This window comes from Musca domestica, unplaced genomic scaffold, assembly GCF_030504385.1.
Source record: "Musca domestica strain aabys unplaced genomic scaffold, Musca_domestica.polishedcontigs.V.1.1 69, whole genome shotgun sequence".
NCBI classification, from domain to species: Eukaryota; Metazoa; Arthropoda; class Insecta; order Diptera; family Muscidae; genus Musca; species Musca domestica.
The window spans coordinates 22,453-78,300 of record NW_026712380.1 but is presented as its reverse complement, the minus strand read 5'-3'; the positions used below and the strand labels follow the sequence as shown (position 1 = coordinate 78,300).

At 36.1% G+C, this 55,848-nt stretch overlaps 6 protein-coding genes across 7 annotated transcripts; 4 read left to right on the top strand and 2 right to left on the bottom strand.

Moving 5' to 3' along the window:
* Positions 1 to 4,316: 4,316 nt before the first annotated feature.
* On the top strand, positions 4,317 to 5,193 carry LOC131805990 (gametocyte-specific factor 1 homolog). The gene is made up of 2 exons (XM_059129830.1): positions 4,317 to 4,598; positions 4,652 to 5,193. Exons 1-2 carry the CDS (start codon positions 4,410 to 4,412, stop codon positions 4,991 to 4,993), a joined length of 531 nt encoding a protein of 176 aa, XP_058985813.1. The 5' UTR covers positions 4,317 to 4,409; the 3' UTR covers positions 4,994 to 5,193.
* Positions 5,194 to 8,116: 2,923 nt separating this feature from the next.
* LOC131805992 (gametocyte-specific factor 1 homolog) lies at positions 8,117 to 8,995 on the top strand. Its single transcript, XM_059129833.1, has 2 exons — positions 8,117 to 8,400; positions 8,454 to 8,995. The coding sequence occupies exons 1-2, from the start codon at positions 8,212 to 8,214 to the stop codon at positions 8,793 to 8,795; spliced, it is 531 nt and encodes a 176-aa protein (XP_058985816.1). The 5' UTR covers positions 8,117 to 8,211; the 3' UTR covers positions 8,796 to 8,995.
* Positions 8,996 to 10,834: 1,839 nt separating this feature from the next.
* Positions 10,835 to 12,136, top strand: LOC101890471 (protein snwA). Its single transcript, XM_005177484.4, has 2 exons — positions 10,835 to 11,117; positions 11,180 to 12,136. The coding sequence occupies exons 1-2, from the start codon at positions 10,944 to 10,946 to the stop codon at positions 12,002 to 12,004; spliced, it is 999 nt and encodes a 332-aa protein (XP_005177541.2). The 5' UTR covers positions 10,835 to 10,943; the 3' UTR covers positions 12,005 to 12,136.
* Positions 12,137 to 12,169: 33 nt separating this feature from the next.
* LOC131805996 (uncharacterized) lies at positions 12,170 to 13,727 on the bottom strand. The gene is made up of 4 exons (XM_059129839.1): positions 13,478 to 13,727; positions 13,314 to 13,416; positions 12,612 to 13,067; positions 12,170 to 12,544 (listed from the first exon to the last, which is right to left on the bottom strand). The coding sequence occupies exons 1-4, from the start codon at positions 13,615 to 13,617 to the stop codon at positions 12,182 to 12,184; spliced, it is 1,062 nt and encodes a 353-aa protein (XP_058985822.1). The 5' UTR covers positions 13,618 to 13,727; the 3' UTR covers positions 12,170 to 12,181.
* A 296-nt stretch (positions 13,728 to 14,023) lies between these two features.
* On the top strand, positions 14,024 to 43,827 carry LOC131805969 (N-glycosylase/DNA lyase-like). Its single transcript, XM_059129777.1, has 6 exons — positions 14,024 to 14,280; positions 14,340 to 14,669; positions 15,549 to 15,666; positions 15,730 to 16,095; positions 16,162 to 16,266; positions 43,705 to 43,827. The coding sequence occupies exons 1-5, from the start codon at positions 14,123 to 14,125 to the stop codon at positions 16,249 to 16,251; spliced, it is 1,062 nt and encodes a 353-aa protein (XP_058985760.1). The 5' UTR covers positions 14,024 to 14,122; the 3' UTR covers positions 16,252 to 16,266; positions 43,705 to 43,827.
* LOC101890180 (period circadian protein) lies at positions 16,287 to 34,949 on the bottom strand. 2 transcript variants are annotated; one of them, XM_005177483.4, is made up of 13 exons: positions 34,823 to 34,949; positions 25,350 to 25,595; positions 20,164 to 20,247; positions 19,931 to 20,091; positions 19,671 to 19,867; positions 19,188 to 19,608; positions 18,775 to 19,131; positions 17,345 to 18,711; positions 17,118 to 17,276; positions 16,948 to 17,046; positions 16,746 to 16,886; positions 16,526 to 16,679; positions 16,287 to 16,447 (listed from the first exon to the last, which is right to left on the bottom strand). In XM_005177483.4, the coding sequence occupies exons 2-12, from the start codon at positions 25,439 to 25,441 to the stop codon at positions 16,617 to 16,619; spliced, it is 3,141 nt and encodes a 1,046-aa protein (XP_005177540.2). In that variant the 5' UTR covers positions 25,442 to 25,595; positions 34,823 to 34,949; the 3' UTR covers positions 16,287 to 16,447; positions 16,526 to 16,616. The 2 variants fall into 2 exon arrangements, with proteins under 2 accessions (XP_005177540.2, XP_005177539.2); XM_005177482.4 differs by having other exon boundaries at positions 16,526 to 16,685; positions 34,823 to 34,947.
* Positions 43,828 to 55,848: the final 12,021 nt, after the last annotated feature.

Here is a 55,848-nt window from a genome sequence, read left to right as displayed (position 1 = left end):
ATCTTCGGCGTCCTCATCGTCGTCGCAATATGAGACTCCCCCGCAATCTCCTCAACAGCAATCTACGCAGCAGCTGACGCCACACATTGCTGTTCAAGTTCCGGACAATGCATCATTTCTCCAATTTAATTGTGATGGTCTCAGAGGTAAGATCAATGAAATTGTAAGCTTTATGAGTCGGAAGAACATCAAGGTCGCAGCGATCCAGGAGACGAAGCTGAGTACCACCTGCAGGCTTCAAAGTTGTGATGGATACAACGTACTAAGGAAGGATCGCTCCAGAGGTGGAGGTGGAGGATTAGCGTTCCTATTGCACCACTCTGTCCAGTACAGACCTATCTCGCCTGAGCTTGACTCTAGTGACCCGTACATGGAATGTATGGGGGTAGCGGTCAAGTGTGGAACCGCCGAGGTAGAGGTGCTCAACGTGTACATTCCGCCGTTAAATAGCTGTGACCCACGTTATATGCCTAATATCAGTTCACTACTGGTAGGCAATAACCGTCTGGTGCTAGGGGATTTCAATGCCCATCATGAATTATGGCATTCCGTCCTAGGTAATGACCAGAGAGGCATGGCGCTGGCTGAGCAAATCGATAGCTCCACGTTTTGCACAGTGAATGAGGACGCGCCCACCAGAATAAGGGGAGACTGCCACAGTTCTCCGGACATATCCATCGTGTCCCCAGGTCTGACGAATGACGTAACTTGGCAATCAGTCATTTCTCTAGGCTCAGACCACCTCCCCATTATTATCGCCATCAATAGACCACCCGACTTCATCGACTCTGAACGCCGCACTTTCCTTAACCACGGGAAAGCTAATTGGCAAGAATTCAGAGAGTATACCAATCGCCGCTTCAGAGAACTGCCCAACCCATCTGATGTTCAGGTAGCAGATAGGTGTTTCCGGGACATCATCAAAGCTGCAGCCGCTCGCTATATACCTGCTGGTCGAATACCTGAAATAAGACCAAATTTCCCAGCAGAGGCAGCGGGATTAGCAAACGAGCGAGATGAGCTTCGCCGTACTAACCCTAATAACCCCAGAGTCAGGGAACTTACTCTGGAGGTAAACAGGTTAGTAGGTGAGCATAAGCGGAAAAAGTGGCTAGAACATCTGAAGCATTGCAACATCGGTACCGGAACGAGTAAATTGTGGGCAACGGTTAAGTCGCTTTCGAACCCTGGAAAAAAGGACGATCGGACATCTGCCTCATTTAACGGCGTAGAAGTGACAGATCCGAAGAGGTGCGCGTGTTATTTTAACCGGCAATTTGTAGAGCACCCCGAGAGTGACAGGGCGAAGAGAAGGATACTACGCCGTGTACGATCCCTTCCAGCCGAGGAGGTACCACCACAATTTACGTTGGCAGATGTTGCACAGGTCATCAGAAGCGCAAAGTCATCCAAAGCGCTTGGTCCTGACGGAATCTCAATGGTGATGTTGAAGCAACTGGATGAACCAGGAGTTGAGTATCTGACAAAGCTTCTCAATCTGTCGTTAGCCACCCTAGTAGTTCCCGATGCCTGGAAAATGGGCAGGGTGGTCCCGCTACTGAAGCCAGGCAAGGATGCCAGCAAAAGTGATTCATACAGGCCAATATCACTTTTGTCACCAGTAGCAAAGACGCTTGAGGCTTTACCCAGCATAAGAGAGTGTTTCCCAGTAGCCGATCATCAACACGGATTCCGAAAATTGCATAGCACAACAACAGCTTTACACGCCATTTCCACACATGTCAGTAGAGGTCTCAACCAGAACAGGCCGTGCGATAGAACAGTTATGGTGGCACTTGATTTATCAAAAGCCTTTGATACAGTCAATCATGCCACACTGTTCGAGGACATTGAACGCACCACCCTCCGGCCAAGTTTGAAACGTTGGATAGTAAACTACATGTGTGGACGCCAGTCGTACGTGGAATTCAGAAACAAGAAGTCGAGCATCCGTAGAGTTAAACAGGGAGTTCCCCAAGGTGGGGTGATATCTCCGGAACTGTTTAACCTCTACCTTTCTGAAATTCCACGCCCTCCAGACGGCATAGAGATTATTACGTACGCAGATGATTGTACGCTCGTGGCGTCCGGACCCATTATTGATGACATTTGCGATCGGTTGAACGCTTACCTTGTTGATCTTACCGCCTTTTTCACTGCGAGGAATATGAAGATATCCGCCACTAAGTCGACGGCCACACTTTTCACCACATGGACTGCGGAGATGGGGCTATCCTTGAATGTGCAGGTCGATGGTGCTATTATTCCGACCACCAACTACCCCAAGGTATTAGGGGTCACATTCGATAGCCTCTTTAAGTCGTCCGCGCATACCACAGCTATCTGCGACAAGACTAGAAGTAGGAACAAGGTCCTCAAGTCTCTGGCCGGCAGTACTTGGGGAGCTGATAAGGAGACCTTGTTGACCTCTTACAACGCGATAGGCCGGTCTGTGGTAAACTATGCGGCTCCAGTGTGGTCCGCTAACGTCAGTGCTACGCAGTGGAAAAATGTTCAGTCCTGCCAGAATGCCGCCCTTAGAACCGCAACAGGGTGCCTTCTCATGACACCCGTCGATCACCTACATGAGGAGGCGAAGGTCTTACCGGTGCGACAGCATAACAAAATGCTGTCAATGCAATACCTGCTTGGGTGTTATAGACAAAGCCATCCAAATCACCATCTTGTGGATAGGCAACCTCCGCCCAGGCACATTAGGAAAGACCTTCATGATCTAGAGAGAGAGGTACAGAGGTATAAGAGAGAGCCTCTAGATCAACAGGCCTATCAAGCGGGACTGAATAGTATTCACTCTAATGCGGTCTCAGAAGCCATTGAAGGATATAGAGTGAATACTGTGCTAGGAGACCATCCCCCTCCCGTCGCAGCTGAAGAACGAGAGCTGCCCCGACAAACCCGAGTAGTCTTGGCTCAATTACGATCCGGATGGTGCAGCCGCCTAAATTCCTACAACAACAACAACAACTGTATTTAGGGGTTATCTTTGTTCTACCTTCTGTAATTGTGCCATGGTCGTATCATTTCTATTGTTTTATTGGGAGTTTTAGGTGGAAATAAAAAAATTTCATAGAATTACAAACTTTTTCGTGATTTCCCTTAAAATAAAATGTCGTTACCTTATCAATTCTACCATGGATCATAAACAAGTTGGGAACTAAAGGAACTAGATGTGAAGCAGCTGCATCTTGTTCCGGTAGTTCCTTTCAATGAATGTTTTCATTGAACAGGCTTCTTCCACAACGACGCTACTCGGGCATAGAGTATATAAACACAAGAAACAATTTCAAAACTGACCTCGAATAAAAACAGATAAATTTCAAGATGATGTTCTTGAACGACGAGGACATGGTGGAATGTCCTTATAACAATTCACATAGAATGCTAAGGAAGCGTTTGCAGTCACATCTCCTGAAGTGTCGCATACTAATTTTGACATTACAAGCCAAACAAATAGACCTCTATGCTTGCAATTTTTCAAAATTTAGTTTACCTTGTCTTCATTGTACCACGCGATAACCGATGTTCCCTTAATGAAATCGAAAAAATTGCAAAAATAGACAATTTTTAGACATATTTAATATTCTCCATTCCCGTACTTTCTGAGCAAAGCAGCTCTCTCAGAGCGAAAATGTTACTAGTTTCACATTTAAATGACCTGTTGCAGAACCTGCAAGAATATACTAATTGTGTATTTTTTTCGTTATCATAGAGGAAAAATCGGTTATCGTAGTAAACACTTTTACACTCTTGCAATTTTGGAACATAGCAAAAATGTACGGGAATACAACAATAGGCCCTATATCTAGGAAATTGTGACATAAAAACTTTTGTAAAAAATGTCACCTGTAAAATTGTATAAGCGAAAAATTGTTCATAGATCTATTATCTATCACATGCTGTGTTTTAGAGCTACAAGAATGTAAAAGTTTTTACTATGATGCCCGATTTTTCCTTTATGATATCGAAAAAAATGCAAAACTAGAAGATTCTTGCAGGTTCTGGAAAAGACCAACCGTGGTGCAACTCTGTGAAGGAGTCTTATAGTCTCAAATAGACATTTAAATACGCAACATAATAATTTCAAATTATTGTTTTGTTTTAATTCAAAACAATACACAAAATGTGTATATATGAAAGAATAAGGGCACCATAAGAACAAAATTGTATTTATGGGGTAGCTTTGTTATACCTTTTGTTATTGTGCCATGAGAGCAACAATTCTGTGTTTCTTTAAACTTGCTGTGTGTCCAAGCCCCAAAAAAAGTTCATAGAGCTAAATTATTCGTAATTGGCAACACTACTTCTAATTTCTCTTGCTGCTTGCTGTATTTCTGCTCGGAGCTCGATTTCTGGAATTTGAGGATTTCAAAAAAGGACTCCCACTTACAATGAGTGTTCCTGAAAGTGCTGTTGGTTCCGAAACAGAGCTACTCCAGTGTCCGTATGAAATTTCCCATATGATTATGCGCAAACGTTTTCAAGTTCATTTGGTGCGCTGTCGCAAAAATCATCCCAAGGCCGAGGTAGTTACATGCCCCTTTAATGTTACTCATCGCGTGAACAAAGTAGAATTGGAGGTAAATTAAAACACATATATATTACACAGGGAATAAGATAATTTTCTTTTCAGTGGCATTTATCAAATTGTTTTGATCGTAAATCGTTTGAAAACTTCCGCAACCGTCCTGCACCTGTGGTCGGCCTGAGCTCTTCAATTGATCGCACTTTCTGTGAAAGTGATTCAACTCATCGTAGTTTGTGCACAAGCATTGCTAGTGATGTTACCATAGTAGGTGGCGAGTTCGTAGAATCATCCGAATCGTGGGACGATGATCCGCACGTTCCCAGCTATAATCCAACGGATTATATTAATAAAGCTGATGTTTTACGCTTGCCAGTTGGTATGACACCATCTGAAAGAAATGCATTTCGTTTGGCTGAACGAAAACGTCTACAGTCTTTAGCCAAGTAAGCTATAGTATATAATAGTTACTTATCCATACATTCAATCATTTTGTTTTTAATGAAGATGATGAATTTGTTTCGTTTTTTTATAATTTTAACTGTATATAATAAATGAATTGCATAATTTTAATTTAATCGCTTTTGTTTCGAGGATGTAATAAAACAATGAAACCTGGGTAAATCTCGTAGCCTAGAGTTTACTTTCAATATTCCTGTGTTTAAATTAGGAAAAAATGGGGCATGTTATAGCAATTCGTTGTGTAAAACCGAACTTTAGAAATCTTGAATGCTGACATCTAAGAAAAATTGCATCGGAACGCTAACAAAGTCTTATGGATGGTATAAATCTGCAATGATAGACTTAAAGGATGAGTTGAAGAAAAATGCGAAATACTGGAGAAGTTTTAGTAAAAACTGGGTTTTTTGGCAGATAAAAATTGAATTTTTTATAAACTTATAGCCCATAAACTTAGTAATAATATTTTGTCGGCCTATACATGTTTTTAAATTAAAAACAAATAGAACACAAAGCATATATTTTAGTGTATCCCTTGTGCAGTCCCATCTCTGATCGTGAAGGTTGGCAACACATTTTTCATGGAGTGGGAATTCTTAACCAAAAATCGATGTTTGCCGATATGTCAGTTAATATTGTCAAGTGAGGTACACACCATCGACCAAATTTGGAGTTGCTTTTGCAGATAAATTATTAGTTGTATCCATGATACAATAAGGAGGTAGAACAGCTTCGTAAAACTGCAGAAATACAGCCCTGAGGCTATGCCCGTTTCCTGTCAAAATTATTCAAAATTATAGGCAACAAGTTGTTTTCATTTATTTGATATTTTTTGTTCATTTCTAAAAAGAGTCAAATAACGCGAAAGATGAATGAAATGCCTGGATGTTCCCTCAAAAATATGATCCTAAGTGTTCAATCTTTCAATTCCTTGGTAAATCTCGTTAATATTATTAATACACACCCCGAAATTTAAGTTTCTTCCAATCATTGATTTTGAAAATATTTTGTTGTTATTTTTCAAAACAACAAATACATACACAAAATTGGCAGAAGTCGGGCACACTTAGAAAAAAATTGTAATCAGCTGGGAGCTCTACTCTACCTTTTTATTGTACCATGGTTGTATCCATGGTAGAAGAATATAGGTAGTCGCGACACAGCTGCTGGGACAATGAACTGTCAAACCAATTTTGGAATGGAAATTTTTGAATGAAAACTTATTAAAATTTGTTAAAAAACGCATATCATACTAACTCAAATTGACGTCGTATAAAAAAACATATAAAAATCTACTTATATTAAAAAAAAATACTAATGTAAGGATTAAGGTTATGATACATGTTAGGATTAAGGTTATGAGACATGCGCAGTTTGGCATGTAATATTTTGTAACATACCATAAAGAAAGAATATAATTCATTATAATCTGACGTACTTGATCGACGTTTTTCACCACCCAAGTAAAACAAATGTATTTATATGAGAGTTGCCCAAATGCGTCGGACGTACAAAATTTCAAAATTAAACATTTTCAACTTTGACAATTAAAACAATTCCTCTGTTCCAGAACCTGTAAGAATCTATAGGTTTGCCATTTTTCCGATATCATAAAGGGAAAACCCAAGTAAAAATAATGTATTTATATGAGAGTTGACCAAATGCGTCGGACGTGCAAAATTTCAAAATTAAACATTTTCAACTTTGACAATTGAAACAATTCCTCTGTTCCAGAACCTGCAAGAATCTATAGGTTTGCCATTTGCTTCACCAAAAGAAAACAACTGTATTTAGGGGTTATCTTTGTTCTACCTTCTGTAATTGTGCCATGGTCGTATCATTTCTATTGTTTTATTGGGAGTTTTAGGTGGAAATAAAAAAATTTCATAGAATTACAAACTTTTTCGTGATTTCCCTTAAAATAAAATGTCGTTACCTTATCAATTCTACCATGGATCATAAACAAGTTGGGAACTAAAGGAACTAGATGTGAAGCAGCAGCATCTTGTTCCGGTAGTTCCTTTCAATGAATGTTTTCATTGAACAGGCTTCTTCCACAACGACGCTACTCGGGCATAGAGTATATAAACACAAGAAACAATTTCAAAACTGACCTCGAATAAAAACAGATAAATTTCAAGATGATGTTCTTGAACGACGAGGACATGGTGGAATGTCCTTATAACAATTCACATAGAATGCTAAGGAAGCGTTTGCAGTCACATCTCCTGAAGTGTCGCATACTAATTTTGACATTACAAGCCAAACAAATAGACCTCTATGCTTGCAATTTTTCAAAATTTAGTTTACCTTGTCTTCATTGTACCACGCGATAACCGATGTTCCCTTAATGAAATCGAAAAAATTGCAAAAATAGACAATTTTTAGACATATTTAATATTCTCCATTCCCGTACTTTCTGAGCAAAGCAGCTCTCTCAGAGCGAAAATGTTACTAGTTTCACATTTAAATGACCTGTTGCAGAACCTGCAAGAATATACTAATTGTGTATTTTTTTCGTTATCATAGAGGAAAAATCGGTTATCGTAGTAAACACTTTTACACTCTTGCAATTTTGGAACATAGCAAAAATGTACGGGAATACAACAATAGGCCCTATATCTAGGAAATTGTGACATAAAAACTTTTGTAAAAAATGTCACCTGTAAAATTGTATAAGCGAAAAATTGTTCATAGATCTATTATCTATCACATGCTGTGTTTTAGAGCTACAAGAATGTAAAAGTTTTTACTATGATGCCCGATTTTTCCTTTATGATATCGAAAAAAATGCAAAACTAGAAGATTCTTGCAGGTTCTGGAAAAGACCAACCGTGGTGCAACTCTGTGAAGGAGTCTTATAGTCTCAAATAGACATTTAAATACGCAACATAATAATTTCAAATTATTGTTTTGTTTTAATTCAAAACAATACACAAAATGTGTATATATGAAAGAATAAGGGCACCATAAGAACAAAATTGTATTTATGGGGTAGCTTTGTTATACCTTTTGTTATTGTGCCATGAGAGCAACAATTCTGTGTTTCTTTAAACTTGCTGTGTGTCCAAGCCCCAAAAAAAAGTTCATAGAGCTAAATTATTCGTAATTGGCAACACTACTTCTAATTTCTCTTGCTGCTTGCTGTATTTCTGCTCGGAGCTCGATTTCTGGAATTTGAGGATTTCAAAAAAGGACTCCCACTTACAATGAGTGTTCCTGAAAGTGCTGTTGGTTCCGAAACAGAGCTACTCCAGTGTCCGTATGAAATTTCCCATATGATTATGCGCAAACGTTTTCAAGTTCATTTGGTGCGCTGTCGCAAAAATCATCCCAAGGCCGAGGTAGTTACATGCCCCTTTAATGTTACTCATCGCGTGAACAAAGTAGAATTGGAGGTAAATTAAAACACATATATATTACACAGGGAATAAGATAATTTTCTTTTCAGTGGCATTTATCAAATTGTTTTGATCGTAAATCGTTTGAAAACTTCCGCAACCGTCCTGCACCTGTGGTCGGCCTGAGCTCTTCAATTGATCGCACTTTCTGTGAAAGTGATTCAACTCATCGTAGTTTGTGCACAAGCATTGCTAGTGATGTTACCATAGTAGGTGGCGAGTTCGTAGAATCATCCGAATCGTGGGTCGATGATCCGCACGTTCCCAGCTATAATCCAACGGATTATATTAATAAAGCTGATGTTTTACGCTTGCCAGTTGGTATGACACCATCTGAAAGAAATGCATTTCGTTTGGCTGAACGAAAACGTCTACAGTCTTTAGCCAAGTAAGCTATAGTATATAATAGTTACTTATCCATACATTCAATCATTTTGTTTTTAATGAAGATGATGAATTTGTTTCGTTTTTTTATAATTTTAACTGTATATAATAAATGAATTGCATAATTTTAATTTAATCGCTTTTGTTTCGAGGATGTAATAAAACAATGAAACCTGGGTAAATCTCGTAGCCTAGAGTTTACTTTCAATATTCCTGTGTTTAAATTAGGAAAAAATGGGGCATGTTATAGCAATTCGTTGTGTAAAACCGAACTTTAGAAATCTTGAATGCTGACATCTAAGAAAAATTGCATCGGAACGCTAACAAAGTCTTATGGATGGTATAAATCTGCAATGATAGACTTAAAGGATGAGTTGAAGAAAAATGCGAAATACTGGAGAAGTTTTAGTAAAAACTGGGTTTTTTGGCAGATAAAAATTGAATTTTTTATAAACTTATAGCCCATAAACTTAGTAATAATATTTTGTCGGCCTATACATGTTTTTAAATTAAAAACAAATAGAACACAAAGCATATATTTTAGTGTATCCCTTGTGCAGTCCCATCTCTGATCGTGAAGGTTGGCAACACATTTTTCATGGAGTGGGAATTCTTAACCAAAAATCGATGTTTGCCGATATGTCAGTTAATATTGTCAAGTGAGGTACACACCATCGACCAAATTTGGACTTGCTTTAGCAGATAAATTATTAGTTGCATCCATGATACAATAAGGAGGTAGAACAGCTTCGTAAAACTGCAGAAATACAGCTCTGAGGCTATGCCCGTTTCCTGTCAAAATTATTCAAAATTATAGGCAACAAGTTGTTTTCATTTATTTGATATTTTTTGTTCATTTCTAAAAAGAGTCAAATAACGCGAAAGATGAATGAAATGCCTGGATGTTCTCTCAAAAATATGATCCTAAGTGTTCAATCTTTCAATTCCTTGGTAAATCTCGTTAATATTATTAATGCACACCCCGCAATTTAAGTTTCTTCCAATCATTGATTTTGAAAATATTTTGTTGTTATTTTTCAAAACAACAAATACATACACAAATTTGGCAGAAGTCGGGCACACTTAGAAAAAAATTGTAATCAGCTGGGAACTCTACCTTACCTTTTTATTGTACCATGGTTGTATCCATGGTAGAAGAATATAGATAGTCGCATCGACACAGCTGCTGGGACAATGAACTGTCAAACCAATTTTGGAATGGAAATTTTTGAATGAAAACTTATTAAAATTTGTTAAAAAACGCATATCATACTAACTCAAATTGACGTCGTATAAAAAAACATATAAAATCTACTTATATTAAAAAAAATACTAAGGTAAGGATTAAGGTTATGATACATGTTAGGATTGAGGTTATGATACATGCGCAGTTTGGCATGTAATATTTTGTAACATACCATAAAGAAAGAATATAATTCATTATAATCTGACGTACTTGATCGACGTTCACCACCCAAGTAAAACAAATGTATTTATATAAGAGTTGCCCAAATGCGTCGGACGTACAAAATTTCAAAATTAAACATTTTCAACTTTGACAATTAAAACAATTCCTCTGTTCCAGAACCTGCAAGAATCTATAGGTTTGCCATTTTTCCGATATCATAAAGGGAAAACCTAAGTAAAACGAATGTATTTATATGAGAGTTGCCCAAATGCGTCGGACGTACAAAATTTCAAAATTTTAACATTTTCAACTTTACAATTGAAACAATTCCTCTGTTCCAGAACCTGCAAGAATCTATAGGTTTGCCATTTGCTTCACCAAAAGAAAACAACTGTATTTAGGGGTTATCTTTGTTCTACCTTCTGTAATTGTGCCATGGTCGTATCATTTCTATTGTTTTATTGGGAGTTTTAGGTGGAAATAAAAAAATTTCATAGAATTACAAACTTTTTCGTGATTTCCCTTAAAATAAAATGTCGTTACCTTATCAATTCTACCATGGATCATAAACAAGTTGGGAACTAAAGGAACTAGATGCGAAGCAGCTGCATCTTGTTCCGGTAGTTCCTTTCAATGAATAGTTTCATTGAACAGGCTTCTCCTACAACGACGCTACTCGGGCATAGAGTACATAAACACAAGAAACAATTTCAAAACTGACCTCGAATAAAAACAGATAAATTTCAAGATGATGTTCTTGAACGACGAGGACATGGTGGAATGTCCTTATAATAATTCACATAGAATGCTAAGGAAGCGTTTGCAGTCTCATCTCCTGAAGTGTCGCATACATTATCCAAATGTTGAACTAAGGAAATGTCCGTTTAACTTATCCCATTTGATACCTGAACCAGAATTTACGGTAGTGTATTAACCACATGGATAATAATTGATTTTACTAAAAAAATACTTATTTTGTTAAAGCATCATGCCACAAACTGTCCAGATCGCAAATTAATAACTCAGTATAAATATGATGCCCCAGAGTCTGTAGAAGAGGAAGTGCCAAAACATACACCCATCGAAAGCGAAGAAAATTGGGATGAAACTGATGTACCCGATTACGATCCAAAGAAATATGTTGAAAATGCAACAGTCATACGATGTCCCCAAGGACCAACGCCATCCGAACGTAAGGAATTTATTAAAAAGGAACGTAAACGTTTGGGTGATGTTGATAGCGATGAGGATAACGACGACGAGAGCAGAAATTCTCAAAATGATGAGCGGTCTGAACGTTCTAGATCTCCGGATTTATTGTTTAGAAATAATTCGCCACAAACTCGGACCAATCGAGACAGTAGAATGTACAACTGTGATGATGATCCTTACTATAAGCGCAATGATGAAAGAAATCCACGACCTCAAAAATCTAGTAGAGACACACAAAGGAGCGATTACTATCATAATCAGCGACAAACTGATCGTTCACCACCATATACCTCTAGTAGAAATAATAGGTCAAATAACTATGACACAGATCGTTATTTTAGTAAAAATGGAAACTCTGCATCTTCTCGATCAAATCGAGACAGAGAAGATCGACATCGCAGAAGCAGATCTCGTTCACCAACACATTCAGCAAGGGAACGGTCGCCTGCAAGACCTTATAGAAGTGGCTCACATTTCCAATTTTCTAGAGATCGCTCTCCTTCGAGGAACTCAAAATATAATGGTTATAGCAACGAGTCTGATAGATATAAGAGTCGTTCGCCCTCGTATAATAGAAGACGGCATGACAATTTTTAAAATAATTCAGAAAGAGGATGTAGTTTTGAACTATTGGAACAATTATTTCACTTGTTGTTGTGTACAACTTTTGAAAAAAAAAATAGAAATTTTAGTTTTTTAAATTCTTATAGGCATGAAAATAAAATTGAATTAAATATGCTGAGAGCAAACAACGCAGTAAAGTTTATTTTCATTTTACTGTTCCTGATTTTGAAAATGTGTATTAATATCTGTCGTATATGTTTGCATTTCCACTGTTGACTGCGCACCGCTATCGGGTTGCTGTATGGTTATTTGATTTTGTCCATCCAAAAGGCTCATTAGAGTGTTTTGATTAACTATATTGACATTATTTGTCATACCAGATGTTCCCATAACGGTTGTGGCATTCGAAAAATCTTGCATACCTAAATTATTGCCATCTGATGTTGAAGGAATTTCAAAAATATTCATGAAATCACCCTCCTGGAATTCTTCCTTCTGCATACTCTGACTTTCTTTCATGAGTTTATCGTATTCTTGGAATACCCCATTGAATTCGGCAATTTCCATGCGATTCTAAAATAAAATTTAATAAATCATTAAATGTATATTGTTTTTATTGTGTTTTGTTGATCCAACATACCTTGGCGATTAAGTGATGCTTAAAATAGTTGTGGACCTGTGTCAACGAATTATTGGTCATTGAGTAGTATGCCTTTTCCAAATTTTTAACTTCAATGTCACGCTGTGTTTCCAATTTGGCATCGTTAGCATGAACTTCACGCACACTTTGTAATAAATTTCGCATAAATTCTTCGCAGGCATCTGCAAAAAGTACCAGTGCCGATTCTGCTGTGTCTGTAAAGCCAGCCACACGCATTTGACCACAAACGGCTTTACGCAATGATGCCCGACATATTTCTGATGTAACTTTGGGGTAATTTTGTGGAACTCCTTTGGCAAAATTTGTGTCTTGTGGAGGAACAAACCAAATTGGTTTTGTGAATTTATCATCTGAAACAAAATCTGCTACATTCTCTGGGGGGAAGTCTACTTCTGGTATCATTTGACAGGGGTTTAAAAGGTAATTTGATGAGCCCTGAAAAAAAGGCAAATTAGGAATTTCCTGTATTACAAGGACTGCTTTTTTCAATAAACTGCCAAATTAGTACAAATGTTTTACGCTTGTCCGAATTACCACCTATCTGCAGTTTTATATTTGACCTACATTTGTGCCAAAATTATAAGTAACAATTATACTGGACATGGTACACCAACCCCCATATGTACAATTGTCAGGATACGAAGACATATCCTGTATCTAACTTTAGTTTTTAATACATACCGATTTGTTGGAATATGTGTCAATCAATGACTGCAACATTTCGGTCTGTTTCATTACTTCAATGGTCTGGGTAACCAAGGGATTCTTTACTTTAACTGTTACACTGTAAATCATTAAAAAAATGATTATTCATTAATTTTTAAACAATATGTTCACTAACTTACTTTTTGTTTACTTCAACTGGTAATTGATTTTGTACTTCAGATAGCTTGACTCTTTTTGCACTGAGCGGCACAACTTTGTTCATATCATTCTGAGCAGGTTTTTCATCATCGCAAAACTCGCCCCATAAATTTCTAGGCATCTTCAAAATAAATTTACTTTATTATTTTTATTATCTAAATCGGTTTTTAATTTTGCACTGCTTTGCTGCAATTTTTTTGTTTACAAACAAAACATTCACCGTAGCTTGATATCATCCATATGAAAGAAGGGTTCTCGGCCAAACATCAATTTGCTTGCCACTTGTGTTTTTTATTATGTTGCTGTATAATATTTACAATATTTTGTTGTTGTGATTTTTTACACTATACTGCTGCAACGGTTAGTTTATAATTTATAAAAAAAAAAATACGGTAGTTAATTTGTCATATTGTTTTTTTTTATTGGGACAGCAATACAATCTTGCAATACACTTTGCAAAAAATCTTTAAAAGATAAAAACCTGACCACAGTAGACAATTCTTCAAAAACACATTTTCTGCATTCTGTTGAAAACATAAATAAGGCACCTCCAAATGACGACTTAACATGTGGCCATATGTCATACATTTAGACATGTTCATTCATTTATCTTATTGGCGCGACAAATGCTTTCAGTTTCATTCAAGTGCGTAGTTCGTCTTCAATTTGCCATCGTTCCAATTTACTATTACACAAAAAGGATGCATATCCATCAGGGACAAATTGCTGTAAATGAAAAGGAATTAAATTTGGATTTGACACTATTGGGAGGTCAGAGTTTTAGGTAAGTATTAAACAGCCTACATGATATAGCCAAGATATTTGAATATCTTTTTTCTTTAGATGGGAAAAGTTAGATGGTTCCGAATGTAAAACTACATATAAAGGAGTTGCATATAATGCATACTGGGAACTAACACAAGATCCCAAAAACTTGCATTACACAGTTCATGGCGATTCGAAAGGAAGCAGCGACGCTGATTTCTATGACAAATTATTGAAACGTTATTTGAGATTAGATTTTGACTTGAATGAAAATGTCAACGAGTGGCGTAAATTGCATCCGCACTTTGAAGAACTTTCAACAAAACTAAAGGCGGTACGTGTCCTGGATCAAGAGCCATTGGAGAATATACTGTCATTCATATGTAGCCAGAATAACAACATTAAGAGGTAGATATCATATAATATCATCGTCGTTTACATTAAAAAGGCTCCTGCAATCGTATCTTCCACTTGTTGAACTTGGCCAGAGACAGAAGTTCTCTTCGGTGATCTAAGTTAAAAAATATTGCCAATTCAGTTTTGGTCTTAGATAATTTAATGGGTTCCATTGGAATAAGAAGCATTTTATCGACAAAACCTTTTTTCTTATTAACTGTATGTATAAGGAATTCATCTTATAGCCCAATAGTTTTACAAAAGGAACTGTTTCTGTGTGAAAATACGATAATGAATGTAAAGGAAAAACAGCATTCCAAATGAGTTTTTTTCATATTTTCTTATTCGATATGTAATATTGAAACAGGCTCTTAGATTAAACATTTGGGCTAGAGATATCAGCAGTTTCCTCATGGAGCAAATTAATTGTTGATTTTGTAACAGCCCTACTGTTGCTACAGTATGGACAGGCCCCTGGGCGAACGGAAAATATTTTGTTGATGAAGGCCCCTACAAAACATTTTATGTTCTTTATCTTTTAGTCATTAAAGACAACATATATCTTAGATCAGTGCATGTATTTGATATGATTTGACAACCCACATGTTGCTTTTGTCTCTAAATAATAATGCCTCCTGTTTTCCGTAATTTTGGGTTCGAAGTGACTATTAACTCAATATGGTATTTGGCTATCAAAATTCTACTTTTCTTGTTGTATTTGCCAGTACTATAAGCTGAAATTTTAAATTCCGAGTTCTTTAGAGATACAAAGTTTCGTTGTACAAATTATTTCATTTTTTTGGTTGGTGGTTATAAAAAATGTAGACCTTTCGAACCCAACCCTATTTTCCTTGTTAATCATATAGAAATATATTTTCTCCTTTATTTCAGGATATCGACTATGATCGAGTGGCTCTGTTCGAAATATGGCAATAAGATTGGACACTTTCATTCCAAAGATGTATACACATTTCCGTCCCTAGAGTCCTTGGTGGAACATCAAGATGAGGTAATCCTTTTTCAATAATAAATAAATTCAATAATGTATTAATGTACTCTTTTTCCTTTTCAGTTGGAAGTCCAATTACGCCAAGCCAAATTTGGATATCGAGCTAAATTCATAGCTCAATCTGTAGCGAAAATAAATGAATTCGGTGGTACAAAATGGTTTGAAAATCTACGAAAATTGTCGTACCATGAAGCTCGCACAGAATTAGTGAAATTGCCTGGTATAGGATTTAAAGTGGCCGATTGTATTTGCCTTATGTCGTTGAATCACTTGGAGTCGGTACCAATTGATACGCATATTTTCAAAATTGCCCAAAGTGTATATATGCCACAATTAAAGAATGTCAAAGCCGTTACTCCTAAGATCTACGAAGAAATTGCGGAGAACTTTCGAAATATTTATGGACCCTATGCTGGATGGACGCAGGCGGTTTGTGACATACATTTTCAAAATAAATTCTTTTTATATTTAAGGCTTTTTTAATTCATTTTCTAGGTCTTATTCTGCTCCGAATTGCAACAATTCCAAACAGAAAAGGGTGTTGAAAAATCGCCGAGCAAAACCAACAAGAAACGAAAGAAGTGATGTACAATATGATTTGTAAGTAAAATTAAAATATTCTTTATTTTATCTTTAGTTCTTTTCTCTTAAATACAAATAAGGTATCCTTTCATTCTTAATTACATATCTATTGTATTACAAAATAGCCAACTGTTAACAAAATAGTATATAGTAGAAAACTGCTATAACTAAATGTGTCCACAAAGTGTTTTTTTGAAAACTGCAAGTAAAAATGAAATAAAAAGAAAAAACGTTTATGAAATATAGAAATATAGTACGAAGTGCTTAGGGAACCTACTGCATTCCATCTATGCTGATTTGTACTTGAGCGACCATCCAAAATGCTTGTGACGAGAAAAAAAATATCCATATCACGAATATCTTATAATTTACAGTCCACCGCCGTGTTGTGTTTCATCCTCCTCGGCATCTTCCATTATTTTCTCTTCAGTCTGTACCTTTTTCAAAGTAGAATAGATCAATTTTGGGAATTACTGGTGTTTTTAAGTAAAACTTACCTTAAATTTTCGTGCCTCTTTGCTGTTGTCGTTCTCCTGGGGACTATCTGAGCCGTCAGTTGTTTTAATAAATGACGAATAAAACGATGAAAAGCTGGAACCGTCCATATCATCACTATTACCATTACTATCGGTGTTGGGCTGTAAAAAATTAGATACGATCCTTAAACATATTTTTTAAATGTGTAAGTTTCAAAATTACCTTAAGAGTGTTTTCGTTGTGCTGATCAGAAACATAATCACCCATGACAGAGACAATGGGAGAACCAGCAATTCCCTTTTTAGAAGAATCCGATGGAGCCTATTCGAAAACAAAATAATATGAACAGTGTAAATAACCCCATAACAATATCTCTTCTAATCTAAACCTACCATATTTGATCCTGGCTCGGCTTTTACCGAAGTGGCCTGGGACGATGGTCGCTGCAATTGCACGGGTGTTATTGAATGAAAAGCTCCCTGTTGTTGCTGCTGATGTGGCTGTTGTTGTTGAGGTTTAGAACTATTTGGGGCCACCATTAAATTTTGATTCTAACAAAAAAGACAAAGGATTTAATTTTACAATTATCCATCAAGAGATATATCCATCTTTCTCTTACCGTTCGAAAATCTACTGCTGCTCCCACGCTTCTCTCTGGGGCCATGCTCAAATTGCTGGTCACATTTGAAAATGAAACCGGCTGGTACATCATAGCTGCTGCAGGATGTGTATAGAACAAAGGCGGATGTGGATACATAACGCCTGTCATATACTGAAGGGGTAATGTTTGATTTGAAGTACTTGGCATGTCGGCGGGATTACGTTTAGCTTGAACAGCTGCTGCAGCAGCGGCTGCGGTAGGACCAGGGGCAGGAATATAATAAATAGTGGGAAACATACTGTGCGGAGGAGTGAAACTGTTTTGGGCTATGGGCGATGTATGTGTGGTATGAGTGGAGAGTCCCACCGAAAACGGAGGCCATAAATTTACACTGCGAGTATAATTCAGACCAGTCGTATAGGGAATTCTCAATGCAGAACTGTCCAGTGTTGTTTGACGATTATTGAATACTTTGTTGTTGGTATTAGTGTTACAGGGTTGTTGTGCAACATTGTGATGTTCGACAAAATCGCGCTGCATCTCCAAAAGATTGGTATGCTGTTGTTTGGGTCGATTTGCTTCACCCTCCCAAGAATGGCAACCCACCCGTTTTATACCATGACCCGGTCCGCTATACTCCATGGTTTTATCGGAAGATTTCTTATTCTTCTCACCACATCCTCGACCCCTAGACTCCCTATGCTTCTTCAGCATGAATTTTTCCATTTCATCATTGTGTTTCTTCAGTAATGATTCAGTAAGCGTGACGAGAGGTGCACTGCCGGAGGAAGTACCCGTGCCAGTATTACTGGTATTTGTAACACTGCCCATGTTCAGATTACTGCCCGAAGTACAATTTCTCGAAGATCCACTGCCTCCACTATCCTCAAAACATTGCATTGGACTGAGATTGCTTCCGGTATTGGCCGGAGTACTGTAGGATTGTTCCATTTTAATGGGATCCGTTTCTACGGGTGCTGTAACAGGCTTGCTGTTAAAAAAACGTTGCAAATTTTCATTGTAATTCAATTGATTGTACGATGGCGGAGTCTCAATGGAACTTTTACTGTCATAGTAATCATGGTGTGGTGAAATTTCACCCAACATAACCGAGTCACGTTCGGAAACGGTTAGTTCATTTTCATTTGGTAGCTCTAATTTGAGATCTTGACGGGCCACTTCATTCATCAGGGGTTCCATAAAAGACGCCAATGCCTGACAACGTCGAGAAACTTCCTGTTTGACAGTATCGCTGGGACGGGAAATAGTTTCGGATAAAAGTTTAAGAATATCCTCTTTTATGCGTGATATGCGCTGCATTGCCTCCTCGGAGAGTTTGGGTTTGTTGGATGGTGGTGGATCAAAGACATTTAGATTTTTGGGACCTGAAATAAGCAATGAAGATATGCTTTAGGAAAGCTCCTAGGCATAATAGTGTTTTAACTTACCCTGAAAGACGCGATGGTGTCCAATGACAAATTCCAATTTTCTTGACCATGGATTTACAAAGCTGGTCCACTCTGTATCCAAGAGAACATAGCAGCCATTTTGCACAAGGAATCTATAGGGTTTGCTACAAAATGAAGCACCGGCCGTTTGACCTTTCTTCATAACAGTCTCGTAGATTTCCTTTAAGACAGTGAGATCTTCATGATGATAAAAGTCCAATATGGAGCGACCAATAAGGTCCTGGGGCAAATAACCCAATGCAGAAACAGCTCCACTATCTACTGTTGAAATAATACCAGTCTTTGTGTGACGTATTGCAAATTTAGGCGTTTTTCGGGATAGCAATTCATCGCATACTGAAAAATAGGAAAATTAGAGAAAACTGTGGAAAGTTCCGGTTCTTTTGAGATACCTTTGTAAGCACTTTTTATGGGTGTGGCACATATTACCAATAGCATATTTGTGCCACTGGGCAAGGAATTGTCTGACCTTGCCTCTTCGGGAGCTTCACGAAAGGTCAGACCCAAACGGAATGGCTCATAATTCACCGAACGTCCAATAACGCCATAACCACCCGATTTGAGGCCACGATAACGCCTCAGCATTACACAGCACGAGCTGCGGGCATCTTTGGGTATACTGCTCCTCGATTCGGCAATGGGAATGCCCGTAGTTATCTGGCTGGCAAATGTGGCACGATCTTTGGGATGTACAAAATCAATAAATGAACGTCCCAGCCACATATCTCTGGGGAAACCAAGTACATCTGTAATACTGGGTGTGGTATACAAAACAATGCCATCATGCATTGATATAACGCAACAGAAACTGTCCTGGAAAATAATGGCAAAACATTAGGCGATGTCCTTGTTTTTTATTTCTCTCATTGAGTTACCTCTTTAAGTTTTTCAGTTTTTCCCGAAGATTCCAATTTACCGGGGGCCGATTCGCAAGTCTTCTCAGATTTAACACCCTGATTGGTGGTTGCCGACAATGGCGATGGTATGGGCGACTGAAGGGACTTTTCTATTTTGGGTTCATTGTTTTCCTTTTCCAAATTCTCTTTATTCTCTTTTTGTCGATTACCTTGAGCTATGGATGATAAAAGAGGTATATTTTAAATATCAAACATGCTTTATTTCGTTTACCACCTACTCATTGTAATATCATTGAGATCGATTTCTTCATCGGCCTTTGTTTCATTTGTTTTGGCCACATCTTCTTGTGAGTCCAGGGCATTCGTCACGGTTGAGGAACACTTTTGCTTCTTCTTTTTCCTGCCCTTGTCCTTACCCCTTTTGGTAATGTGAATTTCACTTTGTGTATTAATGGAGAAAAAATTACAATTAGTTTCAGAATAATATGGAAATGGGAATTTAAGTTTTAACCTGCTGGTCTGTGTTGATGGTTTGCCGACATAACCGCTGCTACCCGATGAATGACTGCCACTTAGGCGAGATTTTGAACTGCCACTGAAAATATAAATTGAAGGAAATATTAACATTGGGTTTATCAAAGTGATAATAATGTTTAAATAAGGCAAGCTTCAGAACAGAATTTTGTACTGAACTATTTTTGATTTAAACATAATTGCAATGAAACTAATTCCGAATATGATTGTTAAAAATTGAATTATTATTATCATAAATATTTTTACAGGGTGAGATAAAAATTCTGCAACAAAGTCAAATGCCATAATTTTTACATTTTTTTATTTTTATTGAATGGAAGCAAAAATGTCGGAAATAGCATCAAATTTTAGAATAAGTTTAGATTTGTTCGAATTGGTCACCTTTGGCACGAATTATGGCCTTCAAACGGCCAATGAAACCGTCACACGTAGCTCAGCGGTATTTTGGCCCATTCTCGGCGAAGCACTTTGGTATTTTTAGTGCCAACCTTGCTTTCCAAAATACTTCAAACACAATAGTCCAACGAATTGGTATCCGGAGATTTTGGAGGCCATTGTGCGTTGGAAATGAAGCGAGGAACACCATTTTGTAACCATTCTTAGGTGGCGCGTGCTGAGTGCGATGGTGCTGAGTCCTGTTGGAATGTCCATACACCCTCCAAAATATTTTCACGATAATATTCGGCCGGCGATAATATTTCACCGGCTGTTATGGCGGCCCACAACATCACTATGGCCGGTGCGAACAAGCGAATCAACTCTTTAGCTCTTTTGAGTATATTTTCTTTCCTTTGTGGTGTAAGTTCTTCCACTTTTTGGAATTGCAATGGATTTATCCCCAGTTCATTTTTCAATATTTGCCAATGGAATATTGCGATTTGTTCAGCTCACGAGCCATTTCGCGGGTTTTGATCAGGTCGCTTCTTTAGTTTTCGAACCATTTCTTCTGTTTTCCTCCGTCCAGCGATGGTAAGAGACACAAAAGATTTATTCACATTCAAATGCTGGAGTGCTCTAACGATAGCAACTTATGGTTGTCCAGCCAAATATAAAGCAATCACACTGTCACGCTTGAATTCCATCACGAATAACTTTTTTTCTGGAGAATTCTCATCAAAATGGTTTTGTATGCTTGTAAACAATGTAATGATAATTTTAACAGCTGTCGGACGAGTGGCTTAGAAATGACAACTGTCTGAAGTTAGTTTCAGTTTTTTCATCTCATCCTTTATTTATAGTCTCACCACAAGGTGGTCAGGGTATTATGTCTTTGTACAATTGTTTGTAACAGACAAAAGGAAACGAGATAGACCCATAGTTTCTTTTGATAATCTGCATTTGTAATTTAAATATAAATACCATATATTCTACCAATTTGCCTTTTATTGTGCACCAAAAGTGAAATATCAGCCCAAATAGTATGGAATTTATTCATATATGATCAAATTAAGCCTGGAAATAAGTTTTGATCGAAATCGGTTCAGATATAGTTATAGCTCCCATATATATTGTTCATCCGATTTGATATTTTTGTCCTCCGCAGCCGTAATATGCACTCTGTGACAACGATATTTAGGTATATATATCAAATACTGCACAGAAATACATTCCCCAAATTTTATCGAGATCGGTTCAGATTTGGATAGAGCTCCCATATATATCTTTGCCCGATTTTCCTTTTATTGTGTACCAAACATGTAATATTAGCCCAAATGGGATGGAATTTGGCATTTACCACCAAATTGAGCACAGAAATTCAAATTTGGAATGTCAAATCGGTTCAGATATAGCTATGGCTCCCATATATATTGTTCATCCGATTTGTTATATTTTTTTTATATGTTATATGAAGCTCTACCAAATATGCAAAGGGGTGTAGGGTATCTTTCGTTACTGGTTTTATAGGTAATTTTAATATTTTTTTACAATTTTTATTGCTTTTTTATTATTATAATTATTGTTAATATTTTTATTATTAATATTATTTTTATTACTATTATAACTATAAATACCGTTATTGTTTTCAACATTACTGTCTAACATAACAATGTTTATTATTAATAAATTTTATATATATTTTTTTAATTATTATCATCAATTTTAATTATTATTGCTACCATTTTAGTTATTATAATTATTATTATTAAGTTTATTCTTTTTATTATTAATGTTTTATAAATTATTGCCTATCTTATACAAATGTTTTTTATTTATATTTATTAACCACACCCCATCAATTCCTCATAATTATCGTAACTGTGAGAAATATTTTTCATAACAAACTTTTCCAGAATATGAGGTGTGATTATATATTTTTAGAACTTTATTAAAAACCACCTCCACTATGTGATTTCTGTCTATTTTTGTTGAATATTTGCAAAAAAATCACAAATTCAATAATTTCGTATTAGCTGTGATATTTGTTTTAAGAGGTTATTACCAAGCCAGCAAAAATAAATACCACCTTTTCTCAGAATAAAAATTTATTTCGTTTTGTACAGTTTATGAAACATTTTGGCATCTTTCGGTCATTTCATTCCAGCTCAAATTTCCATTCAATAAGAAAAGACATGTGTCCGCAAAATTATGAAGATTGAATATTTTCTTAGAAGTATATATTTTATTCTTTATTAGTAAAAACATAAGACTGCTTGTTATTTATTAATTATAGATACATATGTCAAAACACGCGTATAAGATTATATAAAATGTCGAAGGTTTGACATTTTTACAGAAGATTCTAGACGAAGAAGAGTTTTCCTCTAAAGGTTATAGACCCAAGAGTTTTATGCTGATAGGGCCATTTTCAAACCAAATATGTTAAATTATCTTTTTATTTCGGGAAGACAAATTTCAATCGATAACTTAAAATGGGGTTTTTTCGAAACAGGGGATATGACGCTTTTTAATAAAATGAGCGATGAGCTTCCAAGCTATAAAAATGGAAAATTAATTTAATAATTCATTACTTGGCTTCTAAAAGCCGGTTCAAGCCAGAGCGTCTAAATGTATGCTTCAAAATTTGCTAAATATAAATATGGAAAGTCACTTTACACCTCACTGAAGTAATTTGTAGTATGAGCATAAGTGAGAATTGTCCAAATGACTTTTGGCGAGAAACTACTTTTCCAGTTGCTAAGATATTAAAACCATCTATGTTCACGCCTATCCTACATCAATCGTCTTCGGATATGAGTGCATAAGATTGCTGCCCATCAGCTCTCTTATGAAAAAATAATTGTAGATCTCGAGGTCCTAAAATAACTAGTACACTTAATAGCAGTTGTCTGGGGAACTCTTTTTGTTTCGGATGACCAATACTTTGTTTAGGGTCTGATCATAATTTTTTGGCAACATCAAACTTCGCTTCTGTAGACGTGTTTATATTTCTTTTCCTTTCGAGGATGTCGAGGAAGAATGTAATTTTTCCTCAACAAGTTTTTTTTTCACTAGAGGGTCTGGTCTTCTGGTACTTGATATGAGACCAAATATCCCGAGTTCTCTATCAGAATTAAAAAAGGAAAAAAAGCAGCAGAATACCCTCCACCATCTGGAAGGAACTTAAAAATTAAAAAACAAAAAAAAAAAAAAAAAAATATCGGCATATGTTTATACGGAGGCTATACGAAGACATGGACCTGGATGAGCAACGGGAGGTACCGTTATATGGGGGCTACACGAAAACGTGGACCGACATGGTCGGCGAACTTAACTTGCCTATTGGCAAAATACACATGCTTTTTTTAGCCTTCATAAAAAAATTAATAATCTACAAGCCACATTTTTATACCCTCCACCATACTATGGAAGGTATATTAACTTTGTCATTCCGTTTGTAACTCCTCGAAATAATCATGTCAGACCCAACAAAGTATATATACATTCTTGATCAGCGTAAAATTCTAAGTCGATTTAGCGATGTCCGTCTGTCTGTCTGTCTGTTGTAATCACGCTATCTGCTATCTGAAATAGAAGGCTAACATTTTGCACACATGTAAATAAATGGGCCATGTAGGTCCACGTTTTCATATAGCTCCCATATAACGGTACCTCCCGATATTCGGTATTTTGATTATTTTAGCGACATTATTTGGTATTTGAACTTTTTCAAATTTGGTATTTGAAGTTCGAAACGGATACTACAGCCTAAGACGGAAAATTGTCTGTGCAGGTCCAGCCCCCATATAACGGTACCTCCCTATATTCGATATTTTGATGATTTTAGCGACATAATTAACCGGAATTGTTTCAAATTTGGTATTTGAAGTTCGTAATTTATACTACAGCCTATGATAGAAAATAGTCTGTGCAGGTCCACGTCTCCATATAGCCCCCATATAAAGGTACCTCCCAATATTCGGTATTTTGATGATTTTAGCGTCATTATTCACCAGAATCATTTGAAATTACGTATTTAGAGTTCATAATGAGAACTTCAGTCTGTGACAGGTCTTCTCACAGCTCCGATATAACAGTACCTCCCTATATACGATATTTTGATGATTTTAGCTACATTATTGACCGTTTAATTCAAGTTTCGAATTTGAATATGGTAATGGCTTATGACAAACCATGCATATGTAGGTCCACGTCGTATACACTACAATATAACTACTATCTTCGGTATTTTTAACCTCGTGACAGAATTTTTTTAGGATTTTATTTTTTGAAAATTTCTAAATTCGTTCCAAATGGTGGAGGGTATTCAAAGTTCGGCCCGGCCTTGTTTTATTTTAGTTAGAAGTAGAGCTGGTTTATTTGGGAAGCATACATGAATAGAAAATGCTACAAAGGTGATGTCACCCAAGCGGAAAGAAGACCCATGTATATCCGATGAGAAACCCGCCCTGTGGTTCCTTTCCATTGTGTTCACCCAGTCACAAAGAAAGACTTACAAAAAAATCGCTCAAATTCAAGCAAAGAGTAAAATTTTCTTGAATTGGGCCCCTATTTTTTATGTCGCTCAAGTAGGAGCGACCAGGTTTTGCTCGTTTTAATGTGTGAGCAAAATTCTCTCGAAATCGTATCAACTTCTTTTGGAATGAGTTTTCAGGCTTTAAAGTGGAATTATTCTCTCCATTTTTTATTGTTTACAATTAGTTTTTTTCTTATTAAATTTGAGTTCATATTGGTATAATTTATAATAGTAATATTGTTACATACCTTCTTTGGGATTGACTGTTACTGCAGCTGTTTGAATAGGCAGAATCCGATACCTTTGTATTATGTGTGGATTCCGTAGATTCACCTTCCATTTTTTATTTGTTTTTGTTTATTGTGCACTTTTAGTTTTGTTTCGAAAACACTTCTTTAAAATCTTTGCTGTTTTTTATTGTTATTTAAATAATTTCAGATTTTTTGTTTGTTTTGGGATTCCACTTTTCAAATAATACACGTTATTTCATTTTCCTAGCGAAGAGTATTAATAAAAATAATTAGCACATACATATAATTTTTTTTCTATATTAATTTATTGTTTGTTTTGGGATTTGACTTTTTCAAATATTATTAATAAATTTAATTAATACACACACGCATATTTTTATTGTTCTATTTCCATTCAGTTGTCCGTTACTTTTTTTATTTATTTATTTATTGCAACAAATTATTTTTCAATTCAATGTATCCGCTGAGCATTAAAGTCTGCACTGAACGATGCTTGGCAAAACAATTTGACTATATCTGACGTGCATCCCTTATGGGATCACGTGTCAGTGGCAGTGTTTGAACTAGCACATGTTCTACTGGGATGTTTGCGTCTGCATGATTACGTACTGTGTCGGTACCACCCACCCACCCAACAACTCATCCACATCCATGCCATAATACAGAGGAGGAATAAACACAAAAAATTACCATTGCCATCGTCACCGTTCAAACCATCTTCGTCGCCAGCACGACAGTGGACAATGTGCCAGGCCAGCTGTATTCGAGCAACAGATACACGGCATACGGCATGTGGTGTTATGGAATACAAAAGGTAGCAGCATCACCAACATCGGCAAGCGGTAGTACGTACCTTTGTTTGGTATTGGTTTTGATTCTTCCAGAAAATGCGAAACGTTTCTGTTTTGATATTCATATCCGTTTTATGTACATACATACATACACACATGTATGTATGAATGTTACTGTGAGACTTTCATGAATCATTTATGACCCCATTTTGAATTCTTTACCCACATTAAAATGAGTTATGTTTATTATTATTATTGCAAAAGGAACATTTTCTTTGTGGATTATTTAGTGTGTTTAGGGATCTCTGTTATGTTATCAATTGTTGAATGAAAAGGGTGACAGTTCTGAAAAATGGTATGCTCATTACTTGGGTATACAGAGGCTATATAGCATTATATATTATTCAAGAAAATGAGGATTTTAGACCTTTCGTCCCTTTTAAGGAACATCGTTACAATCAATCAATCTAGAGATTTTAGTCTACCCACACTTTTCGGTGCCCAACCAAAAAGTTCAACATTTTCCGAAAAATATACATATCTCTTGTAAAGCATGGGGAGTACCTGATATAGTTCAAACTTGGTATATTTCATATAAGTTTTATTTGTCGAAAATGCAAAGTATCGAGCCATCCCTTCGAACTCTATCTTTCCTAGAGGATTACATCAGTGTACGATTTTCTTTAGACTTTGGAATATTGGAAATTTGATAACTCCTCCACAAAAGCAAAGTTGTCCAAAAAATGATTCGATAAAAATGAAAGGGCGTACGTTAAAATAATTGTATCAGATGCGTTTATATTCCGGAAATAAATTGCAACATAACATCAATTTTGGTAAAATCAATAAGAGGAAATAATGAAGGCAGGTCGTCGTGAAATTATGGTTTTCGTTTGGATCACGCATCATAGGAGACTTGAGCGCAATACTGAAGCAGAACTTCCTTGCAAGATTACATAATATATCTTCTTTGATACATCTGCATATCTTCTTCAAAAGCCCTTACAGAACATATATGAAGCGATAAAGAACTCTCTTAAGTTCTAGTTTGTTAACATCATAGATTTTCTATGAATAGATTTAAATATCTGCTGGATAAAAATGAAGATCTTTTAAAAGATCGACAGTCTCCCATAGACAAAGTCAAAAGATCTCCTATGAGAAGATCTCAAACCTATCTGTGGGAAGATCTTAAACTTCTAAAGGAAGATTAAAATATCTCAAAATATTAAGAACTCCGACTTTTCGCCTTCTATGAGATTTAAAGTTCTGCTAGGTGAAATGTTGTAGCCTCTGTGGGGGAGATATTATGATTAACAAAAATATTGGGATGTGTGAAATTTGAAGATAATCGGGTGCTCATTTCGCATATCATGATATGATTATTTAAAATTTTGACCCATTGTGTGGGAGGTACCAGAGAGGGTGATATATTTATTTCACCAGATCTTGCGCTAATAGAGGTAGAAGAAATGTAGAAGTGTGAAAGAAATCGAATGAGCTTAGTGGTTGTTGAAAATTTTGACCCGTAGTTACCACAAGGAGTGGTCCATCCTATCCTTTTTTCATAACAGATCTTGCGTTTGTGGAAATATTGGGATATGTGAATTTTAAAGAAAATCTGATACTTATTTGGGATGCTAGATCTTGTATTGGTACAAATATTGAAATGTGGGAATTTTAAGTCAATCCGAATCTTACATCACATTTTATAAGAGTTATAATTATTTAAAATTTTGACCCTTCGTGAAGGAGGTACTTGATGGAGTGGGCCGGTATTTAAACTTTCGCATCTGACCTAGCACTGATAAAAATATTAGGGTTTTTGAACGACATTGCGTGATCGTTTCTTTTTCTATAGGCAAGTTATTTTCTGCGAAAATGTTGATCTTTTTTGAGGGAGGTACCAGAAAAATTGGACCGATTTGATAATAATATTACGATGTACCAAGTTTGGATCAAAACGGATACTCCCTTCGAGAGTTATCGTGTGCACCAGCCAGTCAGACACCCAGACGGACTCCAAAGAGACCGGGTGTCCAAAACCGTTATATCAATGAAGCACGTTTTGGCCTTATCAAATTTTGGCCTCTGTAGCCATAAAATGAAATTTGTTGAAAACGTGCTATAATTGAATGCTATATACCATGTTTTCATTGGAATTTTCCCTTTTTTCCATTTTCCTATACAGCACGAGAGAACTGTGAAAATTACTTTGGTCTATACACAAATTCTCAAAATGATGTCTTTCTGGTTTTCTAGATTTGGTGAAAATTCGAACTCGTAAAATCGTACCTTAGATGAGGTACTTATTTACGCCGTTCAATATGTTACCTATTTATCCATAATTTTAATTTTTTTTATTTTAGAAAAATGCTATCATTTCTTGGATAGAGAGCGAATCACGTACCTTCTGAAATTGGTTTTTATAGTATTTTCTTACCGATATTATAATCATGTATTTCATCACGTATTTGTTTTATACGACACTTGCACAAATACCTACATTTGCATTATGTTCGTCCTTACAGGTGACAAACACCTATCGCAGACGTTTTCCCAAGTATTCACAACGCATTTGCGTGGCTACGTGCACGCATCAGGGTTGCCAATTTGCAATTTTTCATTGGAAATGAATAGAAATTTTTACTGGCAGCAAAGTGTCTTCTTTTCCAGTTTCTTGCATCTTCTGACTTTGAAGAGAGACCGATATTGGGTGTATCATTCGACAGAAGCTACTAAGAGTATTTATCAATACCAAGGTGTGTTCAAAAAGCTGTTATTGTAATGCTTTTTTGATTCGTTCAAATAGTTCGTATTAGGCTCAAAATTCACAATTTGTTCAGTTTGACCAAATTTTTTAATCAAAACCACATACATCGTACTAAATTTTCAGTATTTCGAATGTTTTACTTTTTTCGAAAAAAAATCGGAATCCATGTTTTTTGTTCAAAATTAGTCAAGGTCTTCATATGTCAACCCTAGGAACCAAATAATGACCCAAAATTTAATTTTCAGAATTTCAGCTATATCCCTTCACTCAATACCAAATATTGGCAACATTAAGTACGCATATCTAAAACAATATACATCTCTCCATTCTAGACACCAACAGTTCACACAATATACAACTTCGCGGTTTTAGCTCTATCCCTTACCCCAATAAAAATACAGCGTTCAGTGATCCTAATACCAAATTTCAAGCCCCTATCTGTTCACCCAATACCAAATTGTACCAAATATAGTCCCATTTAGTACTTTCGTGCACAAACCTACCACCAAAAAAATTTCAAGAATCCAGCATCATCCGTTCACCCTAAACCAAAATGTTCCAAATTTAGTACCATTAGTACACATTTCCAAAACCACCTTCATATATCAAACTTACTTTCCAAACTTGATTCTCATACCAAAATACCGAATTACCAAATTTCAGGTTGTAAGAACTATCTGTTCGCCTCTTTATCACAAACCTATCACCAACAGGGACCCCAACACAAAATTTTCAAATTCCAGCTTCATCCGGTCACACTAAACCAAAATGTTCAAAAATGTAGTACCATTTAGTACAACTCGCACAAGTAGTACACATTTCCAGAACCACCTTCATATCCTAAACTTGCTTTCCAATCTTGATTCTCATACCAAATTTAAAGTTGCTAGGTCTATCCCTTCACACAATACCAAATGGTACCATTTAAGAAGTTTAGTACCATTTTAGAACTTTTCGTAACCTGAAAGTTCGAATTTCCAAAAACTCTTTGCTACATCTCTACAGCACTCCATCAGTCAATCAATCCAAATTGCAAAGCTCATTCCGTTTGTCCAACACAAAGTATTTAATTTTTAGTACAATTTAGTACTTTTCGTACCCTTTCAGTACGAATTTCCCAAAATCACATTAACCACATGCAAAATTTCAAGATTCTAGCTTCAGCCGTAGCTCCTGGGCGTAGATGAATCAGCCAGTAGTATAAAAAGAGTAATGGATGAATCAATTGTTTTAAGCCCTTTATTCATGTTTCACATAAAGCGATTTGGTAACTGTGCGATTTGGCAACCCTGCCACACATTGCACCGCAATGTTAAAACAATAGCCGGTTAAAGCTTTTCTCTGTTTTTGTGTGCCATTCACGTGCATTGAACATATGTTTGCTGACTGCGGAACTGCAGTCAATGTTACGACGATAAGCAATATTAAAAAAGTACATGTCTAGCTAGTGGTAGCTCGCTCTCGTTGGTCGTCAACAAGTCGCAATGTGCGTTTCGGCAAAACCAAAGCTCGAAAATAAACATTCGACAAAACAAACTACAATCTAGACATTGTTCCAACTAGTTGTGTTTTCGTGTAAAGATTGAGAGAGTGGCAAAGGAGAACACCATGTCAGATTGGCCCTGTCAGCTGGAAAACTTAACACTAATTTCTCGTCTTTACAAAGCTATCTATTGCTCTCTTGTGTTGTGCATTTTAACGGCATTTTTAAATGTCATTGCTGTGTTGACTGGCTACACATGTTTTATGTTCTCAATACATGTGACTTTGTAGTATTGTTTTGCTTGTTGGCCTCATAATCATTTTCTGAGTAATCTGGAGATCGATGACTGTTGGAGCGTGATATAGTATGTATGTACGTAGTATTCTGATAAAGAATATAGTAAAGAATGAGAAAATGCTAAATACAAGGTTATCAAATACAGTTGGCGGAATCATTAGTTTAAAATTATCTTGTATATGATTTTGAGACAGAGTAAGAATTTTGGAAGGGTCTATCCCATTGGGTGTGTTCAAACCATAAAAAGTCTTCTATTCATAAAACGTTCTCCAAACGTCCATTAATTAAAGGTGTTTTATCTACAATACATCTTCGATCAAATAATGTTTTTGAAGAAGATCTTTTATCAGAAAGACATTTTATCCCTAAAAGGTGTCTTATCTATAGAAGTACATTCAAGTCAAAGGACATATTTCATCGGTGGACGGTTTATTCATAAGTCGCATATCGCTGATAGTAGAGGGTATACTTTTCATATTGGGCCCTCTTTAGGTCTTTATCCAGATATGGTTGTTTTCATCGAAAGTACCCCATTGGTCCACTATTCCCAGAAATTCATCAACCTTATAAGGTGTTTTATAGACAAAAAGTCTCCTAAACATAATACGTTTTCTAACCGAAGAACATCTTCTATCCAAATAAGGTACATTATAAAAGTATGAATTCCTATTCGTAGAAGATTTTCTATAGATGTCTCCTATACATAAAAGGCTTTATACTCATCGAATCCATAGAAGATCTATATATAGGTATTTTTTTCATAGAAGCTTTTTTATCCATGGGAATTGTTATATTCATAAAAAATCGTATGGCTGTAGGATGTTTTTAATACATAAAAGTTTTTCAGTCATAAAAGGGACCCATAAAACCTATAGAAGGTCTTCTTCATGGAAAGTTTTTTATACATAAAAAGAGGATCATCTATCCATAGGTCTTCTCTGGGAGGTTTTATACCCATACAAGGTTATATATCTATAGATGCTCTTATCCGTAAAAGTTATCTTATCTACAGAAGGTTTTCTGTACGTAGGAGGCTTTCTTTTCACTGACTTACTCCATCCAAAAAAAGTTTTTCTACAAATAGAAAGTCTTCTATCAATCGAAGGCTTTATGTTCATAGGTCATCTTCTATCCAAAGAAAGCCAGCAGTTCCATCGATAAACAGACTTCTGGTGATAGAAGGTCACCTATTTGTAGAAGATTTTCCATCCATTGAAACGCGAACTGTCATCTCCCACATTGGATTTTAAACGTTCGACTATATTCTATTCGGATTCGGAGTTTTAACATTTCGAATATGTACCTATTCCCAAAATGTTGGATTCGACTACATTTTATTTTTTAGACAAACAGAAATGCTATTATATCCCCCAAGATAAGTTGGAGGACATATTAATTTTCTCACTCCCTTTGAAAATGTAAAATTCTGTGACGATTAAGTTATATCAGTCCGCAGTCTGTTTGCAGAAATCACGTTAGAGCTGGCAATTAGATTATTGAAATTTTGTACAGGCATAGATAGTGCCATAGAACGGTATCATATAACTACATGGAGAGATATAAAGAGGTTTTGATATTCTCGGATGTCTTTGCCAAAACAATTAGTTGTTATTTGGCGTTTTTGGTTGTCGGAGGATATTAACCAGTCTCTATTTTTCGGTTCGACCAATTTGAAATTCGAAGTCCTTAGAGTGTGAGTCAAATAGCACCAAATTGATGTTGCTGTGAACTATGAGGTAGGGGGTGATCGTGTACAAAATCAAAGTAGAAAAAACTTGTAAAAAGCAGTAAGTTCAGCCGGGCCGAACTTAAGGTACCCCCCCACCATTTGGAACAAATTTGGAAATCTTCAAATAAATAAAGACTAAAATCCGATAAAAAATCCGTTAAAATCTTAAAAATACCGAATATAGAGAGATACCGTACAGAAGCATTTTTTGTCATAGGCCATTACTATATTTAAATACGAAACTTCCGGTGAATAATGCCGCAAAAACACCAAAATTCCGAATATACCGATCAGGGACTAAACGAAGATCTGGACACGCATAGACAATCTTTTGTCATAGACTGCAGTACCTATTACAAACTGCAAATACGAAATATCAAAAAATTTTGGTATAATTTGACGTAACTGAGGCCTTGTTTTTATAACCTCCACCATAGTATGGAGGGTATATTAAGTTTGTCATTCCGTTCCGTGTAACACCTCGAAATATACATCTTAGACCCCAAAAAGTATATATATTCTTGATTAGCATACAATTCTATGTCGATTTTGCGATATCCGTCCGTCTTTTCGTTTATCCGTCTGTGGAAATCACTCTAGCTTCTGAACGAATTGAGGTAGATTGATAAAATTTTACTAAATGTATGTTATGTCTGCAGGACTTTTGGTACGATATCGTATATCACCCATATAATGGAACCTCCCGATATTCGGTATTTTGATGATTTGTGCCACTTTTTTTGAAGCATTTGTCTAGAAATCGGTATTTGTAGGTTATAATGCGTTCTAGCTCCTGTGGCGAAACATTGTAGGTCCACATTTTGGTATAGCCCCCATACAAGGGAACCTCCCGATATTCGGTACTTTGAAGATTTGTGCCACATTTTTTCATGGATATGTCTAAAGATTGGTATTTGTAGTTCGTAATGGGTTCTAGCTCCGGTGGCGGAACATAGTATATATAGGTCCATGTTTTGGTATAGCCCCCATATAACGGTATCTCCCAATATTCTCCCAGTGAAATTGGTATTTGTAGGTCATAATGGTTCTAGCTCCGGTGGCGAAGCATAGTATATAAAAGTCCGCGTTTTGGTATACACCCCATATAACGGTACCTCCCGATATTCGGTATTTTGATGAATTTTTTCAAAAATTTTCCATGGATTTGTCTATAAATTAGTATTTGTAGGTCATAATGGGTCCACGTTTTTGTACAGATCCATATAACAGTACCCCCCGATTTTCGGTACTTTGATGATTTTTCTCACGGATTTGTCTAAAAATTGGTATTTGTAGTTCATAATGGGTTCTAGCTCCGGTGGCGGAACATAGTCTATGTAGGTACATATAACGATTTGGTAGAAAACAATCCTTGAAGTATAAAATTGTCAATAGAGGTTTCCGTTTTAGTATGGCCCCATATAAAAGTTTAACAGCATTATCCAAACGGTCTTACTAGTATTTGTAGTTTAAAGTGGAACACGTTTGAATTCAGATACTTTTATATAAAAATGTTTTCTTTACCCAATGGTGGAGGATATTAAAAGTTCGGCCCGGGCGAACTTAATGTTTTTTTTTTTTTGTTAGGCGTTAGCCATAATTCTCGGCATATTTCCCAAAGGAAGAGTTTTAAATTCGTTAATTGAATTTCGAAATAAGTGCCACTTTCTGTGTTTGTTTTCTCTTTCTTCAACAGAATATTGTCTATGCACGTCAACAATTTCTTATAAATTTCCTCTAAAATTATTCCATTTCCATTGTGTCTTTTTTAAAGGAAAATTTTTAAAAATAACTTGTCGTTTTGGTGTAGCCCAAATTAATTGCAATTCTGGGATTAATAAATATTTTTAATAGAACCCATGTTCTTTTAATAAATTTTTGTTTGTTGCTTCAATATTTCTTAAAATTTGACCCATTGTTATGGGTTATGTTCCATTGGTTTGGAATATGTGACAGGTCAAATTTAGTAACGCTATTATTACTGAGTTAAGTTTCCTTCTTTCACTTTTTTAATTAAGTTCAACATATAATACCAAGTTTCAAAATCAAGTTTCTTTGTCTTTCTCCGGCATTCATATTTTGTTAATATATTTATTTAATTCGACTCTAAGTGAAATGTATTCGAAAGTTTTAATGCCGCATAAACATTTGAATTAAAATATTTTTATTCATTCATTATTTTTTTTTATTTTTACTGTGTAACGTATTTTTTTGTTTATCTCGTGCATTGCAATGGAAAGCTTTTTTATGAACTTTTTTCAAAACGCAGTTAATTTATGTAAAACAAAATTATGACAGTGGGATTTGCACATAAACACAATTTAAATTAACTCTTTATATTTATAAATTTAATTTTTTTTCTATTTTTAAAATAAAAAACAATAATCAACAATTTACTTTATCTGTGCTTATTTTCATATAAGTTATTATTTTATTTATTTTCAAAATCATATACACAAATTATAGATTAAAATTTGTGTTTATGTATTTTCTTTGCATGTATTTTTTACTATTTTTTTGGTTTGCTTTGAATTTTGTAGTTTTTATTTAAATTTTATCTGAGATCGTTTCGTATTGAGGTCTTCACTCCGACAAATTCGCACGTAAACTGATTGACTGACAGTGAATAATGCATAGAATAAATTGTAACTAAATGTTCGGTAAAAGCTTTAATAGAACGTGTGTGTGTGTGTGTGTAGTTGTTGTTGATGTTGTATGTGCGCTGCCCCCTGTTTGAGTGTATGAAAATGTGGAAACTGGCAGAGGGACGCAACAGGGAAAAGTATGGACACCATTCTCAAGAATAACAATGAGAGAAGTATTGAATGAAACGGTTAGTCGCCGGTATAAGTGGAATTTTTAATATCTTACGGATCTTAAAAAAAAATACGTGGGTTTGGAACTCAAAATGTAAGGGAGTGTGGATTAATATCAAAACACCCAGATTTGGCCCTTTGGCTATTATAATAAAAAAACTGGTTAATGATTTGGGTAGATTTTAAAGAGGGGCAATTGCGCCTTGTACTAAATAGGCCAATGTGTCTCGAAGGACCAACATAAAAAGTAGCAGGACTTAGACTTATCTGACTCGAAGAACCAAGACGATAGGACTTTTATCCGGTTCTAAATGCCTAGTTAACACTTCGTGTTAGAGTCATATGTAAAGGGATTTTTTTATATTTATATTTGTTATTTAATTAGCATACTTTTAGGCACTCCGTTCGTGTTATAGCTTAGCGGTATGGGTATTATGTCTTTGTTCATTTGTTTGTAACATGAAGAAGCGAAATAGACCCATAGTTATTTTTTAAGGATCTTCATAGAATCACTTTTTGAATCGATTTATGCATGTCAGTCCGTCTGTCCATGTATTTTTGTGAACAAAATGCAGGTCGCATTTATTATTCGATTGAGATGAAATTTTCCAAACAATATTTTTTTTGGCCCAAGGACGAACCCTAACGAAATTGGTGAGAATCTGTTCAAATTTAGATATAGCTTCCATATATATCTTCAATCGATTTCTTGGTAATTTTGCACCAAATGGTCAATATCTGTCCAAATGACCTGAAATTTGGCACATCCGACCGCATTCAGTCTAGAAGCAAGTACATCAAATTTGGAGAAAATCGGTACAGATATAGCTATAGCTCCCAAATATATCTTCCATCCGATTTGGGGTTTTATGTCCCTCACATGCGTAATATGCACTCCACAAGAATGATATTTGGTACCAGATAACTTATGGAGCTGAAATACTTCTGCCAAATTTTATAGAGATCGGATCAGATTTAGATATAGCTCTCATGTATATATCTATCCGATATCAGATTTATTGTTCACCAAATGGCTAATATCAGCCCAAATGAATAAACTGAATTCATCCTAGAAACAAATACTTCAAATTTGGTGAAAATAGGTTCAGATATGGCTATAGGAGGGGAAGGATATCCACATCTATTTTTGGGTGTTCAAAACTATTTGAACGTCTGCATATGTAAATCCAAGAACCCAGAACAGTCAACTCAACATCAAATTTCTGAATTTCAGCTCTATCCCCTCACCCAATACCAAATTTAGTACCATTTCGTACGTATATCCAAAACAATACACATCTCTCCATCCTAGATACCAACTGTGATCCAAAATTAGTACTATTTAGTACTTTTCGAACAATTATAGTACACATTTGCAAAACTATCTTCATATCTCAATTTCAGGTACAATATAAAATCTTAGAATTCCAGCTCTATTAAATTTAGTACTTTTCGTACAATTATAGTACAAATTCCCAAAACCACCAACACATCTCAATTCCAGATGACAACAGAGACCTCAGTTTCAAATTTGAGGATTGCAGCCCTATCCCTTTACCCAATACCATATTTAGTACTTTTCGTACTAATATAGGGATCATTTCCAATACCATCTCCATATTTTAATCACAGACACCAAGAGTTATATCTATATCACATTTCAGGAATTTAGCTCTTTTACTCCACCCAATACTAAATTTAGTACTTTTCGCACAATTATAGTACACATTTCCAAAGCCACCTCCATATATCAATTCCAGATACCAACAGAAACCTCAATGTCAAATTTGAGGTTTCCAGCCCTATCCATTCACCCAATACCAAATTTAGTTCCATTTAGTACTTATCGTTCAATTATAGTACACATTTCCAAAACCACCTCCATTAACAGCGACCCTAATACCTATTTGCAGATTTCAAGTACTATCTCACCCAATACCAGATATAGTACTATTTAGTACTTTTCGTGCACATTTTTCTACACATTTCCAAACCCACGTCTTTATCACAAACCTACCACCTACATGAACCCCAAAACAAAATGTCAAAAATCCACCTGCATCCGTTCACCCTGAACCAAACTTAAGCAGCTGATATCACAAATTTTATTTTGATATCGATTCCTAGCCAAAATTACTTATTTTAAAATATAAAAGTAAGCAAAGGCTTTAGTCGTGCGGGGCCGACCATCTGATACCCTATAACAATACAATATGTTGGAACCCCTTTATGTCGAAATCTATTTTGGAAGATTTCGTTTTTGAAATAATATCATAGAGTCCTGCCCAGGTGTTATCCTTCGGTTTTTGACCCGGGGAATTTGGCCAATATTTACCCACTCCGTCGTGCTGTTAGGTATTTAAAACAATTCCGCACGAAAGTTGTGCACCATTTTAAGTGTAAATATAGCCAATGGCCATCTAAAATGCTAGACCTCTTCCTTGTCCTTAAATCTTTTCTCATGCAAAATTCCGTTTCGATTGATTATCAATTGTGACCTGTAAATCGACCGCAAAATCAAGAAAATTTAAGATTTTTTTTGGCCCATTTGAACCCCTAAATGTACATCTTCCAAAACAATAGGCTTAAATTCTGACCCTAAACCTAACACTACCCCCATGCAAAATTTCGTGAGGATCGGACCATACATGCGACATGTATATAATACCCTGATAGTGTTACAGATGTAGAAAAACTGTAGAAAATATTCACCTTTTTATTGGCATATTTTTACGTGATTTTCTTAGATTTTATCCATTTCTGGCAAGAGACAATTCCAAATTGATGAGAATTATGAAAATCAGTACAGCGGAATAACGAAGATCTATTTCTTGTACATACGTTTGTACCTATTTTGCTATATATCCGATATCTTGCCCATCAGCATCGCTTTAATGGTCAGAAGTATTTGTGATTTGGCCGGTATTAAAAATATTAGTGGAAATTTTCGTATTTTTGACATAAAAATTATGGTTTATTTTACCCACTAAATATTGTCCGATTACCGGCCAAGTTGGTAGGCTTCTGCGCAGCCCTAAATTCTAACTCTATGCAAAAGTCCGCGTCGATAGGTCCTAATAGGGGCTTGTAAAGCAACAGTAAAATCAAAAAATTTTCTTCTATTCTGACCCTAACCCACCTCCATTTTCAATTTCGTGAAGATCGGACCGTAATTGCGACCTGTGGCGTGATTAAAAAATAACATGGACAGAAGGATGGACAGACGTACATAGCTAGATCGACTCAGCTCGGCGCGATACGAAGATCCATATATAGTTTCCTATGTCGGGGAGCAATATTTCGAGGTGTTACATAATTTTTGACCCAATCAAACTTATAATACCCCCAACACATACTGTTGTAGGGCAAAAAAATATGATTTTTAAGCTTTCCATACCTTTTTTTTCCTTTAAAATGAATTAGACAATCAGTGTTTTTGTAGGTGTAGTATAAAGTAGACGTGTATTATAGTATAATTTATATAGCATATCGTTTCCTTTACTATATTCTTGCAGATTATTATTTATATTCCTAATTCAAGAAAACTAGATCGTAAAGGATTTTTTTGCTCAAAAAAAAGGTGTGTCATAATAGGTTTTGCCAAAAAATATATATATTTTCCTCTCCACATAATGTTGTAGGGTACACACATATAGCAACCTGCCACCTGTACTTATTTTCTGCCGGTGTATGTGTCTGTGTGTGCTTGTTTGAAAAGTATCTGTTGCACCGTTCTCTTATCTATTGATTTCGATTTTGTTCTTGTTTCATTTTCATATCTAATAAAAGTCCTCCCTCTATAGCAGAAGCAGCAACAGCAGCAGTACACCTTCGTCAAAAGCCAACAACATTCTCCTCTCTGTTTCATAATAAAAGTAAAAGTGTTTTTGTCTTTCTCTTCTCGGTACTGCATTTGCTATTTTAACCTGCTGAGAGCGTAACAACAAAGCGATGTATTAATGTAACCCAATATTTGTTTTGTGCACACACAGTGGTTTGGGAGGGAACGAAAAAGGTAGAAAAAAACTTTAAACTTCCATTCGAACCTTCGTATGTAATATAATTTTCGGCCAGAAGTCGGACCAAAAAAGGGATCCAAAATTGGAACTTCCCCCAAATTTCGGTTAAAAATAGGACCGAACTCTGATAGATTGTTGTGCTGGGCAATACATTTTTTCTTATATTCAATATCTGAAATAAAATACAAGTATCTCAGTATACCTGAATACGAATATATGTACATACAGGGTGATATAAAAAAAACTGCAACAAAGTCAAACGCCATAATTTTTATTATTTTTTTTTTTTATTTTATTGAATGAAAGCAAAAAATGTCGGAAATAGCATCAAATGTTGGAATAAGTTTAGATTTGTTCGAATTGCTCACCTTTGCCATGAATTATGGCCATCAAACGGCCAATGAAACCGTCACACGCTGCCCAAATGTTGCTCTGCGGCATTTTGGCCTACTCCCGGCGAAGCGCTTGCTTGAGGAGATCGATACTTTGGTAATTTTTAGTGCCAACCTTGCTTTCCAAAACAATCCAAGCATAATAGTCTAACGGTTTGGTATTCGGAGATTTTGGTGGCCATTGTGCTCTGGAAATTAAGCGAGGAACCTCATTTTGTAATCATTCTTGGGTGGCGGGTTATGAGACCTGTTGGAATGTCTGCGGCCAAAATACACCCTCCAATTCTTTAATACACCCTCCAGAATTTTTTTGCGATAATATTCGGCATTTATTCTGATGACACGGTCGATTAATACAAGCGGAGAGCGATCATCGGCTGTTATGGCGGCCCACACCATCACCATGGCCGGCGCTTGAGTTCTGGTGGCCAACCGAAGGTGCACATCTTCAGCTGACCTCTTCGGCAAGTAAACACGATCATTTTGTTTGTTTATAAACCGCTGGGAAACGAATGTTTTCTCATCGGAGAAAACCAAATTCAGTTCAGGAAGTTCACCACTTTTAGCCAAGCGAAGCAACTCTTTTTGAGTCTATTTTCTTTCTGTTGCGCTTTCTCTTGCACTTTTTGGAATTTCTATGGCTTTACCCCGAGATCATTTTTTAATATTTGCCGAATGGAATATTGCGATATGTTCAGCTCACGAGCCATTTTTCGGCCACTGCGACGCGGGTTTCGATCAAGTCGCTTCTTTACTTTTCGAACCATTTCTGCTGATGTTGCTGTTTTCTTCCGTCCACTTCCTTGACTTCGGGCTAAGCTACCAGTATCATGGTAACGAGCGATGGTACGAGACACAAAAGTAATAGCCCCTTGTGGTTTTCCAGCAAAATATGAAGAAATCACACTATCACGTTTTAATTCCATCACGAATAACTTTTTTTCTGGAAAATTCTCACGAAAATGCTTTGGTACGCTTGTAAACAATATAATGAGCTGTCATTGGAATAATTTTAACAGCTATCGGACGAGTGGCTTAGAAATGACAGCAGTCTGAATTTAACTGAGGTTTTTTTTTATCTCAACCAATCATATTTTAAATACAAAAGAAAATTTCATACCTAGCGCGCCAAACTGTCAGAGGTCGGAGGAAACTCGTCTCTATAGACTTACTTCATTCCATCATAGAAATTCTTTCGTTTCATTACCAAATAAAATGTAGAAATGTAGCGCGAACCAAGTCTTTCTATTCGAAATAGTCTATCCTTAGTGACTTCTATTCTATATTTTCTCTCACTTCATGTCTGCTCCACAGTGCAACCAACTTTTCGCCTTACAACCGTTGATTATATGATTCCATGCCACGGTGCACTGCTGCCACATTCGTTTGTTTTGTTCGCCAGTCACGCATATTTGACACGTGAATCAATTGCTCCGTTTCGTACATTTTGTTGTTGCCATCATGAAATGTTTTTGTAGCTACTCGCCGTGGTCGTCGTTGCAAATATTCTCGCAGGCAGGACGGGCGTTTTGAATATGAATGTCGTAACGCAAAATGTGTCGCGTATTTTGTTATTATTTTCGCTTTATTGAAATTACTCACTTCAAATGCACAAACAGAGAGAGAGAGAGGAGGCCGGCCTGAATGATTGATATGAAATTCTGCCAAATGCTTATTTTTTGCATTATTTTTTATGGAATTAGGCTTTTTATTTGCAGTCATTCGAAGTGAAAAGCTTTAAGTGTCAAACGCAACCATAAGTGCGTATGTACGCGGTATGGTGTATGTTTTTGCCAATGCCTTTGGAATGAATACATATTCCAAAATGGCAATTAGAGAGGAGAGGATAAGCAAAAACATCCATTACCAAATAATCCTAAAGAAATTTCCTAAAGAAATTTTGGCAATCGAACCCGTTATTTTTCTAAAGGTATGGCATCCGAAATAATTAGGTATTTTTGAACCACTAAAGTAATCCTGTGACACAAATCGCGATTCAAGGTGGCTTTCGGAAATATTTACAATCAAACGCCATAATTTTTACATTTTTTTTAATTTTATTGAATGAAAGCAAAAAGTATCGGAAATTGCATCAAATTTTAGAATATGTTTAGATCTGTTCAACTTGGTCACCATTGGCGCGTGCTGAGTGCGATGGTGCTGAGTCCTGTTGGAATGTCCAAAGTCTACGCCCAAAATGTTTGCGTGCCCAAGGCTTTAATACACCCTCCAGAATATTTTCGCGATAATATTCGGCATTTATTCTGATGCCACGGTCCATTAATAAGAGCGGAGAGCGATGATCGCCTGTTATGACAACCCACAAAAGCACCATGGCTGGCGCTTGAGTTTTGGTGGCCAACCGAAGGTGTACATTTTCAGCTAACCTCTTTGACAAGTAAACAGATCATTTTGTTTCTTTACAAACTGCTGGACAACGAATGTTTTCTCATCGGAGAAAACCAAATTTGGCAATTCACCACTTTCGGCCAAGCAAAGCAACTCTTTAGCTCTTTTGAGTCTATTTTCTTTCTGTTGCGGTGTAAGTTCTTGCACTTTTTAGAATTTCAATGGCTTTACCCCGAGCTTATTTTTCGATATTTGCCGAATGGAATATTGCAATATGTTCAGCTCGCGAGCCATTTTTCGGTCACTGCGACGCGGGTTTCGACCAAGTCGCTTCTTTACTTTTCGAACCATTTCTGTTGATGTTGCTGTTTTCTTCCGTCCACTTCCTTGACGTCGGGCTACGCTACCAGTATCACGGTAACGAGACACAAAAGATTTATTCACATTTAAATCCTGGAGTGTTCCAACGATAGCCAAATATAAAGAAATCACACTTTCACGCTTGAATTCCATCACGAATAACTTTTTTCTGGAAAATTTTCATCAAAATGCTTTTGTACGCTTGTAAACAATATAGTGAGCTGTCACTGGAATAATTTTAACAGCTGTCGGACGAGTGGCTTGGAAATGACAGCAGTCTGAAGTTGGTTGGTTGCATTTTTATTTATCTTAAAATAATTTGATAAAATTGTAATTGATTTCAGTTTCCTTAAATTATTAAGTTTTTTAAATTAAATTTGTATATTCTAACCCGGCGTTTACACAAGATCAGACTTCCATTTTACTACCTTATACACTGGCTCGATAATATCCATCACATTGATGCATTTTTTAAAAAAATAAATCCTAAAGAATTTTGGCCGTATGAACAATAAAAGAAGAAAAAACAATTGGATATTACTAAAAATTTAACAGGAAATAAACATTTATTAAGGCAGCGGAAGATGAACTGAACTAATTCGCTTTCGGTTAATGAGGTTGCCATTGTTTTGCAGTGGTGGATTAGTCTACGTCACAAAGACGATTTTTTTGTATTTTGATAGTTCATACATGCCCCGTCATTTGTTAACGCGAATATCACTGGGATTGCTTTTTTCATATGTGTGGAGGAAAATGCCAACCAAATCTAAAGCATATGTTAAGGCTTTTATTAAATTGAGTGATATATATTTAATGTATGCTCCCTAAAATAGGCTCCAAGTTTTGCACAATTTTGTGAATTGTAATTATTTGATGCTGGCAACACCATGGAAAACACTGCTTGGTCGATTCTGTTTGCCTGGTATTTCAGGAAATTTGGTTATTTTGCAATCCAGCCTGCGAGTGACGTCACGATCTGTTTATTGAGGGAGAGTGCGTAGCTTCTCTTAAAATCTTGGGTTTTCATAACTTTTGCCCTATTTCAATTATTTGATGGTGGAAAATAATAAATTATACACATTCACTATTTAATTTGGAGTTTTATTATGTATTTTAATTATTTATTATTTAAAATTAACATTAATTTATTATTACATGTTTTTATTTTATGTTTGTTATAATCAATTACATGTGTTGTAAACGATTTTTTTATGTTAGAATGAGAATTGAGTAACTTTAAACTAATCTTATTATTAAAATTTGAATATAATTAATAAATATTAAATGCAATAATGTAATGATATATGTCTCAATATTCTTTCATTTTTAATTTCTCTGTGTAGACGCCTGCTTCCATCGCACTTATCTCTCATTTATTTGCAGTACTTGTACCCATATTATTCCATGCATAAGGCAATTGGAAACATAGTATGCAATTGAAGTGATGTGGCTTCCGGAGTACCCTGTAATGAAAATGTGAAATATATATTTATTATATAAGTATTTTTAAACAAATATATTTAAAATCAATATTTAAAGGATGTTTGTACAATTAAATATATTATGAGGAGTTGAAGGGGGAATTGGGAAACACGCATTTTAACGGTAATATAACAAACGCATCGCGAACCTGTAATAAATAATATTTTTTTGTTACAGACTGGGCCAAGGTGTGCGAATCCTTGCACGAGTCGAGTACCCGAGGAGTGCCCGATTTGGTCCAAACTTGGTAAATCGTAATTTAATATCTAACTTAGATCGAGTTCGGAAATGGGCAATACATACCCCACAAACGGTCGAAATATTCAAAAAAATATTTCGCTGCACAGAAAGAGAAAGGATGACCCGATTTTCCTCCAGCTTTGCAAATCCTAAAATTTGCGTCAGTGCTAGATCAGGTGCGAAAATGGACAACATCGGGGCATTCCGTCAAGTACCTCCTCAAAAAAGGGTCAACATTTGGAATGATTAAAACTATTTTAAAATGTGACGCAAAAGTCAGATTGTCTTAAAATTTCACACCTCCAATATTTTTATTGATGCAATGTCTGATTTGAAGATTGAATATATGAGTCCACTCCTTCTGGTACCTCCCTCACAAAGGGTCAAAATTTTGAATATTCATGCAGCTCATAAGACGCGAAATTAACATCCGATTCCAATTAGACTTGGCAAATCCCAATATTTTTATTAACCCATGGTTTGGCGATAAAATGGAATATATCGGTACACTTCTTCTGGTACCTCCCCACAATAGGTCAAAATTTTCAAAAAAAAAAAAAAAAATATTTTCTGCAGAGAAAGAGTAACGATAATCTAATATTTGCATCAGTGCTAGGTCAGGTGTGAAAATCAAGTACCTCCCCCACAAAGGGTCAAAATTTTGAATAATTATAACTCTTATAAAATGTGATATAAGAGTCCGATTGTCTTCAAATTACACACATCACAATATCCCCCACTAAGGGTAAAAATTTTGAATATCCAAGAAGCTTCTGAAACGCGAAATTAACATCCGTTTCCATTCACACTTGGCAAATCTTAATATTTCCGTCAACACAAGATCTGTTATAAAGATGGTGGAGATCGGACCACTTCTTCTGGTACCTCTTCCACATAGGGTTCAAGACTTTGAAAAACAAAACCCTCAAAGAAAGCAAAATAAGCATCCAACTCTTTTCAGATTTCACACATACAAACATTTTTGGTAACACAAGATCAGCTAAGTTCAGCCGGGCCGAACTTTTATTACCCTCCACCATTTATTTGGAAGGAACTTGACAATTTTGAAAAATACGAAGATGTCATAGGCTTTATTACCGATTCCGAACTTCGTATACGAAATTTTTGATAACACAAGGTCAGCTAAGTCCAGCCGGGCCGAACTTTTATTACCCTCCACCATTTATTTGGAAAAAACTTGACAATTTTCAAAAATACGAAGACGTTGATCTGCCTTAGTAATTTATTGTCATAGGCTCTAGCATCGATTCCGAACTTCAAATACGAATTTTAAACAATTCCGGTGAATAAAGTCGCTAATAACATCAAAATACTGAGTATCGCGAGGTACCGTAATATGTGGCTATACGAAGAACTTCAAATACCTATTGCGAACTTCAAATACGAAATTTGAAACAATTCCGACAATAATGAAAAATCACAAAAAAAAAAAAAAACAAATATGGGAGGTACCGATATTTAGAGGCTATATGACGACCTGGACCTGAATAGGCAATTTTCTGTCATAGGCTGCAAATAAGAAATTTGAAACAGAAAAATGTCGCTAAAATCATAAAATACTGGATTTGGGAGAGTACCGTTATATGGGGGCTATGAAAAGACGTGGACCTGCATAGACAATTTTCCGTCACAGACTGCACCCATTACGAACCATAATTGGAACAATTCCGGTTATCAATGTCGTTAAAGTCGTCAAAATGCCGAATATAGGGAGGTACAGATACCAAAAGTCCTGCAGACGAAACTAACATTTGAGCAAAATCGTATCAACCTACTTCAAATCTTTCGGAAGCTATATTGATTTCCACAGACGGACTGACGGACGTTAAATCGACATAGTATTTTATGGTGATCAAGAATTGTGGCGTCTAAAATGTATATTTCGAGGTGTTACAAACGGAATGATAAATTTAATATAACCTCCATATATAAAAATCATAAGTGAGGGAGTGAGTGCTACTAGTATAATCCAAATATCCCATCTTGTAAAGTTTGAGGCGACGGGTCTTAGTTTAAAGGTTACTCCTGCTTATCATTTTGAAAAAAAGTTTTTTTTATGGTTTTACTCAACGGAGAAAACCAAATTCGGCCGTTCACCACTTTCGGCCAAGGGAAGCAATTCTTTAGCTCTTTTGAGTCTATTTTCTTTCTGTTGCGGTGTAAGTTATTGCAATTTTTGGTATTTCATGGCTTTACCCGAGCTCATTTTTCAAAATTTGGCGAATGAAATATTGCCATATGTTCAGCTCACGAGTTTTTTATGGTTTTACTCAAGGTTTAATGGGGGCTTACAGAAACATAGATAATTGCTTTTTTACTACTTTTATAAAAATATAAAAATCACGAAATTAATAAAATTATTTAATTTTCCAAACCCTTTCGAGGAAAGTGGCAAAGTTCAACCGCACGGCTGCATAATATTTAAATACACTTTCGATGTTGAACTCCCTTCGGTTTGCAGTAACTTATTCAACATACCAATTATTTTAATTAACGTTGAAATAAATCGCATTTCAAATTATATCACAAAAAGTGTGTACATACCTGCCGATAAAAATCGCAATTGTTTGCTGCGGTTCGTTCTCACATTTGGGTATTACAGGAGAAAAACGGAAAACAGAAAAATCGTATTTAAAATTCCACATAATTTCGAATTTTATATTCAATTCAAAATAACAATTAAGATATTCATTTCGCATAATTGCAATTTAACGCAAAAACGAAAAAACAGAAGAGTTAAGGAGGCACGCAAAAAACACACACTTACCCATACAAATACCATGGAAAAACCGCCTAACAGCAATTCGTTTGGTTTGGCTATGAAGAGCTGGATGGTGGATTGGTTGATGATGTCTCTATGTGAGTGTGATACACCGCCACATTCATTTAACTATGCCCGTGGAAAAATCTACGCTTTAACACGCAAACCACAGATTGAATGAAAATGGCAACAGACGACCGACCCAAGTGGTCACGGGTGGCTTTAGAATAGCAAAAAAAAAAAAAAAAAAAACAGAACAGAACAGCAACAAAAACGCTATAACAAAATATACTTTTTTTTTAAGAAACGACACGACGTCGAGTTCAATTTTCTCGGGTCGCGTGTGTCTATTTCTCAAAACTCAACTAAACGAATTTGTTCATTAAGATTTCATTTCGTTGTAAACATTGTTGTAGTTATTGGTAAGAGAGCCCCGCACAGTGGCGAAATGTTGTCTGGAGAAATTGAAAAAAAAAAATATTAAAATCGGAAAATAATAGATACAGTGTGAGATAAAACAAGTTAGAAAGCAGTAAGTTCAGCCGGGCCGAACTTTGATTACCCTCCACCATTTGGAACGAATTTGAAAATTTTCAAGAAATAAAATCCTTAAAAAATTCTGTTAAAATTTTAAAAATACGGAATATAGCCGTTATATTGGGGTCTATACGACGTGGACCTACATAGGCGTTGTTTGTCATAAGCCACTACCGTATTCAAATTTGAAATAAACGGTGAATAATGTAGCTAAAATCATCAAAATATCGTATTTAGGGAGGTACCGTTATATCGGAGCTGTGCGAAGACCTGGACCAGCACAGACAATTTTCTGTAGCATCCATTACGAACTTGAAATACGACATCTCAAACAATTTCGGAGGGTATTGTACCTAAACTCGTCAAAATGCCGGTACTAATATATATGGCCTATACGAAGACCTGGACCTGCATGGCCCATTTACGAACTTAACCTGCCTACTGGAAAAATAAACATGTGTGCAAAATTTTAGCCTTATATCTCAATTCGTTCGAAAAATAGCGTGATTACAACAGACAGACAGACGGACATCGCTAAATCGACTTAGAATTTTACGCTGATCAAGAATATATATACTTTATTGGGTCTGACATAAGTATTTCGAGGAGTTACAAACGGAATGACAAAGTTAATATACCCTACATACCGTCACATTTTAGAATAAGTTTAGATTTCTTCGAATTGGTCACCTTTGGCACAAATTATGGGCTTCAAACGGCCAATTAAACCGTCACACGCTGCCCGAATGTTGCTCTGTGGTATTTTGGCCCATTCCCGGCGAAGCGCTTGCTTGAGGTGATCGACACTTTGGTACTTTTTAGTGCCAACCTTGCTTTCCAAAATACTTCAGACACGATAGTCCAACGGATTGGTATCCGGAGACTTTGGTCATTGTGCACTGGAAATAAAGCGAGGAACATCATTTTGTAACTATTCTTGGGTGGCGCGTGCTGAGTGCAAGGGTTCTGAGTCCTGTTGGAATGTCCAAGGTCTGCGGCCAAAATGTTTGCGTGCCCAAGGCTTTAATACACCCTCCAGAATATTTTCACGATAAGAATTGGCATTTATTCTGATGCCACGGTCGATTAATACGAGCGGAGAGCGACTATCGGCTGTTATGGCAGCCCACACCATCACCATGGCCGGCACTTGAGATCTTGTGGCCAACCGAAGGTGCACATTTTCAGCTGACCTCTTTGGCAAGTAAACAAGAACTGCTGGACAACGAATGTTTTTACATCGGAGAAAACCAAATTCGGCAATTCACCACTTTCGGCCAAGCGAAGCAACTTTTTAGCTCTTTTCAGTCTATTTTCTTTCTTTTGCGATATAAGTTCTTGCACTTTTTGGAATTTCAATGGCTTTACCCCGAGCTCATTTTTCAATATTTGCCGAATGGAATATTCCGATATGTTCAGCTCACGAGCCGTTTTCTCGGCCACTGCGACGCGGGTTTCGATCAAGTCGCTTCTTTACTTTTCGAATCATTTCTGCTGATGTGGCTGTTTTCTTTAGTCCACTTCCTTGACACGTCGGGCTACGCTACCAGTATCACGGTAACGAGCGATGGTACAAGACACAAAAGATTTATTTACATTTAAATACTGGAGTGCCACTGGATAGACACTTGTGATTTTCTAGCCAAATATAAAGAAATCACACTATCACGCTTGAATTCCATCACGAATAACTTTTTTTCTGAAAAATTCTCACCAAAATGCTTTTGTACGCTTGTAAACAATACAATGAGCTGTCACTGGAATAATTTTAACAGCTATCGGACGAGTGGCTTAGAAATGACAGCAGTCTGAAGTTTGTTGCAATTTTTCCATCTCACCCTGTATCTTGAGTTAGTAGAAGTAATGGGATGTGTAAAATATAAAGAGAATGTGATGCTTATTTCGGATACTATCAACGTTTTGGCTATTCAAAAAAATTGACCCCTTGTGGGGGAGGTATCAGAAGGAATGGTCCGCTCTCTAACATCTTTATAACAGATCTTGTGTTGATGGAAATATTGAGATCAAGATCAAGATCTGAATGGAATTGGATGTTAATTTCTCGTTTTATGAGCTTCATGGATACTCAAAAGGTTTACCCTTTTGTGGGGGAGGTACCAGAAGGAGTGGACCGATATATTCCATCTTCACACTAGTTCTTGGGTTAAAAAAATATTTTTATGTGTGTTATTTTAATACAATCGAACTCTCATATCACATTTTACAAGAGCTACAATTATTCAAAATTTTGACACTTTGTTGGGGGATGTAGTTGATGGAATGGACCGATATTCTTCATTTTCGCACCTGACCTAGCAATGATGCAAATTTTAGGATTTGCAAAGTTAGAGACAAATCGGATTATCCTTTCATTTTCTGTTCAGTACTTTATTTTCTTTGAAATTTTTAACATTTTGTGTGGAAGGTACCAGAAGGAGTGAACCCGATATTGCCCGTCTCCGAACTCGATCTAAGTTTGACAATAATATTACGATGCACCAAGTTTGGATCAAATCGGATACTCGCTATTTTATTGTGCCCACCAACCAGCCAGACAGACGGACGGACATCGATAGATCGACTCGAAATGTCCTGAAACGGATTAGGTCCAAAGAGACCCAGGGTCTAAAACCGTTATTTCGATGAGGCAAATTTTGGCCGTATCAAATGAAATATACCCCCCTCTCTAGCCATATGGCTGGGGGTATAAAAATATTGGCTTCTATAATCCTTAAAAACAAGATTTCTATAATGCGTCATGATTACAGGTGCAATTATTCTTGAAACTTATTCCCAAAAAGGATCACGATTATAACTCCTATAATCTTCGAAAATAAATCCTACAAAGATCCACTATTATAATAATTTTTGAAAATACTTTTCAAAATCCGCGATTATAGGTCCAGTAGTACTTAAGACTAATTCTGAAAAATTGGCAAAAGCTCTAATAATCCTTGAAAAACAAAACTTAAAAAAATCAAAAATTATAGGTGTCATACGCACGATAATAACACTTTTATAGCTCGAATTATCCTTTATCTTAAGAAACGTGCCAAAGTTGTAACTTCAAAAATCTTTGAAAATAAAAAAAAACAATAAAAAAGCAGCTAAGTTCGGCCGGGCCAAAACATTAATACCATCCACCATTTATAAAGAACTTGAAAAATGCAAAAAATCCTGCGAAAACCCCGTTGAATGGGAGCTATAAGAAGACGTGGACCTTCATAAGTAATTTTCTGTCATAGACTGTGGTACAGATTTTGAACAATTCCGGACAATAATGTAGCTGAAATCATTAAAATACCGAATATCGCGAAATATTGCCATATGGGGGCTATACTAAGAATAGGACCTGCATACGCATTTTTTTGTCATAGGGTTGTAGTACCCACCACGAACTTTAAATACGAAATTTAAAACAATTTTGGTAAATAATGCCCTAAAATCATCCAAATACCGAATATTGGGAGGACCGTTATGTGTGGCCGACATGGCCCATTTGCAAACATAACCTGCCTACTGGCAAAATACACATGTGTGCAAAATTTTAGCCATCTATCTCAAATCGTTCGAAAGATAGCGTAATAAGAACAGGTAGACAGATAAGAAGACGGACATCGCTAAATCGACATAGAATTTTACGCTGATCTAAAATATATGCACTTTAGAGGGTCTATCATGAGTATTTCGAGGAGTTACAGACGAAATGACGAAGTTAATATACCCTCCATAGAATGGTGGAGGGTATAAATAGGGGCGAAAGTTGTATATTCAATAACTCCTTAAAATAGTACCTATTAAAATCCACGATCATAGATTCAAGAATCCTTAAAAATATCCCTAATCAACGTCAAGGTATTTGTTTCAATAATTCTGTGAAAATCCTAGAAATTTATTCCTAACGATTTCGGCATATATCCAGCTACGAGTATAGCTCAAAAAATCCTTGATAATAACCCCCAAAAAACCCTCGATTTTATCTTAACCGGTCCTTGAGAATAATTCCTAAAAATAGTTGTGGTTATAGTTTCCATTGTCTCTGAAAAATGATTTAAAGTAGTCATTGAAAGAGGCAGGATACAACACACAGTCCTTGTTCACGGTTATAGCTCCAATAGACCTCTAAAAATAATTCCTGAAAATCAAAGATTATTCTTCTTATAGGCTTTAAATTCCGATAGTAACCCCACCCAACCACTGTTCCCCAAAATGCAATGATCATTAATTGAAATAATAACGACTATCATAATGATCATCTAACAGGGTGTTGCATCAACAAATGCCATGTTCTTGTAACTAACTGTCTTCTATCCACTATTCCTTAGGATGGAAGCATGCACGCCATTTGTGGTGGCGGGCTGTACACTGTGAATTGTTTACTGCCTGCCGGAATTCTTCTTCGCTTCTTTTTTTATTTTTTTTTTTTTGGCTCAAGTCTGGAGTTTAAATCTTAAGTGTGCTCTGCTCCCGTTTGTATGCCTGTGTGTGTGTTTTTTGTTTTTTTTTGTTTTTTTCTACTTCTGTTTAATGGTTCCATTGTGTGTTAAATAGTTTCATATTTTAGTTAATTATTTTCCCACGTTCTTCCACAAAATTCCCATAATCTAAATTTAATGTAAAGAAAATTTACTTTGATGAACTCTTCTTGGAGGTGCAAACCGAACCACAGCAGCACAAGGGATATCTGCACGAACGAAAAATAAAAAAAACAGTGGTGGCTAGGGAAGAAGAGTTACTTGGGTTCACAAAAAAATGGGGGAGTTTGGGGTATTTTGTTACTCCCGTATTACGGTTTTTTGGCGGTGCATTGCGGGGATCAGAAATAGTCTAGACAGGAAGGGTGGTATTTTATGCTGCAAGTTTGATTTGATTTATGCTCACATCGCACGAGCAAGTGCAATAAGTTTTTAAATATAATTCAGACATTTAAATACAAGAAGAATATTTTGATAAACATTTAAATTTAAATTTTAAAACCAAGGCCTACAGGACGTTTTATCCTAGGAAAAATATGGTAGTCCTATGTGGCACTTTTAGTATTTTATTACAACATATCTTCCTTATTACCAGTAGGACCGAAATAATGATCACTACATACACCCTGCATTACCAGAATCTTTATCTTTAATCTTTATAGCACCATGCAATGAGTCACGGCAGCACAGAGTGAGCACGTCCTTCTAGAAAACGTAAGGCTTAGAAAATACGAAAAATGTTAGATTTTCAGGAATTATTTTTAGGGGTCAATTGCCACGAAAGTAAAAGTATTGACTACCATAACCGATTTTCATTTCAAATATGCTAGATTCTTGCAGGTTCTGAATCAGGGCTTATTTCGGAAATTATTGCCAAGTAGAATAAGGTACATAATCGTACCTTTTTAGAGCTGGGCTAGACAAATGCGCCTTGTGATTTCAATGAGCGTTATTCTCTCCACACTCAAAATCAGAATAATTTAAAAACAATGTAATCTGAGAGTAACACAATTGGGAGAACATTAAATTGCGACTCTTTGTCCGGCACTGCTTTGGAGGACTATTTTAAAAATTTATTCAGGGACTATGGGAACTATAATAGACTATTTTATAAATTGTGTTTCATGACCCTATAAAACTAAAATCGTAGATTTTTTAGGAATTATTGATTTTTGAATGAGGGATTGTTGGGTCCTTTTAGAAATTAGAGTCTAGGAATTTTAAAACTCTATTCAAGTAGTAATTTCTATGATTTTCTAGTATTTCTGAAGCTATAATTGCGTATTTTTATAGGAATCACTTTTAAAAATGATTGGAGTAACAAATGTGCCGGTTTTAAAAATTAATGATTTTTGGAGCTATAGACGTGACGCCTTTAAAAGAATCAAGTATGGTATAATCCTTGCTCTTGTAAGGAATTAATTATTGTAGCTATGTATTATGGTTCCTTTCGAAAATATTTTTAAGCTCGAGCTACGATTGCGATTTTGTTTGACATTTTTTTCTAGGATTTTTTGGAGCTATGGTACTATATAATTGCGGCTCTATTTAGGAATTGTCTTAAAGGATTACTAGTGCTCGTGGATATTTTAGATATTATTTTCAAGGGTCTTTGGAGCTTTGGCGTCGAGCAGAAGATGTGAAGTTTTGAAAAATGTCTTATAGTCCTGAAATATTTTTAGATATAGTCGATGTTTTCTTTAATTTTCTTTTTTTTGGGCAGAGTCTACAGGAGCTGGAATCGTGATTTTTTGCAGGAACTATTTTAAGGACTATTGCAAACATGTTCGTGACCCTTCAGGTATTACAGTTAAGGTATTTAAAGATATTTGCAAAGCACTTTAAGGATTGTTTGGGCCACTTATTAGGATTGAGAATCAAAGATTACAAGAGCTGCAATCGCGATACTTTTCGAGAATAGTTTGTAAGGACTTTTGCAGCTGTAATCGTGGCTCATTTTAGAAAGTATTTTCAAGGATGTTGGAGCCATACTCGTGATTCCTTTTGAAATTATTTTTAAGGATCATTGGAGCTATAATCGTTGTTTTTTTCGGGGCCTTTATAGAAAAAATTTTCAAGGGTCTTTGGAGCTATAGTCTTGGTGCGTTTCATAAGTTTTTTTCAAGGATTGTTGGAGAACTAATACCTTTTTTTTAAATTTTCTTAAGGTTAATTAAAGCAATGCTCGTAGTTCTTTTTGTGAATTCTTGTCTGAGATTATTAGAGCCTTAATCGAGGCTCATTTTCGGAATGAGTTCCAAAGATTTTTGGAGCAATTTTCAATACACTTTAGAGATTAGTGAGAATGGCTAGAGTTATCACCGTGGCTATTTTGAGGATTTATTGGCTAGAAGGTCTTCGTCCCACAAAAGGTCTTTTGTTTATAGAAGATCTGTAGAAGTTCTTCTATCTGTAAAATGAATGTATGAGGTCTTTGTTCCACAGAAGACCTGTTGAAAGTCCTCTGTCCACTGAAGACCTATGAAAGGTCTTCTAACAATAGAAGAACTGTAGAAGGTCTTGTTAAAGGTCTTCTTTCAATAAATGACCTGCAAAAGGTTTCCTGTCCATAGAAGACATGACAGTCTTTACAGTAAACCTAAACAGGTTTTCCAACCCTAAAAGACGGTTTTCTGTCCTTAGAACAAATGTAGGAGGTCTTCTGTCCACGGAAGACCTGTAGAAGTTCTAATGTACACAGAAGATCTCTAAAAGTGTCTTCGGACCACAGAAGACATGTAGAAAGTCTTTTGTCCCTATAACACCTGTTGAAGATATGCTGCCCACAGAAAACCTGTGGAATGTTCCTGCCTATAGAAGACTTGTAGAAGGTCTTCTATCCACAGAAGTTCTATAAAAAGTCTTCTGGCTACGCAAGACTTATAAAAGATATTTGATCCATGGGTGACTGTAGACGGTCTTTGGTCCACAGAAGACCTGCAGAAAGTGTTCTCTCCGTAGAACACCCATGGAAGGGTTCTATCTATAGAGGACTCCTGGATGATCTTCTATCCATAAAAGACTTGTGGATGTACTTCTTTGCATAGAAGACTTGTGGATGTTATTCTACCCATACAAGACCTGTGGAAGGTCTTCTATCCACGGAAAACCTGTGGAAAGTTTTCTATCCATAGACGACCTGTTGAAGGTCTTCCATCCATAGAAGACCTGTGGAAGATTTTCTATCTTTTCTATCTGTGGAAGGTCCTCTAGCTCTATAAGACCTGTGGATTGTTCTCTAACTATAGAATCTCTGTAGAAGGTCTTCTATCCATAGAATACCTGTAAAAGATCTTCTAACCCTAGCAGACCTTTAGAAGGTCTTCTAACCATAGAGGACCTGTGGAGGGTCTTCTAGCCATAGAAGACCTGTGGATTGTCTTCTATCCACAGAAGATCCGTGAAAGGTCTTATCCATTGAAGAGCTGTGGAAGATTCTTTATCCATAGAAGATCTGCAGAAAGGTTTCTGTCCACAAAAGACATGTAGAAAGTCTTTGTCCATAGAAAACCTGTAAAAGGTAATTTGTCCACAGACGACCTGTTGAAGGGATGTGTAGGGTCTTCTATATATGGAAGGCTCGTAAATGGTGTTGTACTGATATACATCTTTGAAGGAAATCTCTTAATAAAGAGCCTATACAAGGCTTACGGTATTCATTCACCTCCTTGTATGCCGATTTTCCCACGCTCCTCTAAAATGTTCGTTGCCACGCCACTGTTTTCCATTAAATATGTATGTATATTCTCCCACCCGACATGGACGATTTAATGCCAGTTTACATGTAAGACTAAGAGTATTTTTGGTCTCCGCTGAAGAAAAAAAAAATATCTCAATATGCATTCTCTGCAGTACACTCACTAAAGATGACGGGATGTGTGGAGTGCCAACCAAACCAGCCACGAATAAAAACACCAATTTTTAATTGCTGCCGGTATAAATATGAAATATTAAATATACCGGTAAAATAA

Bases quoted from the DNA above. Each gene is read 5' to 3' on its own strand.
- LOC131805990 (XM_059129830.1), top strand. From the start codon at position 4,410: ATGAGTGTTCCTGAAAGTGCTGTTGGTTCCGAAACAGAGCTACTCCAG. The intron at 4,599-4,651 runs GTAAATTAAAAC...TTTTCTTTTCAG, and splicing joins TGAACAAAGTAGAATTGGAG to TGGCATTTATCAAATTGTTT.
- LOC131805992 (XM_059129833.1), top strand. From the start codon at position 8,212: ATGAGTGTTCCTGAAAGTGCTGTTGGTTCCGAAACAGAGCTACTCCAG. The intron at 8,401-8,453 runs GTAAATTAAAAC...TTTTCTTTTCAG, and splicing joins TGAACAAAGTAGAATTGGAG to TGGCATTTATCAAATTGTTT.
- LOC101890471 (XM_005177484.4), top strand. From the start codon at position 10,944: ATGATGTTCTTGAACGACGAGGACATGGTGGAATGTCCTTATAATAAT. The intron at 11,118-11,179 runs GTAGTGTATTAA...ATTTTGTTAAAG, and splicing joins TACCTGAACCAGAATTTACG to CATCATGCCACAAACTGTCC.
- LOC131805996 (XM_059129839.1), bottom strand. From the start codon at position 13,617: ATGCCTAGAAATTTATGGGGCGAGTTTTGCGATGATGAAAAACCTGCT. The intron at 13,068-13,313 runs GTATGTATTAAA...CCTTTTTTTCAG, and splicing joins ACACATATTCCAACAAATCG to GGCTCATCAAATTACCTTTT. The intron at 12,545-12,611 runs GTATGTTGGATC...ATTTTATTTTAG, and splicing joins AGCATCACTTAATCGCCAAG to AATCGCATGGAAATTGCCGA.
- LOC131805969 (XM_059129777.1), top strand. From the start codon at position 14,123: ATGCTTTCAGTTTCATTCAAGTGCGTAGTTCGTCTTCAATTTGCCATC. The intron at 14,281-14,339 runs GTAAGTATTAAA...TTTTTTCTTTAG, and splicing joins TTGGGAGGTCAGAGTTTTAG to ATGGGAAAAGTTAGATGGTT. The intron at 16,096-16,161 runs GTTTGTGACATA...TTCATTTTCTAG, and splicing joins ATGCTGGATGGACGCAGGCG to GTCTTATTCTGCTCCGAATT.
- LOC101890180 (XM_005177482.4), bottom strand. From the start codon at position 25,441: ATGGAAGGTGAATCTACGGAATCCACACATAATACAAAGGTATCGGAT. The intron at 20,248-25,349 runs GTATGTAACAAT...TTATATTTTCAG, and splicing joins AACAGTCAATCCCAAAGAAG to TGGCAGTTCAAAATCTCGCC. The intron at 17,047-17,117 runs GTAGGTTTAGAT...GTTTTCGAATAG, and splicing joins CCGAGCCAGGATCAAATATG to GCTCCATCGGATTCTTCTAA.